We start from the raw sequence: 71,461 nt of genomic DNA, 5'->3' as shown, positions 1-71,461 counted from the left end.
CATTTATCTATGAATTGTTTCCTATGACTCCTTTGCTTTCTCCAAGGACTTCTATTACCCCTTGCTGTTCCTGCTTGTGCTCCTCCGGCTACTGAATTCCAGCAGTGCTACACCAGTATCGTAACAAGCGTGCAGACTGTGAAAACTCTGCCCTTCCTTTCCCCTCATCCCCTCACTGTGGCTGCCAGAAGGCAGAGTGGACACACTGTGAAGACTCTGCTCTTGCTCTTTTTTCACTGTGGTTGCCAGGAGGCAGAGCGCACACACTGAGAAGACTCTGCTCTTCCTTTCCGCTCACTGTAGATGCCAGGAGGTAGATCACACACACTGTGAAGACTCTGCTCTTGCTGTCCTCTCACTCTAACTGCCAGGAGGCGGAGCGCACACACTGTGAAGACTCTGCTCTTGCTCTCCTTTTACTGTGGCTGCCAGAAGTTAGAGCGCACACACTATGAAGACTCTGCTCTTGCTCTCCTCTCACTGTGGCTGCCAGGAGGGCAGAGTGCACACACTGTGAAGACTCTGCTCTTGCTCTCCTTTCACTGAGCCTGCCAGGAGGAAGAGCGCACACACTGTGAAGGCTCTACTCTTGCTCTCCTCTCACTGTAGCTGCCAGGAGGGCAGAGCGCACACACTGTGAAGACTCTGCTCTTGTTCTCCTCTCCCTGTAGCTGCCAGGATGCAGTTCGCACACACTTTGAAGTGTCTGCTCTTGCTCTCCCCTCAACCCCTCAGTATGGCTGCCAGGAGGCAGAGTGCACACACTGTGAAGTCTCTGCTCTTGTTCTCCCCTCAACCCCTCAGTATGGCTGCCAGGAGGCAGAGTGCGCACACTGTGAACACTCTGCACTCGCTCTTCTTTCACTGCAGCTGCCAAGAGGAAGAGCACACACACTGTGAAGACTCTGCTCTTGCTCTCCCTTCACTGTGGCTGTCAGGAGACAGAGTGCACACTGTGGAGATTCAACTTTTGCTCTCATCTCATGGTAGCTGTCAGGAGGCAGAGCGCACACACTGTGAAGACTCTGCTCTTGCTCTGCCTTCACTGTGTCTGCCAGGAAGGAGAGTAATCACACTGTGAAGACTCTGCTCTTGCTCTCCTCTCACTGTGTCTGCCAGGAGGCAAAGTGCACACACTGTGAAGACTCTGCTCTTGCTCTCCTCTCACTGTGTCTGCCAGGAGGCAAAGTGCACACACTGTGAAGACTCTGCTCTTGCTCTCCTCTCACTGTGTCTGCCAGGAGGCAAAGTGCACACACTGTGAAGACTCTGCTCTTGCTCACCTCTCACTGTGGCTGCCAGGAGGCAGAGCGCACACACTGTGAAGACTCTGCTCTTGCTCTCCTCTCACTGTGGCTGCCAGGAGGCAGAGCGCACACACTGTGAAGACCCTGCTCTTGCTCACCTCTCACTGTGGCTGCCAGGAGGCAGAGCGCACACACTGTGAAGAGTCCAAGGGGTTTTTCAAATAATAATATGAAGTCTCATACATTAACACACAGGAGAGGGCAGTGCAGAAAGAATATCATTTTTTTTTTTAATATGGTGTCTTTGGAGGAATACGTTATATGCCATGATTATGTAGCCAATGGGGGCCAGTGCTATGTTTACTGGTCCTGTAACCTTTCATTAGTAGATCAGACCAGCATGAAGAAAACAACTAAAAAGCATAAAATGTAGTAATATAAAGATAAAAATGTAAAGTTGTAACAGCTATCATTTTTTTCTACTTTTTTTTTGCTGTGAATCCTAATATTAGCAGTGTTTTAAAGTTTGAAAATACGGCATTTACTTTTTTTTTTTTATCAATTTATATGGCATATTTATTACAAATGTCGTTTCTTTTTTATAGCTAAATTATATTGTATGGATGAAAAATGAAAAATATTTTTTCTTTTCTTATAAGCCATTTGAGCAATCATTTTTTAGTCTAAAAAAAAAAAAACCTTTTTAAGATTGAATTGTGTATGTTACTCCTTCACCCTATTGGAAATATAATGGATAGTAGTGGTGCAACAAATTTTCAAAAATTCTTGTAATCATTCACTTACATTTATGTCCCAAATCTTGTAAGATTGGGAAGAGGAGTCGCTGCCTTTTGTGCTGTAAGAAGAAGGAGCCACCACAGCTTGGACCTCACCCATGGACACCTCTAGCCTAGCAGAGACCAGCTCTCATCTCTCACCCTTGTGGTTCAACAGTCTCTTGCCTGGTGTCTAAGCTAGAGATGTGTGTGCCAGTAGTACCAGTCCTATTCCTTATTTCCATTGGCACCTTCTGCATTCTGAGTTGAGTTTTATTTTGCTATGCGGACATTGTAATATCATGAGGACATTTGCTCTCACCTTCCTTTTCCTAGCAGATCATGCCTACAATGGGATCATGTCTTCCACCCACACCAAGTCCAGGAGAGTGGGCCACAAGTTGCAATTGCTGAAATAAACTGGTCTTGGAGAAGCCGGTCCTGATCCTGCCCCATGGACTACTGCAACATAGTTTTGTTCTCCCAACTACCGACAAGTGTAAATGTGGAGAGCAATGTGTAAGAGTTGAAACTTGTCATAGAGCTGGTTGTGCCTACAACAATGGAAAATAGAAATGTGGGAGTGACACCGGCTTTACTCTTCCTTGGCTGGACTCCAAGATGTAAAATAAAGAGTCCAGGAGAGCAGTTCAGCCATCAGGACTCGAGTTCACAAGCTTTAGTGCACAAACCTTATTGGTTAGAGTAGATTCAGATACACTGGATGGTGCAGGGTTTGTATCTTCTGCAGCTTCTCCTTCATCCAGTTCCAAAAATGGAGATCCATACCCCAAGAAGGTATATAGGCAATGAGGCTACATGGCTGTCCGATCACATACTTCTGCCAATCATTAATGTGTGGTGGGCATATAGCAGGGCTGGACAATTAGATTTCCCAATCTACTCTAGTGGACAATCCCTATTACATGCCCTCAGACTACTGCGTAGGTGTTTTTCGCTTATAGGTTTTCTGGCTTCGGGTTAATGTAATAAAATGAGATGTTATTTACCCTCCCCGAGTCCAACGCTGCCTCTCCACCGCTGCTACGGTCTACCGGCTGCACCAGTGATGTCACAACTACAGCTTGCATCACCGATGCAGCCAATCACTAAACTTACAATAAAGGATATTTGGACCTCATGTGACATATTGGATCCATGCATGTGGAATAAATGAGTCTAGGGGTTCATTCCACAGATCTACGGGTTACATGTGCATGAGGACCAAATATCCTTTCATCTGGCCCAAAGTGTGATTTCTGTCACCCGGATCCCTCTTCGTTAGTCGAGCGCTGATTCTCCTGGTGTCTGTTACTGTCTGCAGACCTGAGTTTATGTCAACAGCGCTGCAGCCAATCAACGAGCTCAGTGGCCGCACAAGCTGCGAAGAACCATTGAGCTCACTGATTGGCTGCAGCGCATTTGACATGACATCAGTAGAAAAAAATAGAAAAAAATGGACCGAACACCATAATATAATGACATAATAAATGGTCAGGGTACTCCCTAACAAACATTAAACCTACAAAAAGTGGAGTATAAAACCCTCAAAAAGCAGTTGTAAGTGTATAAGATAATCTTTATTAATAGAAAAATTAAAATCACATATATCACGTATAACAATAGATCAGACGGGGTAGGAAAAACACGATGCAAAAATGGCAATTATGGATGGGTCCCCCATAGGGTAAGAATTGACCAGCCTACCATAAAGAATCGCACAATCAATAAGTCAAATCCATAGTGCAAGTACCAGAGAGTCATATATTATGGACTGGAGGCCTACGTGGCAAGGAGAGAAGTCCAGACGGTCATACCAAGACAGTAAGTGCAGTGAAAGGCTTACCCATAGGGACACAGATAACCACCCAGCCAGACTTCAGCCCCGACGCGCGTTTCGCGTAGCTTCCTCGGGGGGCCGTGGCTGTGGGGAGGGTAGGCGCCATTAAATACCTTTGGTAACACCGCTGTTAATTGCAGCGCATGCGGAGTGACGTATGTCCCCCCGTACCGCGTCACATCCGGCCAGTTTCCCAGGGAGATCGCGGGCAGCGACGCACAAAAATGACGTCACTACCCACAGTCCCCGCGTACGGAAGCCCGACAGGACGCAGCCGGACGAAGATAGCACTGCGCATGCGCGACTCAGCGGCAGCCATAATAAGTAAGGGCAACTAAGAGGGCAACAACATCCATAAAGGAAGAGAGGCAAGGGACAGAAAGATATGAAAATAACTATGTCACCATACCACAAAAAGGACATATATATAAAAGATAAGGTATCCATGCAAATATAGTAGATAAATGTCCATCATGTCCATAGCGATGATTTGCGGCACTCGGTATTCATGTAGATTGACTTTGCCACTCTCAGAAGGATATGTTCCAAAACTGTCTCACACATGGTTAAGCGGTATAATCAATGGTGCCCAAGTACACAAACTATAAATAAGGAAACAAAAAATATAACAATGAGAAAAAGAATAAAAACCACAATAAAAACAAGGGAGACATGAGCCTACAAGAATGAAGAGAAACTATTCTATTCATTAAGGCCACCAGGGGTCACCGTGTCCAAAGTTGCAATCCAACGACACTCCAGCCGCGCCAAAGTGCGTTTGTAATCACCTCCCCTGGTACCCAAGTGTACCATATCAATGCCTACGAATCTGAGGAGTGAGGGATCGCAATTATGGCACATCCAACACATCTCTAGCAGCAACCACGTCCCTGACGTGCTCCCTGACACGAACACGAAATTCACGGGACGTAAGTCCCACATAATTCAAATTGCAAGGGCATGTAGCCAGATAAACAATGTGTGTAGAGCTACAGGAGATATGGTGTGTGATTTTGTATTCTCTGCCATGATTGACAGAGAAAGATTTCGCACGGACTATATTTCTACAGGCCATGCACGAGCCACAAGGGTAACATCCCCACCTAGATTGGGTCACCCCAAAAGGGGTAGGGGTAGGGGCAACGTAGTGGCTCTTAACCAATGAATCTTTCACACTCCTCCCCCTTCGAGCTGTCATCAATGGTCTATTGGGCAAAATTTTATTGAGTGTCGGCTCAGTTTTAAGGATGGACCAATGTTTAATAAGAATCCCACGGATAGCCTGCCAGTGGCTGTTATACGTCGATATGAACGGATTTTGGGAGAGGGAGATTTTTGGGGATGGCGTGGGTGCCGCTACCCATGCGCAGTGCTGGTATAGATATATAGATGATATATTTATTATTTGGCAGGGTCCCGAGACTGAGCTTCATAATTTTATTGCTTCTTTGAATTCTAATGATCGTAACATCAAACTAACATATATTTGGAATTCCACTTGCATTGATTTTTTGGACATTAGTATTACTGTCCAACGGGATGGCCTGTCGCAGACTGATATCTTTCATAAGAAAACATCAGTCAATGCATTACTTCATGCAACATCAGCTCATACATCTGCTACCATTCGGGCCATTCCCGTTGGACAGTATCTTAGGACTAAACGTATTTGTTCAACGGATGCGGCATTTGAGGCTCAGTCTCGGGACCTCCATCAAAGATTTCATGAACGTGGTTACAGCGCACGGAGTATCAAAAGAGGCTACAGACGGGCTAAAGGGACTCCACGGGACCTCCTTCTGACTACTACTATGAAACCATCTGAAAGGGACCCTCCGATTAGGTTCATATCGACGTATAACAGCCACTGGCAGGCTATCCGTGGGATTCTTATTAAACATTGGTCCATCCTTAAAACTGAGCCGACACTCAATAAAATTTTGCCCAATAGACCATTGATGACAGCTCGAAGGGGGAGGAGTGTGAAAGATTCATTGGTTAAGAGCCACTACGTTGCCCCTACCCCTACCCCTTTTGGGGTGACCCAATCTAGGTGGGGATGTTACCCTTGTGGCTCGTGCATGGCCTGTAGAAATATAGTCCGTGCGAAATCTTTCTCTGTCAATCATGGCAGAGAATACAAAATCACACACCATATCTCCTGTAGCTCTACACACATTGTTTATCTGGCTACATGCCCTTGCAATTTGAATTATGTGGGACTTACGTCCCGTGAATTTCGTGTTCGTGTCAGGGAGCACGTCAGGGACGTGGTTGCTGCTAGAGATGTGTTGGATGTGGCGACGTTAAAGTCCGTCCCGCGGCACTTCAGGCTGCGCCATAATTGCGATCCCTCACTCCTCAGATTCGTAGGCATTGATATGGTACACTTGGGTACCAGGGGAGGTGATTACAAACGCACTTTGGCGCGGCTGGAGTGTCGTTGGATTGCAACTTTGGACACGGTGACCCCTGGTGGCCTTAATGAATATAATAGTTTCTCTTCATTCTTGTAGGCTCATGTCTCCCTTGTTTTTATTGTGGTTTTTATTCTTTTTGTCATTGTTATATTTTTTGTTTCCTTATTTATAGTTTGTGTACTTGGGCACCATTGATTATACCGCTTAACCATGTGTGAGACAGTTTTGGAACATATCCTTCTGAGAGTGGCAAAGTCAATCTACATGAATACCGAGTGCCGCAAATCATCGCTATGGACATGATGGACATTTATCTACTATATTTGCATGGATACCTTATCTTTTATATATATGTCCTTTTTGTGGTATGGTGATGAATAACATATCATTGGGAGTAATTGTGGTACTTTAGGTATTCTTTTTCTTGCCTCCATTGAAATAGTTATTTTCATATCTTTCTGTCCCTTGCCTCTCTTCCTTTATGGATGTTGTTGCCCTCTTAGTTGCCCTTACTTATTATGGCTGCCGCTGAGTCGCGCATGCGCAGTGCTGTCCTCGTCCGGCTGCGTCCTGTCGGGCTTCCGTACGCGGGGATTGTGGGTAGTGACGTCATTTTTGTGCGTCGCTGCCCGCGATCTCCCCGGGAAACTGGCCGGATGTGACGCGGTACGGGGGGACATACGTCACTCCGCATGCGCTGCAATTAACAGCGATGTTACCAAAGGTATTTAATGGCGCCTACCCTCCCCACAGCCACGGCCCCCCGAGGAAGCTACGCGAAACGCGCGTCGGGGCTGCAGTCTGGCTTGGTGGTTATCTGTGTCCCTATGGGTAAGCCTTTCACTGCACTTACTGTCTTGGTATGACCGTCTGGACTTCTCTCCTTGCCACTTAGGCCTCCAGTCCATAATATATGACTCTCTTGTACTTGCACTATGGATTTGACTTATTGATTGTGCGATTCTTTATGGTAGGCTGGTTAATTCTTACCCTATGGGGGACCCATCCATAATTGCCATTTCTGCATCGTGTTTTTCCTACCCCGTCTGATCTATTGTTATACGTGATATATGTGATTTGAATTTTTCTATTAATAAAGATTATCTTATACACTTACAACTGCTTTTTGAGGGTTTTATACTCCACTTTTTGTAGGTTTAATGACATCAGCCCTGCAGACAATAACTGACACCTGAAGCAGCTTTGAAGGCTCAGCTCTGGACCCAGGGAGGGTGAGTGCGGCTCAGTTAAAAAAAAAATTGAGAAAATCCTTGTTTCCTGGAGCAATCTGGAAAACCCCTTTAAGGTATTGATTTTCACAATTTTATGACATGCCCTGTCTGACTGATGTGCAAATGTATCATAACTACATATGGCCGATTCAAAAGCTGCAAAATTAGCCTCCGGTCTTCTTGTACACCATTCCGGGCTTTGTCTTGGCTGGACATCTCCTTTTAATTGATTATGTGCAATATTGCCCCCTGCTGGACAGAAGCTATCATTACTACCTGGAATCATACTGTCACGGGGATGTCCAGGCCAAAATATTAAGGTTTTGATGACTTTAGTTTGGCTATTTTACATTAATACATTTCTATAAAAGAATAAGTAAAAAAAAAATACAAACTAAAATTAAATAAAATACTTTTCTTGTGGTTGATAAATCCATAACTTAAACATGAATCTATATATTGATTGTCTATCCTTAGGAGACTTGTGTGTGTGCCATCTCACTGCCATTGTTACCTGATGAAGACCATATTCAGAGGCTGAAAGGTATTGTACGATGAATGTTCTAAAGCTCTTGTTCAGTCTGTGTTTCCATAGCAACAGACTACAAGCAAAGCTTGTGTAGTCAGATTCTGCAGTCATTTCTTACTTTTTGTCTGTCCCCTACATTTTTCTAAACTACCAATAATTTGGAAAGGGTCAGTATGGGATAGATGGAAGGTGGTGTGTCAGGCTGTCATTACATGTTAAGGTTGGAGAACATTGCCTTAAAGGTTACTAGTTTAAAAAAAATGAAATTATTTAATTTGTGCAATTTTTATCCCCTTTTTTGAGTGATCAGAAGGATTTAAAAAAAATCTGTTCCTCTTTTTCCTATTTTTTGGAACTAAAGATGAAAATTGGAGAATGATTAGGAAGAACTTTGAAGCCACACATGGTAAGAAATAGGCACTAAGCATATAGACAGCTCAGTTTCACAGCTCCCCAAGAGAATCAAACTTTAAATCTTTATTAAATGAACCACTGAGGATTTTGGGGTCACAAAGCCTTAAAACCATGATGGGAACTAGATGACTTTGATCATTGTTGACCTCATCGTGTAGAAGGACAAAATTAACTCTAAAGAAATGGAGTTTGGTCATGAGAGTAAGGGAGGATAAGAAAGAGGAAAAGTACGAGAAGGAGAACCTTGAATGCAAATGGTATGATGGCCGATAGAGTACAAAGATCTGTCTCATCAGTTGTCCCTTTCAACCTTTTGGTTTATTGCAATTGAAGGATCTGTCAAAAGGCCATTGTTCGAAATGGTTCTATCCATCTTGGTTTTCGTACACTTTGTATTAACTCCTGAGTGTTACTGTGGCGCCCTGCTGCGCATTGGTGCCACAGAACCCAGATGGACTTCTCCACAAGAGACCCTCACACATTCACAAACCTCCACTCTACCTCATCAGACCACCAGAGGGAGCCCGTTAGGGATATATATAGGGAGGGTGGAGCCAGGCAGCTCAGTTAGAGATTAGTTCCTGCTTAGAGACAGAGAGGGACAGAGCTCAGAGTTGAGCTTGAGCGTGCTGACGCTCAGAGAGCAGCGAAGAGGCAGCACGCTGGCTGCTGTGCTTAGGCGAGCCAAGGCCTACAGCACGTGTGAAGGCCTAGTGAGGGCCTTGAGTGGGCCGAAGGCGAGAGGAGAAGGAAGAAGTAGCGAGGGGGAAGAGGAGCATACCAGGCTCACCCCGACATATATACCGGACACCGGGTCCGCGCCTACAGGGACCCTTTATACCCAGTAGGAACCACTGGAACCCCTGGAGGACTACAGGTCCCAGGTTCACCAAACGCTGATTACAGTACCAGGGGCTAGGAGTCACGGAGGTCCCGGAGGGAGAGTGATCTCCAAAGAGAAGGCCCTACCACCAGGTCAGCAGGTGCAAAGAGAGACAGTAACCAAGCTAGGCCTAGCTCCAGGCAGGTCAGAAGCTTAGAGAATTAAGCAACAGATCAGGAGGCCCTATACCTGCTCACTGGGGAGAGTCCAAAAGTGTGCCCTTCGCCTGGAGTACCCTGGACCGAGCCTGCAACATTACCAGTAAAGGTACTGAAGCTTACCCCTGTGTGAGTGTGGCACCCCAGAGGGTCTGGTTGCCACAGTTGTAGTAATACCATGTCTGGGAGCAAAACAGGGGTTTCCTGGTCAGGGCCACACAACATTCAACACCTCCAGCTCCAGACCAGAGAGGGGAGGATCCTGCCCTATATAACTGGATCTGGAGGCGGGGTTAGTCAGTCTAGCCGGAGTCTAAGTTGAGTCTAGTCAGTGTCAGGAGTCTGATAGGACTAAGGAGCAAGGAGCTGAGGACTGGAGCTGTGCAGAGCTCGTCCTAGCCGGAGTAGATACAGAGGACCGGACACCGGAGTCCGAGGCTGTGGGACCCTTCAAGCCCAGCAGCAGATACCGCAAGGCAGGAGATTGTTGGTCTCCTGGCCAACAGAAGCCCGGAGGCTCAGCCACACGAAAGGACCAGTACCGCCACAGAGGAGCGAGGAATACACGGGATCCGAGTCGCCAGCCATACGGGTGAGCAGCACATTACACTCAGGGACGTGGGCTACAACACGACTATAAGCGAGATAGCCAAAAGAGTACAGTCAGAACGGCAGGCCTACAACTCCACCTGGCCAAGGGAATTCTAGGCTTGCTCCCAGACTGACCAGGCCCTCATCCCTAGCAAGTACTCGGGGCCTATATACTTGTCACCAGTAAAGACCCCAGGACTGCACTGCAAAGACTCCGTGTCATTATTACTGATCCAGACACTATCACCACCATCATCCTTACACGCTGCCCTGAAGCTACACTCTTCCTGTGGGGAGTTACATCACCCTGCTGCGCACACCACCAGCTTCAGCGGACTGCCCCGCAGCAGCGGTTACCAATAACCGCAATCCACAGGTGGCGTAGTCGGACTATTTAAACCAGATACACATAGACTACCCTGGTTTGACCGCCCTGGGTCACGGACCGGGTCACCGCCACGGTGACTACAACCCCCAGCATCTACAAGGCCCAGCTGTGGGTATCCCCACTGCCCAGGGGGCGCTTCAACTTTGGCGTAGTCGGCAGGATTACGTGCCCGCTACCACCAGGTACTGCTCGCCTTCATAGACTGTGTCGCATACCGTGGTGAAGTTTTCCCGCCATCTGCTGCCGTTTTCCCGCCATCGTCCGCCATTTTCGGGTCGCCGCGCGGGAAGAAGAGGGGCGGAACCGCTGGAAACGCACAAAGTCTAAAGCCCTGCCCCACGCGCTGACGCAACGCCAGTTCCTGGAAGAAGCCCCAGCGAGCGCTAACATCAGACGCGTGCGATGCCAGGTCCTACAAGGAGACCATCGCCTGCGGAACTGCGGCCTACGGAGGAAAAGAGAAAGAAGGTAGGCCACGGTTCACTAGGGGGGAGGAAGACGCCGGATATGGAGGGAACTTCCACCGCCAGCGCCATTCACAATGCTCTATATCCCGGGAGCGGCGTGGCTGCCCCAGTACTCAGGAGAGTCGCACACCCTGAGTGACTTCAAAGAGAGACTAAGCAGCCTGTTTAAGGTATATCCCCGGGCCGAGGAGCAGAAAGTGAGCATCCTTATAGGCCAGTGGATTGGTGCAGCCCAGAGAGAGGTAAAATCCTGGTCAGCCAGAGAAAAAGGGACTGTAAAGGAGATACTTAGGAATAGAACACGTAGCACTACTGGACCAGGGTGCACGAGAGGAATCCAAGACCATAAAGTTAGTAGCAAAAATCTCGGCACACCATTAGCTGAATAATAGGTAATATTTTATATAAGCAGTCCACATCAAACGTTTCGGCCCCTTTTACGGACCTTCGTCAGTGTACTGCAGGTAAAGAGATAAGTATAACATAAATTCATTAGTATGCATAGATCACAGAATAGACATAAGACATGAGGTATAACATTGGGTCAAACAAGTGCCTATGTAACGGGTCTGGGAGGTGGAACCTCTGAGCTACTATACAAAGGGGCAGTCCTTGTAAGGAAGCGGGTGGCTCCCAGGGAAGGTGGGCAGGTAGACACGGCAAGTGACAGGAACAGTCTCTGGGTAGAAGGGCAGGTGGTCACGGCAAGTGACGGGGAAAGTCTCTTGACAGGCGGGTGGTCACGGCAAGTGACAGCAGGGTAAGAGTCTCTAGACAGGCAGGTGGTCACGGCAAGTGACGGCAAAGCCTCTAGGTAGGCTAGCAGGCGGGTAGCAGGTGAGCGCTCCCAGGTGAGCGGGTAAGAGTCTCTCGGCTGGCTGTCAGGTGGTCACGGCAAGTGACGGCAGAGCCTCCAGGTAGGCTAGCTGGCGGGTAGCAGGTGAGCGCTCCCAGGTGAGCGGGTAAGAGTCTCTCGGCTGGCTGGCAGGTGGTTTCAGGCAGGTATCAGGCAGGTATCAGGCAGGTGTCAGGCAGATATCAGGCAGGTATCAGGCAGGTGCTTCCTGATCCGCAGGCGGACTGGTCCATAGACAGACTGGCGGAAGCTGGTAGACAGACTGACGGACCGCAGGGAATGCAAGCAGGTAGACAGAGCTGGAAAACAGACTGGCAACGGGACCTGAGGGCTGAAGCAGAGGTGAAAGGCTTTGCAACAACTTTGCTCGGGCACCTCCATTTTGGGGGAGGTGCCTTATATATCGGAGCTCCACCGGCAATTGGCCGGGGACTCCTTAGGACGGCGCGCGCGGCCCCTTTAAGAGAGAGGGAGCGCGCGCCCTAAGCACGGTGCCCGGGAAGCAGCGAGCGCTGCCAGCAGCGCGGGAAGAGGATGCCGAGGATGGAGCAGGGAGGTGAGGGGAACGGCGTCTCTGCCTAGCAGGAGGCAGGGATGCCGACGCTACAGTACCCCCCCCTTTAGGCCCCCCCCTTTTTTAGGACAGAGAGAAATTTATCAAGGATGAGCGGGGCATGGATGTTCTCCCAGGGTTCCCATGTTCTCTCCTCAGGACCAAACCCCTTCCAATCCACTAGAAAAAAGGTCTTTTCTCTTACCCTTTTGGTGGCCAGAATGCTCTCTACCTCAAACTCGTCTTCAGCGGAAACCGGAGCAGGAGGCGTACCTGTAGACTTGGAAAAAGAGTTAAGTACCACAGGTTTGTGGAGAGATACATGGAAGGAGTTAGGGATCCGCAAGTTGGCCGGGAGTTTCAATTTATAGGCCACCGGGTTGATTTGTTTGATAACTTCCAGTGGGCCGATGAACCGAGGCCCTAACTTGTAGGAAGGAATCTTGAGCCGGACATATTTGGACGAGAGCCAGACTTTATCTCCAGGACGGAATTGGGGCGGATCCAGACGTCTTTTGTCAGCCTGTTTCTTCATCCGCTCGGAGGACAGAAGAAGTGCGGATCTGGTACTTTCCCAAATGGAGGAGAATTCGCTAACAAGAGATTCCGCGGCCGGATTATCCACCGAGGCGGAGACGGGAAACGGGATCCGAGGATGTTGACCGTAGACAATAAAAAACGGGGATTTGGAGGAAGACTCGCTCTCGTGATTATTATAGGAAAATTCGGCCCACGGTAAAAGATCCACCCAGTCGGAATGGTGGGCATTAATAAAGTGCCGGAGGTAACTGGTTAAAATTTGGTTGATTCGCTCTACTTGACCATTGGACTGTGGGTGATATGCAGAGGAGAAGTCCAAGGTGACCCCCAGCAGTTTACACATGGCTCTCCAGAAGCGAGAGGTGAACTGAACTCCTCGGTCGGATACGATGTGGAGAGGGAGACCATGAAGACGGAAAATATGATGGATAAAGTCTTAAGCCAATTCAGATGCAGACGGAAGACCCGGCAGGGGAATAAAGTGAGCCATCTTAGAGAAGCGGTCAGCGACCACCCAAATGACCGTACAACCAGCAGAGACTGGGAGATCCGTTATAAAGTCCATGGCTTTATGCTGCCACGGGGCAGCAGGTATGAGAAGAGGCAGAAGGCGGCCGGCTGGCAGATGTCTAGGAACCTTGTTGCGGGCGCAGGATGCACAGGCTGAGACAAAGTCTATTACGTCCTTGTGTAGGGTAGGCCACCAGTAATGCTGGGTAATAAGCTGGAGGGTCTTTTTCTGGCCAGCATGGCCAGCTAGCTTAGACGAATGTCCCCAGTGTAGGACTTTCTCACGATCAGGTACGGTTACGAACGTCTTACCGGGTGGTAGACGATTTAGATCCACGGGAGCCACCAGCATTACCTTGGCCGGGTCGATGATGTGCTTTGGCTCCTCCTCTAGATCGGAGAACAAAAAGGATCGGGACAAGCTTTGATATTTTTGTCTGCCGGGCGAAAATGAAGAATGAAATCAAAGCGGGCGAAGAACAAGGACCACCGGGCTTGGCGCGGGTTAAGTCTTTGGGCACTCTGGAGATAAGCCAAGTTTTTGTGATCCGTGTAGATAATTACCGGGTGAAGAGCCCCCTCGAGCAGGTAACGCCACTCCTCCAGTGCCAACTTAATGGCCAACAATTCTCGGTCTCCTATAGAATAATTGCGCTCAGATGAGGAGAAGAGTTTGGAGAAGAAGCCGCAGGTTACCATTCTTCCGGATGACGACTTCTGAGTGAGCACCGCTCCGGCTCCGGAGGAGGAAGCGTTTACTTCTAAGAAGAATTGTTTGTTGCTGTCCGGACGGTGCAGCACAGGAGCGGAGGAGAAAGCTTGTTTCAAAGACAGGAAGGCCTCCTCTGCCTCGGGCGGCCATTCTTTGGGATTAGCGCCCTTACGGGTGAGCGCAGAGATAGGGGCAGTCCGGGAAGAGAAGTGCAGAATGAAGAGGCGGTAGTAGTTGGCGAAGCCCAGGAACCGCTGGATAGCCTTCAACCCCTCCGGTCGGGGCCACTTCTGGATGGCAGAAAGTTTCTCAGGATCCATTTGTAGACAGGTCTGAGAGATGATGTAGCCCAGAAATGGAAGCGAGGTCTGCTCAAAGAGGCACTTCTCAAATTTTGCGTAGCGGTGGTTTTGCCTGAGCCTGAGCAGGACCTGACGAACGTCCCTCCGGTGTGTAGGGAGATCCGGAGAGAAGACCAAGATGTCATCCAGGTATACCACCACGCAGGAGTAGAGAAGGTCACGGAAGATATCATTGACCAACTCTTGAAAGACGGCGGGAGCATTACAGAGACCGAAGGGCATTACGAGGTATTCATAGTGGCCGTCCCGGGTGTTGAATGCCGTCTTCCATTCATCCCCCTGACGGATACGAACCAGGTTATAGGCCCCACGGAGATCCAGCTTGGTGAAGATTCGAGCACCCCTCAGACGGTCAAATAATTCAGGAATGAGCGGAAGGGGGTATTTATTCTTCACCGTGATCTGGTTAAGGCCTCTATAGTCTATACAGGGACGGAGTGAACCGTCCTTCTTTTTAACGAAGAAGAAGCCTGCTCCCGCCAGGGAGGTAGATTTCCGGATAAATCCCCGGGCCAGGTTCTCCTCGATATATTCAGACATGAACTGGGTCTCAGCAGCGGACAAAGGGTAGATACGTCCTCGGGACGGAGTAGCGCCAGGTACCAAGTCGATAGGGCAATCGTATTGTCTATGAGGAGGTAATGTCTCTGCTTCCTTTTTATTAAAGACATCAGCATAAGACCAATAGGGTACTGGCAGGCTGGGTAGATTGGCTGGGGGAGGAAAAGGACGGGCAGGACGAACGGGAACTAAACAAGTCTTATGGCAGTCCTGTCCCCAGCGAAGGACTTCTCCGGTCTGCCAATCAAGCACGGGAGCATGTCTCTGGAGCCAAGGTAGGCCAAGCAAAAGAGCATGAGAGAGTCCAGGTAGAACATGGAAGAAGATACTCTCAGAGTGCAGCATTCCCACCTGCAGAGTAATGGGTTCGGTGATAAGTTGAATGGGATGCGGTAAGAGACCCCCGTCCACGGAGGCGACAGATAAGGGTTCGGCCAGAGGTTTGGTGGGAATGCGGTATTTCTCTACCAGGGACTGGGAAATGAGATTTCCGGCAGCTCCAAAATCAAGTTGAGCTAGTTCAAAGTAACGGTTCTCCCCGCAGATGATAGAGACCGACAGCATCAGAAATGGAGAGGGTTTATTCTTGTCTAGGACGACCTCTCTGAGCGATCCTAGACACAGGCGTTTCCCGACCTCTCCGGGCAGGAACGGATCCGGTGCTCCTTACTGCCACAGTAGAAGCAGCTCCCCTCGGCACGGTGTGAATCTTGACGGGCTTTGACCATCTTGGTCTGGTCGACCTGCATTGGCTCAGGTGAGTGCGCCTGGGGAGTAACAGAGGAAGTGACGGGATTCTGGAAAGTAGGAGCAAGGCGAGGAAACCTCCTCTCACGGGTGACCTCTTTGGTACGCTCCTGGAACCAGATGTCAATCCGGGTGGCAAGTGTTATTAAGTCGTCGAGAGTGGTAGGAATGTCCCGACCGGCAAGTTCATCATTAATCCGGCCGGATAGACCCTCGCAGAAGACGGACACCAGGGCGTTGTTATCCCAGGAAAGCTCCGAAGCAAGGGTACGGAACCGTATGGCATATTGGCCCACGGTGAGACTCCCTTGACGGACGCGTAGCAGAAATGAGGTGGAAGAGGTCTTTCGTCCTGGTTCGTCGAAGACTTTCCGGAAGGCCGCAAGAAAGGCTGGCAGGTTGGACACCAGGGGGTCTCTTCTCTCCCATAGAGGATTTAGCCAAGCCAGCGCCTCCCCAGTGAGATGGGACATGATGAAGGCCACTTTGGCTCGGTCGGTGGAAAACTGGTGTGCCAAAAGTTCGAAGTGCAGAGTGCACTGGTTAATGAAGCCCCGTGCCTGACCGGGATCTCCACCAAAACGAGGCGGGGCGGAAAGGCGGGGACCGGGAAGGGATGTCATGGTATTGATGGGCAGCGGCGCTGCCGGGGTAGTAGTTGTGTGAGTAGAAGCAGCTCCCGACGAGGCAGTCAGTGTGTCCAGGCGGGAGTGAACACTACGCAGGTGGCCCAAGATGGAGTCCTGTTGGGACCTCTGACGGGAAAGTTCTTGACATAGGTCCGAGAGCGAGGGAGCTTGGGTGCCACAGGGTTCCATGGCCCGAGCAAACTGTAACGGGTCTGGGAGGTGGAACCTCTGAGCTACTATACAAAGGGGCAGTCCTTGTAAGGAAGCGGGTGGCTCCCAGGGAAGGCGGGCAGGTAGACATGGCAAGTGACAGGAACAGTCTCTGGGTAGAAGGGCAGGTGGTCACGGCAAGTGACGGGGAAAGTCTCTTGACAGGCGGGTGGTCATGGCAAGTGACAGCAGGGTAAGAGTCTCTAGACAGGCAGGTGGTCACGGCAAGTGACGGCAAAGCCTCCAGGTAGGCTAGCAGGCGGGTAGCAGGTGAGCGCTCCCAGGTGAGCGGGTAAGAGTCTCTCGGCTGGCTGGCAGGCGGTCACGGCAAGTGACGGCAGAGCCTCCAGGTAGGCTAGCTGGCGGGTAGCAGGTGAGCGCTCCCAGGTGAGCGGGTAAGAGTCTCTTGGCAGGCTGGCAGGTGGTCTCAGGCAGGTATCAGGCAGGTGTCAGGCAGGTGTCAGGCAGGCATCAGGCAGGTATCAGGCAGGTGCTTCCTGATCCACAGGCAGACTGGTCCATAGACAGACTGGCGGAAGCTGGTAGACAGACTGTCGGACCGCAGGGAATGCAAGCAGGTAGACAGAGCTGGAAAACAGACTGGCAACGGGACCTGAGGGCTGAAGCAGAGGTGAAAGGCATTGCAACAACTTTGCTCGGGCACCTCAATTTTGGGGGAGGTGCCTTATATATCGGAGCTCCACCGGCAATTGGCCGGGGACTCCTTAGGATGGCGCGCGCGGCCCCTTTAAGAGAGAGGGAGCGCGCGCCCTAAGCACGGTGCCCGGGAAGCAGCGAGCGCTGCCAGCAGCGCGGGAAGAGGACGCCGAGGACGGAGCAGGGAGGTGAGGGGAACGGCGTCTCTGCCTAGCAGGAGGCAGGGACGCCGACGCTACAGCCTATATTTGTATGCACATTTAGCATGGACAAAGAAGCTCACAGTATCACAGAGCAACTCTATAAAGAGATAAGTAAAACATAAATGGTATACAAGCAGTCATAGTATAACAAAAAAAGAGAGAATAGTGACATACCAGATGCTAATAAGTAGGGGAGCGGAGGGAGGAATAGGGAGCGCAGTGCCCTTGGAGGAATGTCCTGTGGATATGATTCATAAGGTGAGTATGACTAGATGTAATGAGGGGTGTGAAAGTTACCTGGTTAATCCTGCATACCTGGTGCACGGAGAATAGTTGCCTCCAGACAGACAGTCGCGGTATCCACCTCTGGTTAATGGTCTGCTGGTGAGGAGGGTGGCGTGCAGAGAGAAATAGGGGAGGGGGCGGGCTTAAGGATGATGGATAAGGCCAATGTCCTCTAGTAGGACGGTAATGTAATGCGCGCCTTCCGGTGACGTCACAGGAAGTGACATTGCGAGCTTCAGAGAGCGTGCGTGATTGGCTGGAGCACGCAGATGCGCAGATCCTTGGTGGTCACAGTGCGTTCCACCGGGTGGGAGGCGTCTAGCACAGGCATATTAGAGTATGTCACCTTATGTGGGTGTGAACTGCGCGTGAAGCAGGAGGGGAGGAGGCAGGGGAGAGGTAGACGGAGACCCTGATTCAGATCTGTAATAAAGAAAATACGCATTAGTATATAGCACAGAATAATTGAATAACATATTGTCACATTATTGGGGAAGGGAACAGCATCAAATGATGTCATCTTAAGCATCACTATGGATTACCAGTCTTAAGAGTGAGAGTTCACATAAATGACAGAAGGTCGTAGTCCTTATTAAGCCTCTTGGGGCTAAGGACTGCAGTTCATGGATCCAAAAGGCTTCTTGTTGTTTCAATTTTTGGATGCGGTTGCCGCCGCGACGGGGTTGCGGAATATGTTCAATTATCTGAAACTTAAGTTGTGCAACACTGTGTCCTAATGTGTGAAAATGATGAGGAATGGGTAGTAATAACTGTTTGCATCTGATGGTGGATTTATGCTTTGATATTCTGTCTTTGATGGGTTGTGTCGTCTCGCCTACATATACCAAACCACAGGGGCATTTGATGAGATAAACCACAAAGCTTGTGTCAAATGTGAAAAATCCTTTTATCGGGTATCTCTTGCCGGTGTGGGGATGATGGATTGTGTCACCTCTCAGGACGTTGTTGCACTGATGACACTGAAGACAAGGAAATGCGCCCTTTTTCTGTGTTTGTAACAGTCTTTGGCGTGGGCTAGATGTGACTGGACCCACGTCGGCTCGTATTAGGGAATCTTTTAAATTGGGAGCTCTTTTGAAACAAGGTAGAAAGGGTTTCTGAAATTCAGTGATGGTGGGGTATCCTGTCCTGAGGATATTCCAATGTCTGCGGATTGTCCTATGTAGTATGTAGGCTGTAGGATGAAACATGTGCACGAACGGGATGCGATTAGAGTTGTCCATCTTTGGATGTACTTGTGGGTATTGTTGTTGTTTTAGTAGTTGTGGTGGATAGCCCCGTTCTTGAAACTTGGTGGACATCTCACGTAGTCGCTGGTCCCGTAGTGTTGTGTCGGTAACGATTCTTTTGACCCTTTGGAACTGGGATTTGGGGATAGCTCGTTTTACTGACTCGGGGTGGTTACTAGAGAAGTGCAACAGAGTATTGCGGTCAGTCGGCTTCCGGTAGATGTCGGTTTTCAGGAGACCCTGATCGTCCTTGATGACTAGTGTGTCTAGAAAATTAATCTGTTTGGAATGTGAATTAATGGTGAAATTCAAATTGGGCCAGGCTGAGTTCATGTGGATAAGGAATTCTGTAAGGGTATCCTGGGAGCCCCCCCATATGCAAAAGATATCATCTATATAGCGTTTCCAGAGTATGGAATGTCTCTGGAAGAGGGGATGAGGGTAGATGATTTGTGCTTCAAAGGCTGCCATATAGCAATTTGCCTAAGGGGGGGCTACGTTCGATCCCATTGCAGTCCCAGTGGTTTGTAAAAAGAATGTATCTTGAAAAAGAAAATAGTTTTTTGTTAGAACCAGAGATAGTAGGTCTAAAGATAGTTCAATGACGGCCGGGTCTAGTTGTGCATCCCTCAGCATGGCTTCAACTGTACGGATTCCATCCACATAGGGGATCGATGTGTAGAGGCTGGAGACGTCAAAAGTGACTAGTAAAGCCTCAGAGGGAATCTGATGGATTTCCGTGAGGACATTAAGGAAGGCTCCAGTGTCTAATAAATAAGAGGGGCTCTTTTGGGTCAATGGAGTAAGAATTTTTTCTAAAAAGATTGAAAGAGGTGCTAGAACAGAATCGGTGGATGCTACTATGGGTCGACCTGGAGGTTTAGTTAGATTTTTATGAATTTTAGGTAAGATATAAAATATTGGAATAATGGGGTGTTTGTTGGTTAGAAAATCACATGTTTTCGTATCGATGATGCCTGCTAGTAAGAAACGCTGTAGAACTGATGCTATTTCTTGTTGAATTTGGGAGGTGGGATCTCTGGGTAGTTTTCTGTAAGTGGATTCATCCTGTAATTGTCTAAATATTTCTGTAATGTAATTGCATTTATCCATAATCACTATTGCTCCCCATTTGTCGGCTGGTTTTATTATGAGATCCTTATCCTCCTGTAGACTATGGAGGGCTTGTCGGTCAAGGGGGGTGAGATTGTTATGGTGGTGTAGCTTCCCTCTGTCTATGTTGTTTTTTAGATCTTGAAAGGCATTATCTATAAAGGAGATAAAGGTTTCTACCGCTGGTGTTCCTCGAGGGGGTCTGTACGTACTTTTGGGCTTCAAGCCCAAACTCTGTGCTGTGATACGTGCTGATGGATCTAAAGATATATTAATTGGGGAATTATTGGCAAAATGTGTTTTTAGGCATAATGTTCTGTAGAAACGCTGTAGTTCCATGTCTAACTGAAAAGTGTTGTATTTGTGTGTTGGGCTGAATGTTAGCCCTTTTTGTAGCACTGAGGTTTGGGCGACGCTAAGAGTTTTGGAGGAGATATTTACCACCAACGTTGAGCTCGGGATCTGGTGATCCTGGTAAAGTCTGTATTTCCTCCTCCGCCTGCCGCCTCGCCTCGTTGTCTTCTGGGTGGTTGTCGTCTGGGTAGGCCTAAAAAAGGAGCAGATTGTGTCAGTTGATCTCTGTGCTCTGTTTCGGAGCCTGATGTTGAGAAATCTGTGGATGATTTTGCTGATCGGTGGAAATTCCTGCCGGTAGAGGAGTTGTCCCGCCATTTATAGACTCAGTTTAGTTCGTAGTCTTCAGAATCCCTGATGAATTTATTCTTTTTCCTTGTTTCAGTATCTCTTTTGTGAAGATCGATATTCGCTTGAATTTTATTCTTTAGTTCCTGCTGTTAGAACTCTCCTGTTAGGTTTTTTCTATTTTGCTGGTCACATGACCTTTTTTGCCTATTTAATCCTGCTCCGCCCTCCTGGCCTTGCTGGACTTCATTGTAATTTCTACTCTTAAACTAGCCTGGTGCTTTGTTACTTTTCTCAGTCAGTTTAGCTAGGTCTTCGGACCTTTATGTTCTATGTTGTTTGTTTGTCTTTTACTGCTACAATTTCTGCTAGGAGGTGTCCAACTTTATCCCAGCCCCTAGTTCTTGTAGGGATCCCTCCCTTGCATCTATAGGTCTTTGTACAGACTAGCCGAGGACTTTAGCGGGTCTGATCGCAGGATCAGGTTCCCCGTTACATCGTAGGGATCTAGCTTAGTTCTATTGTAGGGACAGATCTCCTTTCTTTCCTTAGTGCTTGTAGCAGATCATAACACCTGCAGGTCCTCCGGACTGGTTGAGGATGTCAGTTGGTCTTCAATGTTCTTGATCTTTTCTTTAGTGGTGGTGATGGCCTTATGTAAGAAATCAACGGTTAGAACCATGAGATCAAATGAACATTTGTTAAGAATCAATTCAAATTTGGAACAATAATCAGGGATGTCTGAGAATAAGGTAGGGCGTATCTGTACTCGTAACCCTCTAGGGATTCTGTGGGCCCTGAGGTACTCTGTCAAGGTTACACAGTGAAGTTCAATATTTGTTAAATGCCTGCGTTCTTTCTCCACGTCTCGTCCACGTGTCTCCCTGGGTGGAACTCTGAGAAAATCACTGGAGAGGTTGGTCTGTGAGATGATACTGGAGGCTTCGGCGGCGTTGTATGAAAATGTGGAGGTTGTCATGGCACGGCAGTGTGCATACGGACAGGCGTAGATAATTAGGAATAGAACACGTAGCACTACTGGACCAGGGTGCACGAGAGGAATCCAAGACCATAAAGTTAGTAGTAAAAATCTCGGCACACCATTAGCTGAATAATAGGTAATATTTTACTTAAGCAGTCCACATCAAACGTTTCGGCCCCTTATTCAATTATTCTGTGCTATATACTAATGCTTATTTTCTTTATTACACTTCTGAATCAGGGTCTCCGTCTACCTCTCCCCTGCCTCCTCCCCTCCTGCTTCACGCGCAGTTCACACCCACATAAGGTGACATACTCTAATATGCCTGTGCTAGACGCCTCCCACCCGGTGGAACGCACTGTGACCACCAAGGATCTGCGCATCTGCGTGCTCCAGCCAATCACGCACGCTCTCTGAAGCTCGCAATGTCACTTCCTGTGACGTCACCGGAAGGCGCGCATTACATTACCGTCCTACTACAGGACATTGGCCTTATCCATCATCCTTAAGCCCGCCCCCTCCCCTATTTCTCTCTGCACGCCACCCTCCTCACCAGCAGACCATTAACCAGCGGTGGATACCGCGACTGTCTGTCTGGAGGCAACTATTCTCCGTGCACCAGGTATGCAGGATTAACCAGGTAACTTTCACACCCCTCATTACATCTAGTCATACTCACCTTATGAATCATATCCACAGGACATTCCTCCAAGGGCACTGCGCTCCCTATTCCTCCCTCCGCTCCCCTACTTATTAGCATCTGGTATGTCACTATTCTCTCTTTTTTTGTTATACTATGACTGCTTGTATACCATTTATGTTTTACTTATCTCTTTATAGAGTTGCTCTGTGATACTGTGAGCTTCTTTGTCCATGCTAAATGTGCATACAAATATAGGCACTTGTTTGACCCAATGTTATACCTCATGTCTTATGTCTATTCTGTGATCTATGTATACTAATGAATTTATGTTATACTTATCTCTTTACCTGCAGTACACTGACGAAGGTCCGTAAAAGGGGCCGAAACGTTTGATGTGGACTGCTTAAATAAAATATTACCTATTATTCAGCTAATGGTGTGCCGAGATTTTTACTACTAACTTTATGTAAAGGAGATACTGGCCCGCCTAAAGGACACTTTTGACACCCGCACCACCGCAGAGATAAAAATGAAGTTTTATGGGTGCAAACAACGGGCACAGGACAGTGTACGGGACTATGCTTTAAACCTGCAGGAGGCGCTGAGGGCCATCAAACAGGTAGACCCTGACAGTGTGCGTGATGAAAACAAACTGTTAACCGAACAATTTATTGAGGGTTTACTGTCCAGCGCCCACCGAACCCAGCTGCGCATAATGACTCTGCAAAACCCTGATTTAGACTTTGCTCAGTTTAAGGACAGGGCCATCCGGGTGCTACGGGAACCAGCACCAGGTGGCGCTACAGCTCACCGGCGCCCAGCTATCACCTACCACCAGGAGGTGGCACCCTTTTCCCCGGAGCCTGTAGGAGCTGATGCACAAACTCTGGACAGTGCCCCGTCAACAGACCTGCACCATCAGGTCCAAGAGCTAACTAAAAGTGTAGCTGCACTAACCAAAACTGTACAGTCCTTGCAGGTGTATCCCAAGGGAAAGATCCAGCTGGCTTCCAGTCCGGAGGACGTCCCGTGGCGCCGACAGAAGAGGATTCCACCATCCAGAGGGAGGAACAGCGACCGCTACGACCAGGACGGACACCCCATCTGCCGCCGCTGCAACCAGCCAGGACATTATCCAAGGTACTGTCATTTAAACGAGCAAAACCTGGGGCAGAGGGCCAACCCCCAGGCATAAGACCACCAGGCCCATCAAGCTGGCGAGACAAATATGTGGGAGGACGACCGGTCCTACCTGTCGTGCTGGACGGCTTCCCAATGAGCACGTTGCTGGACCCTGGATCCCAGGTGACCACCATCCCCTACATTCTTTTCAAACGGTACTGGACTGACTCTGACATCACCCGCCGTCCAGATGAACATTTGAGCATTTGTGCCAGCAATGGTCAACCCGTACCTCAGGTGGGGTTCAAAGAAGTGACCATAAAGGTTGGCAAAGTCGAACTGCCAGCACAAGGACTGATTATTGTCGAGATTGATCGCCGAGAAAGTCATCCCATGATAACTTTAGGCACTAATGTCATTGAAAATTGTCTTGCAGAAATAATTGTCTTGTTACAGCAGGTTGCGGAGACCACCAGTTCCAGTCAGCAGCGGGTTCTACAAAGAGAGATCAGAGCCAGAACCGGCGTCAGCACCCGGCGCACCCTGGCAAATGCCGGGGCCCTGAGCAGGCAGAGGGGCCCACTGGCGGTCGCGCACCCCGCTGGGCTATGGGCGGAGGAGAGCGGTATCAGCGCCCGCCCTTCTCCGCCGCTTGCTCAGGGCCCCGGCAGCTGGATACTTACCTCTCCCCGTGCCTCCGCAGATCAGCTGTCTTCCTGCTCTGCGCTCCCTTTGACGTCTCAGGTCAGAGGGCGCGGTGACGTCTTTACACCGCGCCCTCCCCTGAGCTGTCACAGGGAGCGCTGAGCGGGAAGACGCCGACAACGCTGGAGTCCCGACCCGAGCAGTTGCAGCAGGTAGCAGGTGAGGAGGAGGGAGGTGAGTATTTGATTTTTTTTTTTTTAATGTATGGAGGCATGGGGCAGTATAAAGAGAAGGGGGGGGGGCATCCTGCATGGGGCATTATAAAGAGAGGGGGGGGACATCCTGCATGGGGCATTATAAAGAGGGGGGGGGTGACATCCTGCATGGGGCATTATAAGGTGGGGAACAGCCTGCATGGGGCATTATAAAGAGGGGGGGGGTGACATCCTGCAAGGGGCATTATAAGGTGGGGAACAGCCTGCATGGGGCATTATAAAGGGGGGGCAACCTGTATGGGGCATTATGTGGGGGGTAACAGCCTGCATGGAGCATTAAAAGGGGGGGGCCTGTATGGGGCATTATGTGGGGGGTAACAGCCTGCATTGAGCATTATAAGGGGACCAGTATCCTGTATGGAGTGTTATATGGGGGCCAGTATTCTGTATGGAGCCTTATATGGGGGCCAGTATTCCGTATGGGGCCTTGTATGGGGCCTTATATGGGGGCCAGTATTCCGTATGGAGCCTTATAGGGGGCCAGTATTCCGTATGGAGCCTTATATGGGGGCCAGCATTCCGTATGGAGCCTTATATGGGGGCCAGTATTCCGTATGGAGCCTTATATGGGGGCCAGTATTCCGTATGGAGCCTTATATGGGGGCCAGTATTCCGTATGGGGCCTTATATGGGGGCCAGTATTCCGTATGGGGCCTTATATGGGGGCCAGTATTCCGTATGGAGCCTTATATGGGGGCCAGTATTCCGTATGGAGCATTATATGGGGGCCAGTATTCTGTGTGGAGCGATTCACCGGTTTCTGAGCTATTGTGGAATTTACAATAGATATCACTCATGTAATGTAAGAAGTGAAATCTTTGCATTGTACTATATATATACAGTACAGACCAAAAGTTTGGACACACCTTCTCATTTGAAGATTTTTCTGTATTTTCATGACTATGAAAATTGTACATTCACACTGAAGGCATCAAAACTATGAATTAACACATGTGGAATTATATACTTAACAAAAAAGTGTGAAACAACTGAAAATATGTCTCATATTCTAGGTTCTTCAAAGTAGCCACCTTTTGCTTTGATGACTGCTCTGTACACTCTTGGCATTCTCTTGATGAGCTGCAAGAGGTAGTCACCGGAAATGGTCTTCCAACAATCTTGAAGGAGTTCCCAGAGATGCTTAGCACTTGTTGGCCCTTTTGCCTTCACTCGGTCAGTCCAGCTCACCCCAAACCATCTCGATTGGGTTCAGGTCTGGTGACTGTGGAGGCCAGTTCATCTGGCGTAGCACCCCATCACTCTCCTTCTTGGTCAAATAGCCCTTACACAGCCTGGAGGTGTGTTTAGGGTCATTGTCCTGTTGAAAAATAAATGATGGTCCAACTAAACGCAAAAACGATGGAATAGCATGCCGCTGCAAGATGCTGTGGTAGCCATGCTGGTTTAGTATGCCTTCAGTTTTGAATAAATCCCCAACAGTGTCACCAGCAAAGCCCCCCCACACCATCACACCTCCTCCTCCATGCTTCACGGTGGGAACCAGGCATGTAGAGTCCATCCGTTCACCTTTTCTGCGTCGCACAAAGACACGGTGGCTGGAACCAAAGATCTCAAATTTGGACTCATCAGACAAAAGCACAGATTTCCACTGGTCTAATGTCCATTCCTTGTGTTCTTTAGCCCAAACAAGTCTCTTCTGCTTGTTGCCTGTCCTTAGCAGTGGTTTCCTAGCTGCTATTTTACCATGAAGGCCTGCTGCACAAAGTCTCCTCTTAACAGTTGTTGTAGAGATGTGTCTGCTGCTAGAACTCTGTGTGGCATTGACCTGGTCTCTAATCTGAGCTGCTGTTAACCTGCGATTTCTGAGGCTGGTGACTCGGATAAACTTATCCTCAGAAACAGAGGTAACTCTTGGTCTTCCTTTCCTGGGGCGGTCCTCATGTGAGCCAGTTTCTTTGTAGCGCTTCATGGTTTTTGCAACTGCACTTGGGGACACTTTCAATGTTTGCCCAATTTTTCGGACTGACTGACCTTCATTTCTTAAAGTAATGATGGCCCCTCGTTTTTCTTTACTTAGAATTTGTATTATGGCAAGAAAAAAGCAGCTAACAGTCCATTCAGTAAGACTATCAGAAATCCCACTTATTAAACCTGACAGGGCACACTTGTGAAGTGAAAACCATTTCCGGTGACTACCTCTTGAAGCTCATCAAGAGAAGGCCAAGAGTGTGCAAAGCAGTAATCAAAGCAAAAGGTGGCTACTTTGAAGAACCTAGAATATAAGACATATTTTCAGTTGTTTAACACTTTTTTGTTAAGTATATAATTCCACATGTGTTAATTCATAGTTTGATGCCTTCAGTGTGAATGTACAATTTTCAAAGTCATGAAAATACAGAAAAATCTTTAAATGAGAAGGTGTGTCCAAACTTTTGGTCTGTACTGTATATATATTTCTCCGCCGTATCTCTGCATCATGAATCGTGGTATGTGTTAAAGGGGCCCACTGAGACTCTTTCGCCCGGGGCCCAGAAAAACCTGGAGCCGGCCCTGATCAGAGCCCTGATGAAAAGACAACAGGTAGAACTGTCTGGTGATGAAATTGGCAGTGTCAGGATGAGTGACCCATTCCCTATTGCTATGCCCCCAAGAAGTGAAATGCTGATATGGTGTCGGGCAGCAATTTGTCTCCGGGGTAGAGATTACCAGGCCTTGGTAGAGCCCGTCTACTCTGACTGTAGGCCCACCATTTTGACAGCCAGGGGGGTGGTTGATGTCCGCCATGGGAGAGTGCCAGTCCGCATCCTGAACATTGGGGAAAAAGAAGTCCATTTGCCCCGGTATGCCAACCTGGCCAAGCTATTTACCGTCAATCAAAATGCTATAAAAACAGTGGAACCCTTACCTCCATCCAACCAGGCGGAGGGTAATGGTTCCGAGGGACAGATGGAGTACTGGTGTCAGAAGCTGCATGTGGGCACTGACTCCACCCCTCAACACCAAAAACAAGGAGTATACCAGGTGGTCCAAGAGTATAAAAGGGTCTTCAGTAAACACCCACTCGACTTCGGGCAGGTAAAGGGGGTTCAACACCATATCCCCACGGGAGACCATCCACCCATTAAAGAAAGGTACCGGCCTGTACCGCCAGCACACTACCAAAATGCCAAAGGGATGTTGCGAGAGATGAAGGAGGCTGGGGTAATAAGAGACAATTGTAGCACCTGGGCAGCTCCATTAGTTCTTGTAAAGGAAAAGGATGGCACAATGAGAATGTGTGTAGACTACAGGCAAATTAACCGCATAACACATAAAGATGCATACCCGCTACCCAGGATAGAGGAGTCACTGGCTGCGTTAAAATCTGCTAATTATTTCTCTACTTTGGATCTTACTAGTGGGTATTGGCAGGTTCCTGTAGCAGAGGCGGATAAGGAAAAGACAGCATTCACCACCCCGATGGGCCTCAGCGAGTTCAACTGCATGCCATTCGGGCTCTGCAACGCCCCAGGAACCTTCCAACGGTTGATGGAGTGCTGTCTGGGACATAAGAATTTTGAGACAGTCCTGCTGTACCTGGATGACGTCATTGTATACTCCCAGAAGTATGAGGACCATCTGAAGCACCTGGCGGAAGTGTTTGATGCCCTGGCTGGCTTTGGTCTAAAGGTGAAGCCCTCAAAATGTCATCTGCTGAAGCCCAAGGTACAGTACCTGGGGCACGTGGAGAGCGCTGATGGTGTAGCTCCAGCCCCCGATAAAATCACAGTAATCAAGGACTGGCCAAGACCCTCCACCGTAAAGGAAGTGCGGCAGTTCCTCTGGTTGGTAGGCTACTACCGAAGATTTATTCCAGGCTTCACCAAGATGGCGGCACCCATGCAGGACCTCCTGATAGGCCAGTCCAGGAAGGCCAAAAACCAGAAGCCGCCATTCAAATGGGACAAGCTGGAAGATGAGTCCTTGAAAATGGCCCTCACGGGGGACGAGATCCTGGCTTACCCTGATTATGGCCAGCCCTTCATCCTCCACACAGATGCAAGCAACGTGGGACTGGGAGCGGTGCTGTCCCAGATTCAGCAGGGCAGAGAACGGGTAATCGCTTATGCCAGCAGGAAGCTCCGGCCCACAGAAAGGAACCCTGAAAATTAAAGCTCCTTCAAGCTAGAGTTCCTCGCAGTGGTATGGGCAGTGACAGAAAGCTTTAAACATTACCTCGCCTCTTCCAAGTTCACCGTATTCACAGACAACAACCAGCTGACACACCTGGACACTGCGAAACTTGGTGCCCTGGAGCAGAGATGGATGGCCCGACTCTCCAATTATGAGTTCACCATCAAGTACCGGGCTGGACGCAAGAATGCCAACGCAGATGCACTGTCCCGGATGCCTAACTTGCCAGATGGGGGAGAAGACCCGGAAGAACTGGAAGAGATAGAAATCCCCGCTTTCCACCATCATGGAATAACTCAGTGCTCCCACTGTGTGAAAGACAGGTACTCTGCCACCAAGGAGGCCACGTTCAATCCCTTGCCCCACCACGGCTGGGCAGAAACACAAGACAGTGACCCGGCCGTTCACCTAGTCAAAGAGTTGCTGACACGAGCTGACTCATACCCTGACCCAGATGCTCCAGAGGAGACCAAACAGCTGTGGAAAGAGAAGAGTAAGCTGTTCATCTATGAAGGGAAGCTGTGTCGAAGAACTGTCAACTCCCGGACGCACGAGCTGATCTGGCAGGTGGTAGTCCCGAGGCGGGACGCGTCTATGGTCTTGGAAGCATACCACGATGGAGCAGGACACTTCGGATGGAAAAAGCTGGAAGTCCTGCTGCGTGAACGGTTCTATTGGGTTGGCATGAGAGGAACAATCGAGAGGTGGTGTCGAGACTGCGGACCGTGCAATCTGAGAAGGAGAGACCATGCCAGCCAGAGGGCTCCCCTGCAGCCCATCATCACCAAGCAGCCGCTCGAACTGGTAGCCCTGGACCATGTGAAGCTGTCCCCGAGCAGGTCAGGCTATGTCTACGCTCTCACCATCGTAGACCACTACTCCCGGTTCCTGGTAGTAGTGCCAGTCAAGGACCAAATGGCTCAGACAGCAGCCAGAGCTTTCCAGCAGCACTTCTGCCGCCCGCATGGTTACCCAGAACGCGTGCTAACTGACCAAGGTCCGGCCTTCGAGGCAGAAGTATTCCAGGAGTTCAGCAACCTGTATGGCTGCAAGAAGATCAGGACAACGCCTTATCACCCCCAGACCAACGGGATGTGTGAAAAGATGAACCAGATGGTGATAGACCTACTGAAGACATTGCCCCTAGAGGAACGCAGTCTGTGGCCAGAAAAGTTGCCAGACCTGGTGGACCTCTACAATCATATCCCAGTGAATTCCACCAACTGCACGCCAGCTTACCTGATGAGAGCGAGACCTGGTAAGCTGCCCATCGACCTGGATATGGGAGTTCTGACGCCCGAGGACGCCTCACCGGATGCGGATTGGGACACTGAGCGGCAACAGCAATACCGTAAGGTACAGGAAAGTGTTGAAAGAAGTCTGTCCCAAGCAAGAGAAAGGCAAGAGAGGACTTACAATCAACATGCACCTGCTGCCCCCTTGTCACCTGGAGAGCAAGTCCTAAAGAGGAAGAGGCGACTCCACAAGTTGGATGACCAGTGGGAAAAAGAGCCGTACACCATTCTACCATCAAGTCATGATAACACCAAGGTGTGCCTCATAAGTAAGGACGGAGGTGAGACAACAGCAACAGTTTCCAGAGACCACCTGAAGAAATGTCCCGAGCAGCTACAGCATGCTGAAGAAGGCCAAGATATCCCTCAACCCACAGAGGAAGTGGAAGAAATGGTCAGCACAGTACTCGGAGAATTTCCCCGGTCATGGACACAAGTAAATAATGCAGTAGTTGTGCCAGTACTTACATTTCTTCAACCAGCCCCTCAAGAAGCTGTAGAAGTCCCAGTAGAGTTGGAAGAACCATTAGCCCCGGAGACAGAAGATTCCTCATCAGCAGACCAGGAGTATCTACCCTCTGCTAGTAGCGAGCCAAAGGATCCGTAGGAAGCTGCCCAACCTACCAGTGACACCTCAAAATACCAGTAGTACAGATCACACAGTGCCCACTACACCAGGGGTAGGGAAAGTGGACCAGAGCGGAACACAGACAGTGTGTTACGCAGGTCTACCAGAAGCACCAGAGGTCAAATTCCTGCTCGTTGGAGAATTTAAGTGTAATGTATAACTGTAATGTTGAAATGTTTTATGTGTGCATTTAACCTGTTTTTCCAGTTACCCGACAGGTTTCAGAGACATTTTAGGTTATGGACAATGGATAACCAAAAACTTTGCCTGTAAATAGTTGCACCTGGAAAGTGCCCCTTTTGTGCCAGACCACAGAACAAAAACCCGTGCAGGTGGCTGAAGGCGTGGTCCAACATCCGGATCATCAGTGCCCTGTAGCCACCCCAGGGCCTCCGTGGAGGGTTTGGGACGGGTCCCTCAAACTACATCTTCAGTGAAATGGACACCTGGTTACGGATGATACCGTGACCTATAAATACTGTAGTGTCTGTAAATATTCTAATGTACATTGTATTTGTATTGTATATTGTTACCTGTTATATTTTTGCAAAATATGTTCAGTCCCGGAGTACTGAAATTTACTAGGGGGGAATGTGGCACCCCAGAGGGTCTGGTTGCCACAGTGGTAGTAATACCATGTCTGGGAGCAAAACAGGGGTGTCCTGGTCAGGGACACACTACAAGCAACACCTCCTGCTCCAGACCAGAGAGGGGAGGATCCTGCCCTATATAACTGGATCTGGAGGCGGGGTTAGTCAGTCTAGCCGGAGTCTAAGTTGAGTCTAGTCAGTGTCAGGAGTCTGATAGGACTAAGGAGCAAGGAGCTGAGGACTGGAGCTGTGCAGAGCTCGTCCTAGCCAGAGTAGACACAGAGGACCGGACACCGGAGTCCGAGGCTGTGGGACCCATCAAGCCCAGCAGCAGATACCGCAAGGCTGGAGACTGTAGGTCTCCTGGCCAACAGAAGCCCGGAGGCTCAGCCACACGAAAGGACCAGTACCGCCACAGAGGAGCGAGGAATACACGGGATCCGAGTTGCCAGCCACACGGGTGAGCAGTACATTACACTCAGGGACGTGGGCTACAACACGACTATAAGCGAGATAGCCAAAAGAGTACAGTCAGAACGGCAGGCCGACAACTCCACCTGGCCAAGGGACTTCTAGGATTGCTCCCAGACTGACCAGGCCCTCATCCCTAGCAAGTACTCCCATCGGGGCCTATATACTTGTCACCAGTAAAGACCCCAGGACTGCACTGCAAAGACTCCGTGTCATTATTACTGATCCAGGCACTATCACCACCATCATCCTTACACGCTGCCCTGAAGCTACACTCCACCTGTGGGGAGTTACATCACCCTGCTGCGCATATCACCAGCTTCAGCGGACTGCCCCGCAGCGGCGGTTACCAATAACCGCAATCCACAGGTGGCATAGTCGGACTATTTAAACCAGATACACATAGATTACCCTGGTTTGACCGCCCTGGGTCACGGACCGGGTCACCGCCACGGTGACTACAACCCCCAGCATCTACAAGGCCTGGCTGCGGGTATCCCCACTGCTCGGGGGGCGTGTCATGAGTGTCCGTCTTTCCTCCGGGACCGCCCTGCCATCTCTCCCCTGCACTACCATCCATTACACCCCACGCTGCCCTTGGAGCTAGCTCTACCTGTGGAGAGCCACACCATCCCTGCTGCTGTAACACCAGCTCCAGAGGACTGCTCCACAGGTGGCGTCACGAACACTTTAAATCCCTTGTAAATATTCCCCTTTTACTGACCGCCCTGGACCACGGAGAGGGCCGGCTACCGTGATATCCCCCAGCAACCAGAGGCCCTGCTGCCGAGTACCCCACGGCCCAGGGGGCGCGTCATTACCTTCTCAGGAACTACCAGGCATATGGTCATCAGGTTCCTTAAAACAACCCCAATATATTATGCCTTCTGGGGGAACCAAATCTAGATGTTGAGTTTAGCAGTTACTTTGGTAGGATCTCCAGAGCAAAAATAAGAGAATAGAAAACTTCTGATGTTCATTCCAGGGCCTTCTTATGTGAGGGTTAGGGAATACAACATTCTTTTGAACAGTTTTTGGTGTTTTTTTTAATAAAAATTAGATGGGGAAGAAAGTGTTTTTTTTAGGTCATGGGACTCCGACTGGACCAGAGTAGCAGAAGTTGGAACGAGAGTGTACTGATAATGTGTGGACTTGGCCACTGATGTGATGTGGCAGGCAGGTGCATAGTGATCGTGGTCTCAGGGTATGTGACCATGACTGGGTCCTTGAAGGAGAAGGGCCCGCTGATCCCAGCACCAATTTCAGCTGAATGAGCTTCCGAGGATGCATTTAGATGAACTGTATTGCCGGTTCAGAAATCCGTCGACTCCCTGCCTTGCAATACATGCCGCCATCCTGTCAGATGTCTGCAGCTGATGGTGGCATACCGGCCGGCACGGTCAGTGCATGGCAGCAACATCATGGGCTGATTGTAGCGGGTATGCAGGAGTCAGCTGTTACCTTCTGTGCCAGCTATAGAAGAGGATGTTGTGTGCCATGGAGTGTTGGAAGGTAAGAAGAGCTTTTTTTAAAAATATGTTGGAGAAGAGTGGCAGAACAGGGGACATTACTACAGGAAGGGACCAGGACAGAGGACACTATTATAGGAAAGGAACAGAACGGGAGACATTATTACAGGAAGGGGCCAGGATGGAGGACATTATTACAGGAAGGGGCAATGATGGGGGACATTATTATAGGAAGGGGCCAGGACATTATACCAGGAAGGGGCCCAGGATGAAGGACCTTATTACAGCAAGGGGCCAGGATGAGATACATTATTATAGAAAGAGGCCAGAATGGAGGACATTATACAGGAAGAGGCAAGGATGGGGGACATTATTATAGGAAGGGACAAAGACAGGGGACATTATACCAGGAAAGGGCCCAGGATAGGAGACTTTATTAGAGGAAGGGGATAGGATGAGGGGCATTATTATAAGAAGGGACTAGGATGGGGGATATTATTACAGGACTAGATGGTGGCCTGATTCTAACGCATCGGGTATTCTAGAATATGTATGCGGCCGACCGGGCGCAATCAGCAGAACGTTGTTTAAATTTGGCGCCAAAATCGCTGATTGGTAGCGGCCGGCAACTGCGACCAATCAGCAAAACGGTGTTTAAATTTGGCGGTAATATCGCTGATTGGTCGCGGCCGGCGGTCGCGACCAATCAGCAGAGCAGGGTTTAAATTTGGCGCCAATAATGCTGATTGGTTGCGGCTGGCGACCGCCACCAATCAGCAGAGCGGTGTTTAAATTTGGCGCCAATATTGCTGATTGGTCGCGGCTGGCGGTCGCGACCAATCAGCAGAGCGGTGTTTAAATTTGCCGCCAATATCGCTGATTGGTCTCGGCTGGCGGTCGCGACCAATCAGCAGAGCGGCGTTTAAATTTGGCGCCAATAATGCAGATTGGTCGCGGCTGGCGGTCGCGACCAATCTGCAGAGGGGTGTTTAAATTTGGCGCCAATATCGCTGATTGGTCGCGGCCGGCAACCACGACCAATCAGCAGAGGGGTGTTTAAATTTGGCGCCAATATCGCTGATTGGTCGCGGTCGGCGATGGCGACCAATCAGCAGAGGGGTGTTTAAATTTGGCGCCAATAATGCTGATTGGTCGCGGCCGGCGACCACAACCAATCAGCAGAGCGGTCGCGGCCAGCAACCGCGACCAATCAGCAGAGCGGTGTTTAAATTTGGCGCAAATAATGTTGATTGGTCGCGGCCGGCGACCACAACCAATCAGCAGAGCGGTCGCGGCCAGCAACCGCGACCAATCAGCAGAGCGGCGTTTAAATTTGGCGCCAATATCGCTGATTGGTCGCGGCTGGCGGTCGCGACCAATCAGCAGAGCGGTGTTTAAATTTGGCGCCAATATCACTGATTGGTCTCGGCTGGCGGTCGCGACCAATCAGCAGAGCGGCATTTAAATTTGGCGCCAATAATGCACATTGGTCGCGGCTGGTGGTCGCGACCAATCAGCACAGGGGTGTTTAAATTTGGCGCCAATATCGCTGATTGGTCGCGACCGCCAGCCGCGACCAATCAGCAGAGCGGTGTTTAAATTTGCCGCCAATATCGCTGATTGGTCTCGGCTGGCGGTCGCGACCAATCAGCAGAGCGGCGTTTAAATTTGGCGCCAATAATGCAGATTGGTCGCGGCCGGCGGTCGCGACCAATCAGCAGAGGGGTGTTTAAATTTGGCGCCAATATCGCTGATTGGTCGCGGTCAGCAACCGCGACCAATCAGCAGAGCGGTGTTTAAATTTGGCGCCAATATCGCTGATTGGTCGCGACCGCCAGCCGCGACCAATCAGCAGAGCGGTGTTTAAATTTGCCGCCAATATCGCTGATTGGTCTCGGCTGGCGGTCGCGACCAATCAGCAGAGCGGCGTTTAAATTTGGCGCCAATAATGCAGATTGGTCGCGGCTGGCGGTCGCGACCAATCAGCACAGGGGTGTTTAAATTTGGCGCCAATATCGCTGATTGGTCGCGGCCGGCAACCACGACCAATCAGCAGAGAGGTGTTTAAATTTGGCGCCAATATCGCTGATTGGTCGCGGCTGGCGGTCGCGACAAATCAGCAGAGCGGTGTTTAAATTTGGCGCCAATATTGCTGATTGGTCTCGGCTGGCAGTCGCGACCAATCAGCAGTGGGGTGTTTAAATTTGGCGCCAATATCGCTGATTGGTCGCGGCCGGCAACCGCGACCAATCAGCAAAGCGGTGTTTAAATTTCGCTCCAATAATGCTGATTGGTCGCGGACGGCGACCGCGACCAATCAGCAAAGCAGTGTTTAAATTTGGCGCACATAATGCTGATTGGTCGCGGTCGGCTGGCGACCGCGACCAGTCAGCAGAGCGTTGTTTAAATTTGGCGCCAATCTCGCTGATTGGTCGCGGTTGGCTGGCGGCACGACCAATCAGCAGAGCGTTGTTTAAATTTGGCGCCAAAATGGCTGATTGGTAGCGGCCGCTGTTTAAATTTTGCGGTAAAATCGCTGATTGGTCGCGGGCAGCGTCCGCAACCAATCAGCACAGCAGTGTTTAAATGTGGCGGCAAGATCGCTGATTGGTCGCGGGCAGTGTCCGCGACCAATCAGCACAGCAGTGTTTAAATTTTGCGCCAAGATCACTGATTGGTCGCGGCCGCAGTTTAAATTTTGCGGTAAAATCGCTGATTGGTCGCGGCCGCTGTTTAAACGTGGCGCCAAAATCGCTGATTGGTCGCGGGCAGCGGCCGCGACCAATCAGCACAGCGGTGTTTAAATTTTGCGCCAAGATAACTGATTGGTCGCGGCCGGAGGCCACGACCAATCAGCGAATCGTATTGGTGAGGACCAGGGAGCGGAATCGTATTGGTGATGACCGGGGAGCGTCGCTGCCTGTGCGGCTACTTCCGCTGCGAGAAGCTGGGAGATGAGCGACTGCTCGAGGCAGAAGTATCCCGACCGGCAGCGACGCTCCCCGGTCCTCCCTTGACACCCTAGCAGCATGGAGGTCAGCGGCGCCGCCGCCGGTCGGGATACTTCTGCTCCATCGCCACTGACCTCCGTTCTCAAATCCCGTGTCGCTGATTGGCCGCGGCCGGACCATTGAGCGACGCTGGATTTCCTGGACAGACAGACAGACAGACAGACGGGATAAGACAATGATATATATAGACTAGATGGTGGCCCGATTCTAACGCATCAGGTATTCTAGAATATGTATGCGGCAGACCGGGCGCAATCAGCAAAGCGGTGTTGAAATTTGGCGACTATATTGCTGATTGGTCACGGCCGGCGGTCGCGACTAATCAGCAGAGCGGGGTTTACATTTTGCGCCAATAATGCTGATTGGTCGCAGCCAGCGAACGTGACCAATCAGCAGAGCAGGGTTTAAATTTTGCGCCAATAATGCTGATTGGTTGCGGCCGGCGGTCGCGACCAATCAGCAAAGCGGTGTTTAAATTTGGCGCCAATAATGGTGATTGGTCACGGCCGCGACCATTCAGCAGAGCGGTGTTTAAATTTGGCGCCAACAATGCTGATTAGTCGCGGCCGGCGACCGCGACTAATCAGCAGAGCGGTGTTTAAATTTGTCGCCAATATTGCTGATTAGTCGCGGCCGGCATCGGCGACCAATTAGCAGAGCGGGGTTTAAATTTGGCGCCAATCTCACTGATTGGTCGCGGCCGGAGTCCACGACCAATCAGCAGAGCGTTGTTTAAATTTGGCGCCAATCTCGCTGATTGGACGCATCTGGCGTCCGCGACCAATCAGCACAGCAGTGTTTAAATGTGGCGGCAAGATCGGTGATTGGTCGCGGCCGCTATTTAAATGTGGCGCCCAAATCGGTGATTGGTCGCGGGCAGCGGCCGCGACCAATCAGCAGAGCGGTGTTTAACTTTAGCGCCAAGATCACTGATTGGTCGCGTGCGGAGAGCGCGACCAATCAGCGAATCGTATTGGTGAGGACCGGGGAGCGGAATCGTATTAGTGAGGACCGGGGAGCGCCGCTGCCTGTGCGGCTACTTCCGCTGCGAGAAGCGGGAGATGAGCGACTGCTCGCAGCAGAAGTATCCCGACCCGCAGCGCCGCTCCCCGGTCCTCCACTGATCTTGCCGCAAAAGTTAAACACTACTGTGCTGATTGGTCGCGGACGCTGCCCGCGACCAATCACCAATTTGGGCGCCAAATTAAAATATCGGACGCGACCAATCACCGATCTTGGCTCCACATTTAAACACCGCTGTGCTGATTGGTCGCCGACGCTGGGCGCGACCAATCACCGATTTTGGAGCCACATTTAAATAGCGTCGGCGAACAATCAGCGATTTTTAACACAAATGTCCAGACCTTTGTAACACCATGCGGATACTGTGGGGACATCAGCGGCTAGGGTGTGAAGGGAGGACCGGGGAGCGGTGCTGCGGGTCGGGATACTTCTGCGAGCGCCCGCTCATGTCCCAGGTTCTCGCAGCGGAAGTATCCGCACAGGCAGCGCCGCTGACATCCATGCGGCTAAGGTGTGAAGGGAGGACCGGGGAGCGGCGCTGACATCCAATTGGTCGCGGCCGCTATTTAAATGTGCCGCGCAAATCGGTGATTGGTCGCGGTCTTGGCCCGCGACCAATCACCGATTTCGGTGCCAAATTTAAATATCGGCCGCAACCAATCACCGATCTTCGCTCCACATTTAAACACCGCTGTACTGATTTTTCGCGGACGCTATTTAAATGTGGCGCCAAAATCGGTGATTGGTCGCGCCCAGCGTCGGCGACCAATCAGCACAGCGGTGTTTAAATGTGGAGCCAAGATCGGTGATTGGTCGCGGCCAATATTTAAATTTGGCGCCCAAGTCCGCGACCAATCACCGATTTGCGCGGCACATTTAAATAGCGGCCGCGACCAATTGGATGTCAGCGCCACTCCCCGGTCCTCCCTTCACACCCTAGCCGCATGGATGTCAGCGGCGCTGCCTGTGCGGATACTTCCGCTGCGAGAACCCGGGACATGAGCGGGCGCTCGCAGCAGAAGTATCCCGACCCGCAGCGCCGCTCCCCGGTCCTCCCTTCCGCATGGAGGTCAGCGACGCCGGCGGTCCTTCCGCTGCTACCGGCCGGGAGATGAGCGCTCATCTCCCGGCTGCATCTCCGTCCTGCAGATGGGTCCGGCGGTCGGGGTCCTTCTGCTGGTACAGGCCGGGAGATGAGCGCCTCGTGGCGCTCATCTCCCGGCTGCATCGCCGCTGAGCTCCGTCCCGCAGATGAGCCGCTAACAGCCGCCATCTTTTTTCAGAAATCCCGCGGCGCTGATTGGCCGCTGCCGGACCAATGAGCGACGCGGGATTTCCTGGACAGACAGACAGACAGAAAGACAGACAGACAGATAGACAGACAGACGGGATAACACAATTATATAGTAGATGGGGGACATTATTTAATGGGGGCAAACATATCTATTTATAGGATAAACAACACTACAGGGCCCCATGCATCTGACCAACAAACAGGTCAATATTTTGCACCAGGGCCCATTGGACTCTAGTTACGCCACTGCTGGCAGGGTCAACTAAGTTGAAATAGTTCAAGTTCGTCTTCATTTTGTACAATACATTAAGCTTCCAACATCTTATCACCATGGCCTTGAGCATATGCCCTACAACAATAATAATGTTGAGCTGGCCCATCGTTCCCACTGCCACCCAAAATGCTGTTGTGTTTTCTTGGGTAGAAGTAGAATTCAGAATTATATGTGATGAAATATTATTGTAACATCTCCACAAACATGTGATAGTAATATTCCTACCTGGCCAAGAGTCAACTCTACTCTTCAGAAGCCAATACTGTAGATTCATTATGTAGCTAAATGAACTCACATCATGGGCTCAGAGTGAATTTGAATTTGCAGAACATGTTTTTTTTTCCACCGGTTGAAGGCGTGGTTCCCATAGTAAAGAATTGAAAACATCCAGCCCCTCACTTTTCATATGTTATCTTTGACTGCCAAGAATTTGAATGCCTGCAAAACAAATGGCATAACTAGCACGGAGGGAGTGAGATGCACTCTAAATACAGAATATATAAAAAAACTGCAAGAGAGAGGATCCCAGACGTGTCAGATCCCAGACGAAAGATGGAACTCCGAGAAGGTTCCTACATTACGCTGATTGATGGCCATAAGATGCCAGTAATTGGTTTTGGCACTTACGCACCACGGCAAGTGAGTGAATGCACGGATGGGGGTGGGATGATGTTATGGTATCGACTTGTTGCATGGACGGTAGACGTGGTGAAATGAATGTTTAAAAAGGGTTGTCGGCCGCCATCCAATTCACGCCTTTAGGACATGGTGTACTTCTAGAGGGTGATGGGCTTCAGAATCCAACTCTTCTAGCTAGAGCCAAGAAATTCTTTGAGACCTTTTTATGGATCAGGAGGACCATAATCATCTGTGATCTCAATGAAAACGTACACAGCAGCTCCAACCATTGATGCACAAGATCACAACCAGAAATATATGGGTCCCGTATCGCAAGACAGACTCCTTATTATGTCCATCAACCTTCATTTTGTACCTATTTACATTTTGGGTTGGAATTTGGGCTCCATATTTATTTGGACCCACTGGTGTAATTTTAAGCCTGTTGGTTCAAATTCAAAATCTCCAACAGGGTCCCTAACGATCACGGGTCTTTATTAGTACTTGTCTTCTCTTATGGGTCAAAGGGACTTTTTTAACTCCTGGTGGTGGCCTGCATCCACTATAGTTATACCCCTGACTAGACCTATGATAGCAGTATCACCTGTACTGCCTTAATGGCTCATTGACAAGCCAGTCTGGAGGGACTCAACACCAAGATTCCATTGGAAGGTCAATGGGTTGGGTTCGCATTCGCATGGGGAGATTACTTCTTATCTTGTAGTCATCCATCTGTCATCTTACAACTTTACTTTTAGAAATTTTTCTAAGGTTTTTTATTGCACCGGAAGATGGAAGATTCCTGTCCAAAAAAAAATAGCATAACGTTGGCCACAGATTTATAGCTGTTGACTGAACCAGCAGCAAACTTTAAAATCCTTCTTTACTAACATATCCAATCAACTTGGCCAGATAGTGCTTCGTCTATAGAAGAAGAGATGAGCACTGATGCTGAAAACTGAAGGATATGGAAATTCATCTTGTCCAACCCAATGGTATGAGTAATAGACCTAATGGCTACCAGTTTTAGTCAGTATGTATGGGAATCTTACACCTCTCAATGGTTTACTCCAATGGTCTTTGGTCTTCTGGCACTTGGCATCTTTGGCATCATTCGGAACCTGGCTTTATCTTTGCTGACTTGGCCTCGACTTCCTGGTCTAGTCATCACAGGAAACACCAAAGATGCCAAAGATGGCCAAGTGAAGACTAGCAACAAGAAAGAAGAAGACAGATGGAACGGAGAAGGGCTATGTGTTGGTACAGGTGAGGACCCAGTAAGTACATTTTTTTTTCACATTTGTTATCCTCAGAGAATAGCACTGTATATTTAATTAATTCGATGCAATTCTAATTTGATGTCAAAATTTGAACAATTTTGACTAATTCGAATTTGGCCGGATTCACTCAACATTAATAGTCCTAAAATTGGTGAAATTAGTTAATATGAGTTAAACTGTAAAGCAAAATTCTTTTTAGTTTCCCAAGAACTTGGCAGAAGATGGGGTAAAGGTTGCACTGGAAGTTGGGTATCGTCATATCGACTCTGCCTTCATCTATGGGAATGAGGCTGAAGTCGGCCAAGCCATCAAGCAGAAGATTGCGGATGGGACGGTGAAGAGAGAAGATGTTTTCTACACTGGGAAGGTATGGAGAAATTTACATTAAAAATCCCTACTCCTAGAAACCAAAGACCAATAGGACATGGAGGTTGACCCCAGAATACCCTTTAAATCTGAATGGTTAAACGAGGTCATTCCTATCGTTGCAACTTTTTTGCATATATTAACAGAACATGTGATTATATAAGACTTGTTAATGGAATATGGCATCTTCCTCACTTTCCAGATGCCTTTAGAAACCTCCTCCATTCCTGGCAAATACTCAGTAACATAGTAAATAGAAGACAGTGAGGAGAGGAGAGATAGGGGGGTAGGAAGGGGATGCAACTGCAGTTTCTTAATAAGTGAAACAGCCAAAATGAGGAAATTATAAATTTAGCTTTTGATGCTTTCGGTGTTTTCTTTCAGCTCTGGTCCACTTTCCAAGCTCCAGATAGAGTTCGTCCAGCTCTTGAAGAATCCCTGAAAGATCTTGACCTTGATTATATGGATTTATTCCTAATACACACCCCAATTGAACTCAAGGTCAGTTAAAAGAAGACAGAATTCAAAGAAAAATAAGGAACCAAGTAATGTATATCATGTAATAAAAATAGTGTCTAATACAGTAGGGCATAGAGGAAGCCTACTCCACTACTACGGGGCAGGCGGATGGCACTTAGAAGACCCCGTGGGAAACCTCTACCTTGGGGCATCACATAGTAGATTACTACATTCAGTGTAGGGTCTCTAGACTGTTTGATTGTTTTAATCAGGTTTTTATGAGATCGTAACAATTATAGTTCCCGAAGGCTAAATTTTGGTACTGTTGGATACCATATTAGGGGTCAACTATTCAAGTGGTTATAGAACGCTTTCGGAAAGTCCAAGAGGCTTCCCCTTTCTTCAGAAGTTGGCAAATCTTGGTCTGGTCGAAAATGACCCAAACCTCCCAGAAATTAGCGATCTGAGAAGGTATATTGAGTCTGAGCATCCAATCATAAATTTGGTGAGGAGGACTTCAAGTCACAGAGAGGTAGAGAATGGTCATGGCCTCTTGAGGCTAGAGTTTAGCCCCACAAGGGCAAACATTTCCTACACCAAAACCTTCAAAAGTTCATATATGGATGTCTTCGAAGTCTTTAGTCTCCAAAGGCTAGGACTCACTCTGAGCAGTCACCACTAGGGGAGTGTATGACCTTATTGTTTCATTATTGAGTTCAGTCTACAGTCTTATTATTTTTCCACCATCTTCTTCAACTTTGCATTTACTGTAAATTGGTTGACAGTTTCTGTATAAATGTCATTTCAGCCTGGAGATGATCTCTTCCCCACTGATGAAAATGGAAAATTAATTTATCATAACACAGACATTCGGGAAATTTGGAAGGTGTAGTATTCTGTATAATTACTGTTCCAAGATGTTGGGGGAGTAGTAGTACTGACTTTACTGAATTTTTACAAAAAAGCAACATATTCTTGATAATTTCTTAGGCTCTGGAGGAGTGTAAAGATGCCGGGCTGGTTCGGTCCATAGGAGTTTCCAATTTTAATAAGCGTCAGATAGAATTGATCCTAAACAATCCAGAACTAAAATATAAACCAGTCTGCAACCAGGTAACTCATGATTGGAGATTACTTTATAACCTTTTAATTACGGTAAGATACAAATCACATTCTTAGATGTACATTTAAATAATTATATTATATATTCCCACATCCACCACTTTGGGGAGCTCAGAGAAACATGATAAGATTCTGTCTGTCTGCAGCCACCACTAGGGGGAGCTCCCTGTATACAGAGATACATGATACGATTCTGTCTGTAGCCACCACTAGGGGGAGCTCCCTGTATGCAGAGAAACATGATAAGATCCTGTCTGCAGCCACCACTAGGGGGAGCTCCCTGTATACACAGATACATGATAAGATCCTGTCTGCAGCCATCACTAGGGGAAGCTCCCTGTATGCAGAGAAACATGATAAGATTCTGTCTGCAGCCACCACTAGGGGGAGCTCCCTGTATACAGAGATACATGATAAGATTGTGTCTGCAGCCACCACTAGGGGGAGCTCCCTGTATACACAGATACATGATAAGATTCTGTCTGCAGCCACCACTAGAGGGAGCTCCCTATATACAGAGACACATGATAAGATTGTGTCTGCAGCCACCACTAGGGGGAGCTCCCTCTATACACAGATACATGATAAGATTCTGTCTGCAGCCACCACTAGGGGGAACTCCCTGTATACAGAGATACATGATAAGATTCTGTCTGTAGCTCCACTAGGGGGAGCTTGCTGTATACAGAGATACATGATAAGATCCTGTCTGCAGTCACCACAAGGGGGAGCTCCCTGTATACAGAGATACATGATAAGATCCTGTCTGCAGCCACCACTAGGGGGAGCTCCCTGTATACAGAGATACATGATAAGATCCTGTCTGCAGCCACCACTAGGGGGAGCTCCCTGTATACACAGATACATGATAAGATTCTGTATGCAGCCACCACTAGGGGGAGCTCCCTGTATACAGAGATACATGATAAGATTCTGTCTGCAGCCACCACTAGGGGAAGCTCCCTGTATGCAGAGAAACATGATAAGATTCTGTCTGCAGCCACCACTAGGGGGAGCTCCCTGTATACAGAGATACATGATAAGATTGTGTCTGCAGCCACCACTAGGGGGAGCTCCCTGTATACACAGATACATGATAAGATTCTGTCTGCAGCCACCACTAGGGGGAGCTCCCTATATACAGAGATACATGATAAGATTGTGTCTGCAGCCACCACTAGGGGGAGCTCCTTCTATACACAGATACATGATAAGATTCTGTCTGCAGCCACCACTAGGGGGAGCTCCCTGTATACAGAGATACATGATAAGATTCTGTCTGTAGCTCCACTAGGGGGAGCTTGCTGTATACAGAGATACATGATAAGATCCTGTCTGCAATCACCACAAGGGGGAGCTCCCTGTATACACAGATACATGATAAGATTCTATATGCAGCCACCACTAGGGGGAGCTCCCTGTATACGCAGATGCATGATAAGATTCTGTCTGCAGCCACCACTAGTGGGAGCTCCCTGTATACAGAGATACATGATAAGATCCTGTCTGCAGTCACCACAAGGGGGAGCTCCCTGTATACAGAGATACATGATAAGATTCTGTCTGCAGCCACCACTAGGGGGAGCTCCCTGTATACAGAGATACATGATAAGATCCTGTCTGCAGCCACCACTAGGGGGAGCTCCCTGTATACAGAGATACATGATAAGATTCTGTCTGCAGCCACCACTAGGTGGAGCTCCCTGTATACAGAGATACATGATAAGATTCTGTCTGCAGCCACCTCTAGGCGGAGCTCCCTGTATACAGAGATACATGATAAGATTCTGTCTGCAGTCACCACTAGGGGGAGCTCCCTGTATACAGAGATACATGATAAGATTCTGTCTGCAGCCACCTCTAGGCGGAGCTCCCTGTATACAGAGACACATGATAAGATCCTGTCTGCAGCCACCACTAGGGGAGCTCCCTATATACAGAGATACATGATAAGATTGTGTCTGCAGCCACCACTAGGGGGAGCTCCCTGTATACACAGATACATGATAAGATTCTGTCTGCAGCCACCACTAGGGGGAGCTCCCTGTATACAGAGATACATGATAAGATTCTGTCTGTAGCTCCACTAGGGGGAGCTTGCTGTATACAGAGATACATGATAAGATCCTGTGTGCAGTCACCACAAGGGGGAGCTCCCTGTATACACAGATACATGATAAGATTCTGTATGCAGCCACCACTAGTGGGAGCTCTCTGTATACTGAGATACATGAAAAGATCATGTCTGTAGTCACCAATAGGGGGAGCTCCCTGTATACAGAGATGCATGATAAGATTGTGTCTGCAGCCACCACTAGAGGGAGCTCCCTGTATACAGAGATACAGGATAAGAGGATAAGATTCTGTCTGCAGTCACCACTAGGGGGAGCTCCCTGTATACAGAGATACAGGATAAGATCCTGTCTGTAGCTCCACTAGCGGGAGCTCCCTGTATACTGAGATACATGAAAAGATCCTGTCTGTAGTCACCACTAGGGGAAGCTCCCTGTATACAGAGATACATGATAAGATTCTGTCTGCAGCCACCACTAGGGGGAGCTCCCTGTATACTGAGATACATGAAAATATCATGTCTGTAGTCACCACTAGGGGGAGCTCCCTGTATACAGAGATACATGATAAGATTGTGTCTGCAGCCACCAATAGGGGGAGCTCCCTGTATACAGAGATACATAAGATCCTGTCTGCAGCCACCACTAGAGGGAGCTCCCTGTATACAGAGATACATTATAAGATTCTGTATGCAGCCACCACTAGGGTGAGCTCCCTGTATACTGAGATACATGAAAATATCATGTCTGTAGTCACCACTAGGGGGAGCTCCCTGTATACAGAGATACATGATAAGATTGTGTCTGCAGCCACCAATAGGGGGAGCTTCCTGTATATAGAGATATATGATAAGATCCTGTCTGCATCCACCACTAGGGGGAGCTCCCTATATACAGAGATACAGGATAAGAGGATAAGATTCTGTCTACAGCCACCACTAGGGGGAGCTCCCAGTATACAGAGATACATGATAAGATTCTGTATGCAGCCACCACTAGGGGGAGCTCCCTGTATACAGAGATATATGATAAGATCCGGTCTGCATCCACCACTAGGGGGAGCTCCCTATATACAGAGATACAAGATAAGATTCTATATGCAGCCACCACTAGAGGGAGCTCCCTGTATACAGAGATACATGATAAGATTCTGTCTGCAGCCACCACTAGGGGGAGCTCCCTATATACTGAGATACATGATAAGATTCTGTCTGCAGCCACCACCAGGGGGAGCTCCCTGTATACAGAGATACATGATAACATTCTGTCTGCAGCCATCACTAGTGGGAGCTCCCTGTATACAGAGATACATGATAAGATTCTGTCTGCAGCCACCACTAGGGGGAGCTCCCTGTATACAGAGATACATGATAAGATCCTGTCTGCAGCCACCACTAGGGGGAGCTCCCTGTATACAGAGATACATGATAAGATTCTGTCTGCAGCCACCACTAGGGGGAGCTCCCTGTATACAGAGATACATGATAAGATTCTGTCTTCAGACACCACTAGGGGGAGCTCCCTGTATACAGAGATACATGATAAGATTCTGTCTGCAGTCACCACTAGGGGAGCTCCCTATATACAGAGATACATGATAAGATTCTGTCTGCAGCCACCACTAGGGGGAGCTCCCTGTATACACAGATACATGATAAGATTCTGTCTGCAGCTACCACTAGGGGAAGCTCCCTGTATACAGAGATACATGATAAGATTCTGTCTGCAGCCACCACTAGGGGGAGCTCCCTGTATACAGAGATACATGATAAGATTCTGTCTGCAGCCACCACTAGGGGGAGCTCCCTGTATACAGAGATACATGATAAGATTCTGTCTGCAGCCACCACTAGGGGAGCTCCCTATATACAGAGATACATGATAAGATTCTGTCTGCAGCCACCACTAGGGGGAGCTCCCTGTATACACAGATACATGATAAGATTCTGTCTGCAGCTACCACTAGGGGAAGCTCCCTGTATACAGAGATACATGATAAGATTCTGTCTGCAGCCACCACTAGGGGGAGCTCCCTGTATACAGAGATACATGATAAGATTCTGTCTGCAGCCACCACTAGGGGGAGCTCCCTGTATACAGAGATACATGATAAGATTCTGTCTTCAGACACCACTAGGGGGAGCTCCCTGTATACAGAGATACATGATAAGATTCTGTCTGCAGTCACCACTAGGGGGAGCTCCCTGTATACACAGATACATGATAAGATTCTGTCTGCAGCCACCACTAGGGGGAGCTCCCTGTATACACAGATACATGATAAGATTCTGTCTGCAGTCACCACTAGGGGGAGCTCCCTGTATACACAGATACATGATAAGATTCTGTCTGCAGTCACCACTAGGGGGAGCTCCCTGTATACACAGATACATGATAAGATTGTGTCTGCAGCCACCACTAGAGGGAGCTCCCTGTATACAGAGATACAGGATAAGATTCTGTCTGCAGCCACCACTAGGGGGAGCTCCCTGTGTACAGAGATACAGGATAAGATCCTGTCTGTAGCTCCACTAGCGGGAGCTCCCTGTATACTGAGATACATGAAAAGATCCTGTCTGTAGTCACCACTAGGGGAAGCTCCCTGTATACAGAGATACATGATAAGATTCTGTCTGCAGCCACCACTAGGGGGAGATCCCTGTATAAAGAGATACATAAGATCCTGTCTGCAGCCACCACTAGGGGGAGCTCCCTGTATACAGAGATACATAAGATCCTGTCTGCAGCCACCACTAGAGGGAGCTCCCTGTATACAGAGATACATTATAAGATTCTGTATGCAGCCACCACTAGGGTGAGCTCCCTGTATACTGAGATACATGAAAACATCATGTCTGTAGTCACCACTAGGGGGAGCTCCCTGTATACAGAGATACATGATAAGATTGTGTCTGCAGCCACCAATAGGGGGAGCTCCCTGTATATAGAGATATATGATAAGATCCTGTCTGCATCCACCACTAGGGGGAGCTCCCTATATACAGAGATACAGGATAAGAGGATAAGATCCTGTCTGCAGCCACCACTAGAGGGAGCTCCCTGTATACAGAGATACATGATAAGATTCTGTCTGCAGCCACCACTAGGGGGAGCTCCCTGTATACAGAGATACATGATAAGATTCTGTATGCAGCCACCACTAGGGGGAGCTCCCTGTATACAGAGATATATGATAAGATCCCGTCTGCATCCACCACTAGGGGGAGCTCCCTATATACAGAGATACAAGATAAGATTCTATATGCAGCCACCACTAGAGGGAGCTCCCTGTATACAGAGATACATGATAAGATTCTGTCTGCAGCCACCACTAGGGGGAGCTCCCTATATACTGAGATACATGATAAGATTCTGTCTGCAGCCACCACTAGGGGGAGCTCCCTGTATACACAGATACATGATAACATTCTGTCTGCAGCCATCACTAGTGGGAGCTCCCTGTATACAGAGATACATGATAAGATTCTGTCTGCAGCCACCACTAGTGGGAGCTCCCTGTATACAGAAATACATGATAAGATTCTGTCTGCAGCCTCCACTAGGGGAGCTCCCTATATACAGAGATACATGATAAGATTCTGTCTGCAGCCACCACTAGGGGGAGCTCCCTGTATACACAGATACATGATAAGATTCTGTCTGCAGCTACCACTAGGGGAAGCTCCCTGTATACAGAGATACATGATAAGATTCTGTCTGCAGCCACCACTAGGGGGAGCTCCCTGTATACAGAGATACATGATAAGATTCTGTCTGCAGCCACCACTAGGGGGAGCTCCCTGTATACAGAGATACATGATAAGATTCTGTCTTCAGACACCACTAGGGGGAGCTCCCTGTATACAGAGATACATGATAAGATTCTGTCTTCAGACACCACTAGGGGGAGCTCCCTGTATACAGAGATACATGATAAGATTCTGTCTGCAGTCACCACTAGGGGGAGCTCCCTGTATACACAGATACATGATAAGATTCTGTCTGCAGCCACCACTAGGGGGAGCTCCCTGTATACACAGATACATGATAAGATTCTGTCTGCAGTCACCACTAGGGGGAGCTCCCTGTATACACAGATACATGATAAGATTCTGTCTGCAGTCACCACTAGGGGGAGCTCCCTGTATACACAGATACATGATAAGATTGTGTCTGCAGCCACCACTAGAGGGAGCTCCCTGTATACAGAGATACAGGATAAGATTCTGTCTGCAGCCACCACTAGGGGGAGCTCCCTGTGTACAGAGATACAGGATAAGATCCTGTCTGTAGCTCCACTAGCGGGAGCTCCCTGTATACTGAGATACATGAAAAGATCCTGTCTGTAGTCACCACTAGGGGAAGCTCCCTGTATACAGAGATACATGATAAGATTCTGTCTGCAGCCACCACTAGGGGGAGATCCCTGTATAAAGAGATACATAAGATCCTGTCTGCAGCCACCACTAGGGGGAGCTCCCTGTATACAGAGATACATAAGATCCTGTCTGCAGCCACCACTAGAGGGAGCTCCCTGTATACAGAGATACATTATAAGATTCTGTATGCAGCCACCACTAGGGTGAGCTCCCTGTATACTGAGATACATGAAAACATCATGTCTGTAGTCACCACTAGGGGGAGCTCCCTGTATACAGAGATACATGATAAGATTGTGTCTGCAGCCACCAATAGGGGGAGCTCCCTGTATATAGAGATATATGATAAGATCCTGTCTGCATCCACCACTAGGGGGAGCTCCCTATATACAGAGATACAGGATAAGAGGATAAGATTCTGTCTACAGCCACCACTAGGGGGAGCTCCCTGTATACAGAGATACATGATAAGATTCTGTATGCAGCCACCACTAGGGGGAGCTCCCTGTATACAGAGATATATGATAAGATCCCGTCTGCATCCACCACTAGGGGGAGCTCCCTATATACAGAGATACAAGATAAGATTCTATATGCAGCCACCACTAGAGGGAGCTCCCTGTATACAGAGATACATGATAAGATTCTGTCTGCAGCCACCACTAGGGGGAGCTCCCTATATACTGAGATACATGATAAGATTCTGTCTGCAGCCACCACTAGGGGGAGCTCCCTGTATACACAGATACATGATAACATTCTGTCTGCAGCCATCACTAGTGGGAGCTCCCTGTATACAGAGATACATGATAAGATTCTGTCTGCAGCCACCACTAGTGGGAGCTCCCTGTATACAGAAATACATGATAAGATTCTGTCTGCAGCCACCACTAGGGGAGCTCCCTATATACAGAGATACATGATAAGATTCTGTCTGCAGCCACCACTAGGGGGAGCTCCCTGTATACACAGATACATGATAAGATTCTGTCTGCAGCTACCACTAGGGGAAGCTCCCTGTATACAGAGATACATGATAAGATTCTGTCTGCAGCCACCACTAGGGGGAGCTCCCTGTATACAGAGATACATGATAAGATTCTGTCTGCAGCCACCACTAGGGGGAGCTCCCTGTATACAGAGATACATGATAAGATTCTGTCTTCAGACACCACTAGGGGGAGCTCCCTGTATACAGAGATACATGATAAGATTCTGTCTTCAGACACCACTAGGGGGAGCTCCCTGTATACAGAGATACATGATAAGATTCTGTCTGCAGCCACCACTAGGGGGAGCTCCCTGTCTATAGATATACTATATACAACCTGTAGACAAGTGTGGCATTATTTTTTCTAGAAGAAAAATGTTTATAATTCTGAAAAATATCTATTTTTTCTTCTTCAAGGTGGAATGTCATATTTACCTAAATCAGAGCAAACTCCTGGAGTTCCTTAAGTCTCATGGTATTGTACTGGTGGCGTACAGCGTACTGGGCTCAAGCAGGGAAGAGGACTGGTAGGATGCAAACTATGGTGGATTTTCCTCCTTCTTACACCCAGGATGTAAAATTGGCATCCATGTATGTGCAAATCAGTAGTGGTCATCCCAAACTGGCTGCTGCATTTCCTGCTTCTGCTTTTATATTGGCTCTTATGCAGCAAATTACTATAAAATTCAAGACTTATTTGATTTGCATTGAATCAATTCACTTATCTCTAATGTAGTGCATTGTGGGCATTATCGATAGTGACCCATAAGGTCAAGGCAGGTCTAACTGAAAAAAGTTTTAACCCCCCCTCCCACCCCTTTTACTTCCAAAATCTAACGATTTGATTGGAGAACCTCCACATACTCATATAATTCCTTACAGGACTGACCAGAATGCTCCAGTTCTATTGGAAGATCCTGTGCTGAACTCTATAGCAGAAAAGCTTACCCGGACCCCCGCTCAGGTGGCCCTGAGATACCTACTACAGAGGGGGATCATTGTCCTGGCGAAGAGCTTCACCCCAACCCGAATCAAACAGAACTTTCAGGTGAGAAGGAGTACATACGATCCAGATTAGCTGGAATGTCTATTGAAGCATTAAATGCACCCCCTACCTCTTTTTCCCCCATGCTTTATACTGCAGCGCTGCACACTGAATCTCGTACATATTTCAGGTCTTTGACTTCCAATTAAGCGATGAAGAAATGAAGACCCTGGACGGCCTTAACAAAAATATTCGCTATTTAAATACTCACCAGTAAGTAAATGTTAATTAGGGGGAGTACATATGTGTATCAGCCTGTGTCAGTCCAGCGTCTAATGCCCCCTTTATTATATTCTGCAGATGGCAGGATCATCCTAAATACCCCTTCCATGATGAATATTAAAGGATTTTTTTTTCTTGTGCCAGGAGCCCCCATTAAGATGGACCCACCGGACTGGCGCACAATTTACAGCTGATTATGCCGCGTGGGAAACCACAATTATTACTCATAATAAATATAAAATAATTAACTACAGATTATGTTGTACAGAATTAAAATTATTTTATTGTTATTGATGTAAAATACATATAATAGACCCGAAAAACATTAGAGATTAACGAATGCTTAAAAAAAAATAATGAAAAAGCGTGAATGGCTCTGATTTATTTCTAACAGCATATGACGGCACTGTATATAGGGTGATGTGGCTGCACTGTATATGGAAGGGGAAAAATGCTGCAATGTGTAGAGAGGCACATACCTGCACTGTATATAGGGTCATGTGGCTACACTGTTTATAGGGACATGTTTCTGCAATGAATATAGGGTCATATCGATGCACTGCCTAAAAGGTCATGTTGTATACAACATGTTTGTAATGTATATAGGGTCATGTGTCTGCACTGTATATAGAGTCATGTGACTGCACTGTACGTAGGGTCATATACATGCACTGTCTATAAGGTCATATGTCTGAACTCTATAAGGGTCATGTTCCTGCATTGTATATACGATAAAGTTCCTGCACTGTATATAGGTCAATGTGACTGGACTCTACAGGAATGTATCTGGCACTGTGTATGGAGGTTGTTAAAGGAGGGTACTATTCCCAACCAGACACAAAATACACCTGGCAAATAAAGTTAATATAAAACTAATAATATTCAATGAATTTTCATTACATCCAGAGGATGTTTGGCCTTTGTACTAGAGGTCCCTCGTAAAGGAAGGAGCCATTGTAAGCTAGGTGTAGAAACAAAATTCTTTTAAAGGGGTTCTCCAAGAATGGGATAAAATAGCGCCTGTGATGTTTTTCAAACTGCAGCCCGTTCTAGTCACGTGTCAGGATGGGCTACAGTCTGAAGAGACACTGCTCCAGTGACCTGTGTCTCAACTGACAGAGGAGATGTATCATAGGCACACGTACCCCCTGTGAGTCGAGGAGAAAGGTTGTGACAGGAGAAGAAATAAATCTTCTCCTTGGCTCTGAACACTGAGTTAGGAAAAAAAAAACTTGTGTTCAGTGAACTGAAGAAAAGATTTATTTCTTCGCATGTTCGAACCCTTCTACTCAGGTCACTGAAGAATATGTGCTTACGACACAGTTATTCTGTAAGTTGAGTCGCAGGTCTGTATTTTTTAAGACTTCTGCAAACCGTACTGACATGTAAATAGGCCAGGCTGCTGTTTGAATTATGTGACGAGGGCCATTTTATCAGATTCTTGGAGAAACCCTTTAAAATTTCAATACACACTAGATTATAGCAGTGTAGCGCCCCGAGGGCTCGGCCGCTACAAGGGTATTGCACCTCTGCCAGAGGTGTGGCATTCCACTCCCGGGTAAGGATGGAGTATGGACCAGGGCTCAGTTAGCTGCATACAGCACACACACCCCATTTCCGAGGGACAGCTCAACGGTGCTCCCACTAGACAGAAGTGCAGGCACGACCGACCATGTCCCTGCCTGGAGTGGGGAGGGGGGTGGAACACCCAGTGCTGTAGGGGCAGATAGGGGGCGGTTCCTGAGCGTAGGAAGGAGCCCATTGGTTGCTGGTCACCTGGGCTCATGTTTCTAGAGGGAGGTATAAAAGGTGGGCACCATCTTAGTTCTGGGAGAAGAAGGTCAGTTCAAGCAGGAGGAGAAGAGAGAAGGAGTTCGGCCGGAGAGGGCTGACGGGGAGCTGTGGCTCAGTCTGGGCCCAGCTCCATGAGGCAGGCCTGGGGAGAGGGCCAGGAACAGAAAGGAACAAGAACAGAAAGGAACAGAAACAGAAAGGAACAGCAAAGAAAGAGAGGAAGAAACAGAAGGGCTCAGGAACAAGAAGGTGGAAGGGACCCTAAGAACCCACGAGAATCCAGGGTGCAGGGTCAGGCAGATTGAGGGTACCGGATCCCAAGTTGGTGGAGGAGAAACTACCCTCAGCCAAAGACCGGAGGCTGTGACCATTTATTGGTGCGACACCTCATCAAACCTGCTAGGAAGGCTCCATATAGGACAGCGGAGGACGGGGCCCACGTTTAACCGCACAGGTCCGCGGCAGCTGGAGAAAAGTGGGTCACTGGTGAGGCAGGCCAGAGAAAGGACAAAAGGGGGGTCTAGAGCAATACTCCTGAGCTGTCTGGGAGTTGACCGAGCCCCTCACCTGGTGGACGCAGCACCGCTCGGGCAGTCATTCCCTGCAGAAGTGACTTGGATATTAACCGTGAGTAAAGACCCTGGACTGTAGTACGTTGTCTGTGGGCTTTTTCACTCCTCCGGCATTACCAGTACTGGGACTCTCACCACCATCACTCCCACCATCCACTACACTGCCCTGGGGCTGCACTCTTCCCGTGGGGAGTCACACAATCCCAGCTGCGTACATGATCGGCCCCAGCGGTCTGCCCTGCAGCGGCGGTTCCTAATAACCGCATTCCACGGGTGGCGTAGTCGGATATTATCTAAAACATCTAAGAGACTGCCACTGGTCTGACCACCCTGAGCCACGGGACCGGGTCGCCACTACTACCCCCATCGTCTCCCTATTGCCCGGTTCCGAGTGCCCCACGGCCCAGGGGGCGAGTCAGCAGCACTTATGATTTCCATTGAATAAGCCCACCATTTAATGGTTTGGGGGGGCCTCCTGGCTGTCCCACTGACAGATGTCGTAGATAAGAAACATGAGGCATGTTGAATGCCAATCATTTTGTTTTCTCAGGAGGTAAGATGCCACCAGAGTGATTGGCTTACTCTGCTCTCCTCATTGACAAAACATCAGCTGACCACAAAGGGGTGTGGTTTAGAAAAGCCACTCCCAAAGTGGGCGGACCTTAGAATTTAAAGGGATAGCTGGACGGGGCTTAAGTGTCCTACATTTTGTGATGTAAGCTTGGTAAATACCTATTTCAACCTGTCACTATACCCCACTCACTCACTGGCTGTGGATTTTGTGTCCCACATGGACAAAGATAATTAATGGTCAAGTTCCGGATGTCTCTTCTGATCCGAATTTCTTTAGAGGACAAGATTTGACTGTCCACTGAACCTAATATTCATCGTCAAAGGGATAATTGGGCTGTTCTTTCCAACTAAAATGAAAATGAATAAATAAATTAAGTTTAAAAAAGTCAAATTAAGAGATATTTAAATCAAAATAATTTTTTTACTTTTTTTTTTTTTTTGGAGTCAAATATCATCTGAAACTGAATATAAAGAAACTTACGAATCAAAAGTCAGGTAACGCATGTTGTTATGGATTCCATCAAGAGTTTTCATGTCTTCATCACTTATGACAAAGTCAAAAATCTATAAAAAAAAAAAAAGAAAAAAAAAATCAAATGCAAAACGTCTTCTTAAATATTTACGTTTAGATTTAAAAAAAAAAATGTTCTTTTTAGATTCCAGACCCCCCAATATGGGGTCAATTAAAATGGTGAGGCCAAATGTGGTCCATTATTATCTCTATTTACCTGGAAGTTCTGCTTGATCCTCTCAGGGCTGTAGCTCTTTGCAAGGATGACAACTCCTCTCTGCAGAAAATACCGCAAAGCTGCCTGCGCCGGAGAGCGATGCAGTTTGTTAGCGACTGTATTTAACACCGGGTCATCAAGAACTTTGGGAGAATTCTGATCAATGCTGTCAGGAAAAATAAAAGGAATGTAAATTCAATAACACCACCCCTGTGTATTCTTATACATAGGAGCAGTATTATAGTCGTTATATTCGGTTTAGGGGTCTCTACTCTCCCTTTCCCTACTTGTAGGGCACCCTTCCCTTTTCCTGTCGTTATACGCTGGGTTCCCCCCATACCCAGCGTGACATATATATATAAAACTGGCTTTTTTTAGGGTTTTTTTGTGTGTTTTTTTCAGCAGCTTCGGAGTTTATCACTGGAGGTGACTGACCTTCGATTAGAGGTTCAGCAGCAACTGCAGACTCCAAATGTTGGGGACTCTGCGGGTAGGCCAGTCCAGCTTGAGCCCAATATTGCCCTCCCGGACAGGTTTTCAGGAGGTAGAGACAAGTTTTTTGTATTTAAAGAAGCTTGTAAGTTGTATTTTAAGCTTCGACTTTACTCCTCTGGAGATGAGGAGCAGCGAGTGGGGATTGTGATCTCACTGTTACATGGAGATCTTCAATCCTGGGCTTTCTCTTTGCCCCAGAGCTCTGCTTGCCTCCGATCGGTTGAAGGATTTTTCGGGGCTTTGGCCCTCATCTATGATGATCCTGACCGAATCCCCTTGGCTGAATCCAGGCTGCATTGCCTTCAGTAAAGTGATCGGTCAGTGGAGACTTATAGTTCCGAATTCCGTAGATGGGCAACCGATACCATATGGAATGATCCGGCTCTTAGAAGCCAATTTTGTCAGGGTCTTTCAGAAAGGTTGAATGATGCCTTGTTAGTTTATGAAACTCCTGGGTCCTTGGAGTCTGCCATGTCATTAGCTATACACGTAGATAGACGCCTTTGAGATAGATGGGTGAGACCACCTTCTCTGGAGCCCCCTTTTTGGGGCAATTGGGGGAGGTATGAGGGTGAATCCAAACTTATGGATTTGCAGGAACTCATGCAGTTAGAGGGAGCTACTGCGTCACATATTTCCCCTGAAATCCAGAAGAGAAAGAGGGTGTGCTTTTTTTGTGGTAAAAAGAGACATTTTATTGGGGTCTGTCCCTCGGTTCCTAAGCCAAAAGGACCTTCTGGAACTCGATTGACCCTTGGTCGTGTGGGGTTGGAGAATCATGGGGTGTGTTTGCCTTCTACATGCAGTTTTAGGTTTGTCCTGATGGCAGAGGTGGTGCAAGAGAGCAGGACAGAGAACATTTCTGTGTCTTTGGACAGTGAAGCTGGAGTCAGCAGGGTTGATGCTGAGTTTGTTAGAACTCATGGGCTTACTTGCTGTACGTTAACTAAGCCCATCCCTATTTATGCCATGGACTCAGCGCCACTTGCACAGAGATGTCTGACACAGATTGTACATGATATAAGACTGAGGGTGGGGTCTTTTCATTATGAAGTAATTCCTTGTTATGTCCTGGAGGGCCTTCCCACTCTGGTGGTACTGGGTCTACCCTGGTTGGTGAAACATAATCTAGTAGTAGATTGGCAATCCAGGGAGATTATGGAATGGGGAGAAAACTGTGATGAGAATTGCTTAAACATTTCCCTTTCTGCTGTCTCTGCTGAGACCTTACCGGCATTTTTGTCTGGTTTTGAGGACGTATTTTCTGAAAAGGGATGTCAGGATTTGCCCTATTAACCTGATTAACCTGATTCCCGGAGCTAAACTACCCAAGTCCAGACTGTATAATCTTTCTGGCCCTGAGAGACAAGCCATGAAGGATTTCATTGCTGAGAGTCTGGAGAAGGGACATATCAGAACTTCATCTTCGACTTTGGCGGCAGGGTTCTTCTTTGTTAAGAAGAAAGATGGAGGTCTCTGTCCCTGTTTAGATTTCCGGGAATTGTATTAAATTACCTTCCAAGATACTTATCCTCTTCCTCTGATTCTGGATTTATTCAACCAGGTTGTGGGAGCTAAAGTATTCTCCAAGTTAGATTTAAGGGGAGCCTATAATCTGGTTACAATCAGAGAGTCGGATGAATGGAAAACGGCTTTCAATACCCCTGAGGGGCATTTCAAGAGTCTGGTTATGCCTTTTGGCCTCACTAATGCACCTGCGGTTTTCCAGTATTTCATAAATTATATTTTCTACCATTTAGTGGGGAGGTTTGTGGGGGTCTATCTGGATGATATTTTGATTTACTCACCAGATTTAGAGACACCTCAGGGTCATGTTAAACAGGTACTACAAATTTTAAGAGATAATAAACTATATGCCAAACTAAAGAAATGTGTTTTTGCTGTATATGAGGTGCAATTTTTGGGGTGCCTGTTGTCACCATTGGGTTTTCGGATGTATCTGGAGAAGATCCGTGCTGTACTTGATTGGGACCGTCCAGAGAACCTGAAGTCGTTACAGCGCTTTCTGAGCTTTACTAATTTTAACCAGAAATCTATCCAAAATGATAATTGTGAAACCCCTCACTGACATGACAAGAAAGGGGTCAGATGTCTCTAAATGGTTGAATGCCGCCCAGCAGGCTTACTCCTCTTTGCCACGGCACCTACACTCAGTCAACCCGATGTTTCTCAACCTTTCATCGTAGAAGTTGATGCGTTGGAGGTGGGGGTTGGGGCTGTGTTGTTTCAGGATCCGTCCCCTGGTAAATGGCGTCCATGCACTTTCTTTTCCATGAGTTGTCTTCAGCCGAGAGAAATCATGACGTGGGTAATACGGAGCTTTTGGCAATTAAATTGGCTTTTGAGGAATGGCAACATTGGTTGGAGGGGGCAGTCCATCATTTTACTGTTATCACGGACCATAAAAACCTGTCATATCTTCAGTCTGCTAAATGTCTGAACCCTAGGCAGGCTAGGTGGTCACTGTTTTTTACTAGGTTCAATTTTGTTGTCACTTTCCATCCAGGGATTAAAAATATCAAGGTTAATGCTTTATCCCGGAGCTTCCCTGGTGGTAGGTCCCAAGAGAACCCTGCCCCTATTTTTCAGAAGGGGGTAGTCATTTCGCTCTTGTGCCCTGACCTGGAGGGGGAGGTGTTGGAGTCTCAGGGGGATGCCCCTTTCTCCTGCCCTTCGGGGAGGTTATTTGTACCATCTAATTAGCACCGTAAAGTAATTAGGGAACATAACAACTCTGTGCTTGCTGGTTATCCAGGTAGTAAGGCAACTTCGGACCACCTTTCTTGTTGTTTTTGGTGGCCGGGGTTGCATCAGGATGTGGTTGAACATGTGTCTGCTTGCAGTATTTGCGCGCGTTCTAAAGTATTGCATACCCGTCCGTTTGGTTCTCTTCTGCCGCTTTCCTAGCAGACCATGGACACACTTGTCCATGGATTTTGCTACTGACCTACCGGTATCTGTAGGCAAGACTGTGGTTCTGGTGGTTGTAGATAGGTTCAGTAAGATGGTACATTTCATCGCATTACTGGCACTTCCGAATACCAAGACTCTTGCTCAGGTATTTATTAATGAGACCGTGAAGCTTCACGGGGTTCCTTCCGATGTGGTGTCAGATCAGGGGGCCCAGTTCGTTTCTAAATTCTGGAAAGCTTTCTGTTCTCGACTGGGGGTGCAGTTGTCTTTTTTCTGCCTTCCATCCTCAGTCGAATGGGCAGACCGAGCGCATAAATCAGAATTTGGAAACTTACCTCAGGTGTTTTGTCTCTGAGAACCAGGAGGATTGGGCATCTTACTTACCGTTGGCCGAGTTTTCAATAAACAATCATCGCCAAGAGTCTACTGGCAGGTCTCCTTTCTTTGGTGCATACGGTTTTCATCCACAATTTGGTACCTTTAGTGGGGGAAGGGGTTGGGGAGTTCCTGAGGAGGAGTGTTTTGCTTCGTCGCTCTCTTTTGTGTGGCAGGGGGTTCAAAGTAATTTGAAAATCATGGGAGACAGATACAAACGTATGGCTGACGGGAAACGCTCGCCAGGTTCATACCTGTGAATGATTTTGTGTGGTTGTCTACCAGGAATATCAAGTTGAAGGTTCCTTCCTGGAAGCTGGGACCTGGATTTTTTGGTCCCTACTCCCTATAAAATAACCGCCGTCATTAACCCAGCAGCGTTTCGTCTGAGTTACCTCAGGCTCTTAGGATTCACAATGTGTTTCGCAGGTCTATGCTGAAGAAGTATATGGTACCTCTCGAGTCCTCCCCCTTCCCGCCGCCCCCAATCATGGTTGATGGCAATTTAGAGTTCCAAGTTTCGAAAATTGTGGATTCTCGTCTTCAGCGTCGTTCCCTTCAGTACCTGGTGCACTGGAGGGGTTACGGTCCAGAGGAAAGGATGTGGGTTTTAGCATCGGAGGTGAATGCTCCTAGGTTTGTTCGTTCATTCCATAACTCTCATCCAGAGAAACCTGGTCCTGAGTGTCCAGAGACCACTCGTAGAAGGGGGGGGGGTAGTGTCACGGGTGTGTCAGGTTTGACAGACAGTCATACGGGGTCCGGCTGTAGAAGGGCGCTGCATTTGGCCTTGCAAACATCTTCCTGATCACCTTCTGCTACTAAATAGCACACCCTTGCTGTATCCTTAAATACACTCAGTTTCTGCAGAGTTGCTGGTGATAGAATGTTCTGATCTATTCAGGCCTGAATTCTAGTAGTTGGCTAGAATTTTCTTGGAGTTCCTTCGTGGATTGTTGTAGTTTTTCCTCCGGTGTCATGTTGAAGCTAAGTGTATTCCCTTGTTTGTTTCCCTTATGTGTACTTTAGTTTGCAGTGGGGCTGACTAGTGCAAACCCCTCCCTACCTAGGGCCTAGCTTTAGGGTCAGCTAAGGCCAAGTTTCCTGCTCGTCAATAGGTGCAGAACCTATATAGTCAGGGTTTGTTGTTTGAGCTGTTTAGAGACGGCACCATATATAACTAGAGAGGATGATAAGTAATAAAGGGAGGGTGTTATACATAATAAAAGATGAAACTATATAACTAAGGATGGTGCTATACATAATAAATGAGTACACTATATACTAAGAGACTGTGCTATACATAATAAGACTACATTCCTCTATCTGTGTGCAGTGTCGGTGTGCTGCCCGCTTTTACAGACGCATTGAGCGCCTTTCCCTACTTGTAGGGCACCCTTCCCTTTTCCTGTCTTTATACGCGGGGTTTCCCCCATACCCAGCATGACATTTTGTACATAGGATCAGTATTATAGTAGTTATACTCTTGTACATAGGATCAGTATTATAGTATTTATATTCTTGTACATAGGGGGCAGTATTATAGTAGTTACTGTATATTCACTGGCAGACACAGATAGAAAAGGACCCCTGTGCAAGAACAATATATTGGCCCTTTGCAGCCCAAGAGCTCCTAAATTGCACCTGCTCTGGAAGTAGAAATGGGCCCCCTTTCCTCTTGGGCCCATGTGCGACCGCACAGGTAGCACCAATGATATGTCAACCCCTGGTTATATTCTTGTGCATAGGAATAGTATTGTAGTTATATTTTTCTACATAGGAGGCAGTATTATAGTAGTTATATTCTTGTACATAGGAGCAGTATTATAGTAGTTATATTCTTGTACATAGGGGGCAGTATTATAGTAGTTCTCTTCTTGTACATAGGAGGCAGTATTATAGTAGTTATATTCTTGTACATAGAGGGCAGTATTATAGTAGTTATATTCTTGTACATAGGGGCAGTATTATAGTAGCTATATTCTTGTACATAGGGGGCAGTATTATAGTAGTTCTCTTCTTGTACATAGGAGCAGTATTATAGTAGTTATATTCTTGTACATAGGAGCAGTATTATAGTAGTTATATTCTTGTACATAGGGAGCAGTATTATAGTAGCTATATTCTTGTACATCGGGGGCAGTATTATAGTAGTTATATTCTTGCACATAGGGGCAGTATTATAGTAGTTATATTCTTGTACATAGGGGGCAGTATTATAGTAGTTATATTCTTGTACATAGGAGCAGTATTATAGTAGTTATATTCTTGTACATAGGGAGCAGTATTATAGTAGTTATATTCTTGTACATAGGGAGCAGTATTATAGTAGTTATATTCTTGTACATAGGGAGCAGTATTATAGTAGTTATATTCTTGTACATAGGGAGCAGTATTATAGTAGGTATTTTCTTGTACATAGGGGCAGTATTATAGTAGTTATATTCTTGTACATAGGAGCAGTATTATAGTAGTTATATTCTTGTACATAGGAGCAGTATTATAGTAGTTATATTCTTGTACATAGGGGCAGTATTATAGTAGTTATATTCTTGTACATAGGGGCAGTATTATAGTAGTTATATTCTTGTACATAGGAGCAGTATTATAGTAGTTATATTCTTGTACATAGGAGCAGTATTATAGTAATTATATTCTTGCACATAGGGGGCAGTATTATAGTAGTTATATTCTTGTACATAGGGAGCAGTATTATAGTAGTTATATTCTTGTACATAGGGAGCAGTATTATAGTAGTTATATTCTTGTACATAGGGAGCAGTATTATAGTAGTTATATTCTTGTACATAGGGAGCAGTATTATAGTAGGTATATTCTTGTACATAGGGGCAGTATTATAGTAGTTATATTCTTGTACATAGGAGCAGTATTATAGTAATTATATTCTTGCACATAGGGGGCAGTATTATAGTAGTTATATTCTTGTACATAGGAGCAGTATTATAGTAGTTATATTCTTGTACATAGGGGCAGTATTATAGTAGTTATATTCTTGTACATAGGGGCAGTATTATAGTAGTTATATTCTTGTACATAGGAGCAGTATTATAGTAGTTATATTCTTGTACATAGGAGCAGTATTATAGTAATTATATTCTTGCACATAGGGGGCAGTATTATAGTAGTTATATTCTTGTACATAGGGAGCAGTATTATAGTAGTTATATTCTTGTACATAGGGAGCAGTATTATAGTAGTTATATTCTTGTACATAGGGGCAGTATTATAGTAGTTATATTCTTGTACATAGGAGCAGTATTATAGTAGTTATATTCTTGAACATAGGGGCAGTATTATAGTAGTTATATTCTTGTACATAGGAGCAGTATGATAGTAGTTATATTCTTGTACATAGGGGGCAGTATTATAGTAGTTATATTCTTGTACATAGGGGGCAGTATTATAGTAGTTATATTCTTGTACATAGGAGCAGTATGATAGTAGTTATATTCTTGTATATAGGAGCAGTATTATAGTAGTTATATTCTTGTATATAGGAGCAGTATTATAGTAGTTATATTCTTGTACATAGGGGCAGTATTATAGTAGTTATATTCTTGTACATAGGGGCAGTATTATAGTAGTTATATTCTTGTACATAGGGGCAGTATTATAGTAGTTATATTCTTGTACATAGGAGCAGTATTATAGTAGTTATATTCTTGTACATAGGAGCAGTATTATAGTAGTTATATTCTTGTACATAGGGGCAGTATTATAGTAGTTATATTCTTGTACCTAGGGGCAGTATTATAGTAGTTATATTCTTGTACATAGGAGCAGTATGATAGTAGTTATATTCTTGTACATAGGAGCAGTATGATAGTAGTTATATTCTTGTACATAGGGGGCAGTATTATAGTAGTTATATTATTGTACATAGGGGGCAGTATTATAGTAGTTATATTCTTGTACATAGGAGCAGTATGATAGTAGTTATATTCTTGTATATAGGAGCAGTATTATAGTAGTTATATTCTTGTATATAGGAGCAGTATTATAGTAGTTATATTCTTGTACATAGGGGCAGTATTATAGTAGTTATATTCTTGTACATAGGGGCAGTATTATAGTAGTTATATTCTTGTACATAGGAGCAGTATTATAGTAGTTATATTCTTGTACATAGGAGCAGTATTATAGTAGTTATATTCTTGTACATAGGGGCAGTATTATAGTAGTTATATTCTTGTACATAGGGGCAGTATTATAGTAGTTATATTCTTGTACATAGGAGCAGTATTATAGTAGTTATATTCTTGTACATAGGAGCAGTATTATAGTAATTATATTCTTGCACATAGGGGGCAGTATTATAGTAGTTATATTCTTGTACATAGGGAGCAGTATTATAGTAGTTATATTCTTGTACATAGGGAGCAGTATTATAGTAGTTATATTCTTGTACATAGGGGCAGTATTATAGTAGTTATATTCTTGTACATAGGAGCAGTATTATAGTAGTTATATTCTTGAACATAGGGGCAGTATTATAGTAGTTATATTCTTGTACATAGGAGCAGTATGATAGTAGTTATATTCTTGTACATAGGGGGCAGTATTATAGTAGTTATATTCTTGTACATAGGGGGCAGTATTATAGTAGTTATATTCTTGTACATAGGAGCAGTATGATAGTAGTTATATTCTTGTATATAGGAGCAGTATTATAGTAGTTATATTCTTGTATATAGGAGCAGTATTATAGTAGTTATATTCTTGTACATAGGGGCAGTATTATAGTAGTTATATTCTTGTACATAGGGGCAGTATTATAGTAGTTATATTCTTGTACATAGGAGCAGTATGATAGTAGTTATATTCTTGTACATAGGAGCAGTATTATAGTAGTTATATTCTTGTACATAGGGGCAGTATTATAGTAGTTATATCCTTGTACATAGGGGCAGTATTATAGTAGTTATATTCTTGTACATAGGAGCAGTATGATAGTAGTTATATTCTTGTACATAGGAGCAGTATTATAGTAGTTATATTCTTGTACATAGGGGCAGTATTATAGTAGTTATATCCTTGTACATAGGGGCAGTATTATAGTAGTTATATTCTTGTACATAGGGGGCAGTATTATAGTAGTTATATTCTTGTACATAGGGGCAGTATTATAGTAGTTATATTCTTGTACATAGGAGCAGTATGATAGTAGTTATATTCTTGTACATAGGAGCAGTATTATAGTAGTTATATTCTTGTACATAGGGGCAGTATTATAGTAGTTATATTCTTGTATATAGGAGCAGTATTATAGTAGTTATATTCTTGTACATAGGGGCAGTATTATAGTAGTTATATTCTTGTACATAGGAGCAGTATTATAGTAGTTATATTCTTGTATATAGGGGCAGTATTATAGTAGTTATATTCTTGTATATAGGAGCAGTATTATAGTAGTTATATTCTTGTACATAGGAGCAGTATTATAGTAGTTATATTCTTGTACATAGGGGCAGTATTATAGCAGTTATATTCTTGTATATAGGGGCAGTATTATAGTAGTTATATTCTTGTACATAGGGGTCAGTATTATAGTAGTTATATTCTTGTACATAGGGGTCAGTATTATAGTAGTTATATTCTTGTATATAGGGGGCAGTATTATAGTAGTTATATTCTTGTACATAGGAGCAGTATTATAGTAGTTATATTCTTGTACATAGGGGGCAGTATTATAGTAGTTATATTCTTGTATATAGGAGCAGTATTATAGTAGTTATATTCTTGTATATAGGGGCAGTATTATAGTAGTTATATTCTTGTACATAGGACTGATTTTATGTCCTATGTACAATGTCTCTATTATTTCCTCCTCTATTACATACAGTAAATAAATGCAGTTGTTCTTACCAGGTCTCATCTCTGCTGGACCCCAGCACGCTGTATCCGACCAGTACAATGTCATGAGATTTACAGAACTCCAATAATTTGCTCTGATTGAGGAATATGTGACATTCCACCTGTAGGCAAAGGATTTGTACATCCGCTTGTTAACGTCTTAAGTTTGATAACCAACCAGAAGGCTGTCATTACGGCACACCAAGAATTGGAACAGAGGGACATGACAGAAAGTCTTACATTTTTGGAGGTGGAAGAATTCATTTTAATGAGGAATCCATCCATATTACCTGGTTGCACGCTGGTTTGTACTTGAGTCCTGGCATGTTGAGAATCAGCTCCAGTTGCCTTCGGTTAAAATTTGAGACCCCAATGGATCTGACGAGCCCGGCATCCTTGCACGCTTCCATAGCCTAAAAATTACCAATTCATTCAGTGGTATGATATAAAGAGGGGGACATTTCTTTGAGACCACCCCGGCGATCACAGGAAGTTGTGCTGGCCATAAACTTCCCCTGCAGTGGCCACTAAAGGTGAAGTGTGGTATTACATGCCAACCAATCAAATGAATGTATGACCATATAGTGGCTCCCCCTTCCGGATAATGTCCTAATATGCCAACCAAAACTAGTTACCACCACTGGTTACAAATTACCTTTGTAATTCCAGCCCCCATAACTACCTTCCATGTATCCCGGATGTCTGTGTTATGAAAAATCATGTTCCCATTTTCACCCTTTGGATATAGATCATCTCCGGGCTGGAGGAGAAAGAGAAGAAAATGAGACCATGAAGTCCTCTATTTCAATTGGAATTTCCAGTGCAAATATGAACAGTTGGTGCCACAAAAAAAAAACTTCTGCTCATTAGAAAAATCCATAATTGTCCTAACCTTAAACGCTACTGGTGTGTGGATAAGGAAGAGGTCCATGTAATCCAGCTGTAGATCCTTCAGAGATTTTTCCAAGGCAGGTCGGACCCTCTCGGGAGTGTGGTTATTACCCCAAAGCTGCAAAAAATAATTAAAAATGAACATGCCTGCAATTAAAACATCGCCCCCTAATGGCCACTTTAATAAGAAAAAAACATTAAAATTTTAATCAAGGTTTAAAAAGTTAGCTTACCTTTCCAGTGTAAAAAATATCTTCTCTTTTCACCGTCCCATCAGCAATTTTTGCTCTGATGGCTTGGCCAACCTCAACTTCATTGTCATACATAGCGGCGCCGTCGATGTGCCGATATCCAACCTCAATGGCCGACTTGGTGCCCTCCATGGCTTGTTGTTTAGTGTACTGCAAGACGTAATCGTGATCATATTTTTATATGCATCTCTTTTCTCCTGATTCTGGTCGGAAAAACTTCACAAAATAATATCTAGGCTGAAAACAAGGGTCAGCCTTCTGAATTTTCTACGAGGAACGCATGGCTTTACCTTCTGCTTATGTGGCGCCCCTGAGGGTTCAGTTGCCACAGGGGTACTGCACCTCAGAACGAGGTGTGGTATCTCCTCTCCCAGGTAAGGATGGAGTACTGCACAGTACCCCTACCACACACTCAACACTACACCACTCCAGTTCGGTAGGGGGTCTAAAGCACCATAGTGCTGCCCCAGGCCTGAATGGAGGAGTTGGGGGGAACCAAAGTTAGGGGGAACCACGTAGTGAGTGAGGGTGGAGGAAGCATTTACTTAAGCACTGTATTAGAATTCTATATAACTGGAGGCCATCTTAATAACTAGGTCTTTGGTCGTGGGTCTTTGGGACGGCAAGTCAGCACAAGGCTGCAGCCGGCTGAGGGTCCACGGTCCCTGGTCTCATGCCTCGAGACGGGGGGTCGCGGCAGAGTTACAACTGGCTCTGTCCCCGGTCAGGGTCCAAGCAAGAAGGCCCAGGAGGGGAGCAGAGGAGAGAGGCTCCACAGGCGAAATGATCTCAGGGGGTGCGGACGGAGCGGAGTCGCCACCTGCATACCTTATTCTGGCCCAGCTAGAGAGACTCTGCCGCAAGAGGGGGTACCGGTCCCCAATTATCTGAATTTGCACTTCACGTCTCTGTCGGAAAAGTCCGGAGGCTTATGTGGATCCCAGGGGTATACGGACGGAGCGGAGTCGCCACCTGTATGCCCTAATCTGAGTTTATCCAGAGGGACCCAGCCTTACTCCACGTTCTCACCACAAGTCACCAAAAAGGGCACCCAGTCGGTCCGGGAACTACACGTTACCCACAAGGGACATCGCAGTACCCGTACGGGACTCAGTGGGGGACACAAGGCGGGAGAAGTTGAACAAGAGAGGAACACACTAGAGCGGTGGTCCTGACAAGTGCTCCTGAACTACCTGGGGAGTGCTGAACCCCACCCTGGCGGCCGCAGCTCGCCAGGTGACAGCAGAGAGAAGCTCTGAGCTGAGTAAACACCACAGTGAGTAAAGACTTGGATGACTTTAACTTCTGCCTCTGTCTGTTCTTTCCTCCGCGGCTCTGCACCCGCCAACACTCTATTCTACACCCTCTCTACACTTGAGGCCCCGCTCCACCTGTGGGGAGCCGCACCAACTAAGCTGCCTGAACACCGGCCTCAGAGGACTGTCGCAGTGCTGTTGGTCCTCACCAGACACCATGGGTGGCGTCACGAACATTCCCCTATCCCATATAACTTCCCCCCTTTCCTTTTAAGAGTGACCCCAGGGTACGGGCCCGGGAGCCGGCCACCGCGACATCCCCCAAGATCAGGCAACAAGGCCCGGACGCCAAGTCGTGTCCCCATCCCCCTGGACGCGTCACTTACTCACCGTTTTTGGGGCATAGGTGCCAAATCCAATCACTGGCATTTTATGCCCATCGTTCAGAACAACATAGGAGTCCGACCTGAAAGCCATGATCCAATGTGTCCAGTGTCTTCTTCTGCACGGCTGCTCTTTCTAGAACTTGTGTGCTGTTTTTCATGAGTTCTCCCTCCCTCAATCATTAAACCCCAGCTGGAATTGGAGTCCCGCCAACCAATCCCTCTGAACAAAGTCCAGGGCGTCTCTGTGAGGTCCAGTAAGGGGAGAAGCTGTTTCGACAGAAATGATCCCGAGTTGCACAGGCTTATTTTCTATGGTTCTCTGAGTTTGGACACAGAACAGAGTCCAAACTTGTGGAAGGGAAACCAGGCAAAAAATTTGTGGAGCAGTATAAGAAGATTAGTTTGTGAAGCCCCATAAAAAGCAAACGCAGAGCTCTGCATTGAAGAGAGAAGTAGGTATAGAGCTGGTCCTGTATCAAATCTCCATAATCATGTCATGATACAGCGGCTTGCGAAAGTATTCACCCCATTGACTTTTTATCTATTTTGTCACATTACAACCTGTGTGTAAAAATATTTGCAATCCGATTTGTGTGTGATGCATCAGCACTAAATAGTCTAAGTTGGTGAAGTGAAGTGAGAAAAATATAAGCATAAATTAAATTTATGGTACCAAATAACTAAAAAATGGCATGTGCATATGAATTAACCCCTTTTTCTATGAAGCTCCTAAAAAATTTTGGTGCAAGCAATTCCCTACATAAGTCCCATGCTTAGTGACAGGACGTCCACATGTGTGCAATCTAAGTGTCACATGTCTGTCAGTATATACACTTTACCTTTCCTGAAAGGCCACAGAGGCTGCAACACTATTAACAAGAGGCACCACTAACCAAACAACACCATGAAGACCAAGGAGATCTCTAAACAACACCATGAAGACCAAGGAGATCTTCAAACAACACCATGAAGACCAAGTAGATCTCTAAACAAGTCAGGGACAAAGTTGTTAAGAAGTACAAGTCAGGGTTGATTTATAAAAAAATATCTAAAGATCCCCCGGAGCACCATCAAATTCAATATCATCAAATGGATAGAACATGATACCACAACAAACCTGCCAAGAGATGGTCGCCCACCAAAACTCTCAGCTCTGGCAAGGAGGGCATTAATCAGAGAGGTAGCACAGAGACCAAAGGTAACCCTGAAGGAGCTGCAGAGTTCCCAAGTAGAGACTGGAGTACCTGTCCATGCGACCACAATAAGCTGTACACTCTATAGAGGTGGCCTTTATGGAAGTGTGAGCAGACAAAAGCCTTTACTTACACACAAAAATTGTAAGTCTCATTTTGAGTTTGCTAAAAGACATGCGGGAGATTCCCCAAATGTATGGAGAAAGGTGTTGTGGTCAAATGAGACCAAAATTGAACTTTTTAGCCATCAAGACAAATGCTATGTCTTCCGCCAAACCAACACAACTCATTACCCCAAGAACAGGGGACAGGGAAAATGGTCCAAGTCGAGGGAAAGATGGATGGTGCGAAATACAGGGATATTCTTGAGCAAAACCTGTTTGTCTGTCAGTGATTTGAGACTGGGATGGAGGTTCACCTTCCAACACGACAATGACCTAAAGTATACTGCTAAAGCAACACTCGAGTGGCTTAAGGGGAAACGTGTCAATGTTCTGGAGTGGCCTAGTCAAAGCCCAGACCGTAATCCAATTGAGAATCTGTGGTCAGACTTGAAGGAAACCATCTAAATTGAAGGAGCTGGAGCAGTTTTGCTTTGTGGAATGGGCAACAATTCAAGTAGCAAGATGTTTAAAGCTCAGAGAGACTTATCCAAAGCGACTTGCAGTGGTAATTGCCACAAAGGGAGGCTCTACAAAGTACTGACTTCAGGGGGGTGAATAGTTATGTACATTGAAGTTTTCAGTTATTTTGTCCTATTTGCTCACAATAAAAAGAAAACCAAATGTTCACCGCTGTCGGCAGGTTCTTTACATTAACTGATGCAAACTCTCAAAAAAACAGGGAAATTCCAGGTTGTGAGGTAGCAAAACACGAAAAATGCCAAGAGGGTGAATACTGTATATTCCTTATGGCCATATCAAAGGTTAAAGGGGTATTGTAGCCTAAACAAGTTATAACCCAGGTGATAACTGTTCGCTTGGCGTGGGTCTCACCAGCATCGGACTGTAGTACCTGGGGTATTAGAGAAATAATACAAGACAGGACAAAGACTGCAAAAGAAAAAAAACACTGAAGCCCGTGCGCAGACACAGCTTTACCTTTCTTGTCGTCCAACATCAGCAGCACCAATGGGGATTTTATCCTCCAGGAACAAAGGACAGGTGATAGCAATTAGTTTACATGGTCTTTTGTCTATATAATCACCTACTAGTTCCCCTCCTTCCCTTGTGTTTTTTACTTCTTTCTTCCTGAAGGGACAGGTGGTGATGTTGGGAAGTAGCTCTCTTTTTTCATTTTTTTTTATATAGATCCTTCCTTTGGGGCGCTCCAGTCTTTGTGTGTCCACATGGATGGGAATGCTGATCACTGTCTTTTATTTATATATAAATATGTTTGGAGCAGTGCTGACCCATCACAGGGTTAATATTTTGAGCCAGCAGGGACATTTGCACCCTCCTGGTCATGTTCTAGGGATTAAGTGCTGTTGACTCACCCAGGGGGATATGGGGACTCGGTACCCGGGCCTTTACCTCCTTGGGATGTCACGGCAGTCGGCTCCCGGGCCCGTACCCTGGGGTCACTCTTTAAAAGGGGTTTTGTAAACAGTTTGTCTCGTGACGCCACCTGTGGTTCCCGGTAATGGGTACCGGCGCTGCTGCAGACCTCTGGAGCAGATGTTAGGGCAGCTGGGTTGGTGCGGCTCTCCACAGCTCCAGGGCAGTGTAGTTGCAGATGGTGATGCTGGGCGTTATAGTGCAGGAGCGGTAGCGTGGTAGAAATAACTGACAGAGACAGTGGAGTGCAGTCATCCAAGTTTACTCACAGTTCTTTAGGTTCCTCGGGTACAGTGTCCAGGTGTCAGCCTCCCGCGTCGCACTGCGTTTACCAGGCAGGGGTTCAGCACTCCCTCAAGTATATCAGAAGCACTTAACGGGACCCCCTTTCTTTATGTTCCTTCCTTGACCGACTTCCCACACTGGGTCTTCTCCCTCCTGCCCTGCGCTCCCCCACACAAAGTCCCGATCGGGTACTCTGAGATCTCTCTGGGCAACCTGGAGTTCCCGGACCTACTTGGTGCCCTTCACGGCGGCTTGGGTGAGGATGTGGCAACTGCACCATGGAAGTGCAGAAGCCTCCGGTTTTCCAACCGAGACCTGGAGTAACTCGGCTAGCCCAGGGACCGGTTCTCTTCTTGCGGCCTGATCCCTCTGACACTTGGCAGATTCGGGCGTACAGGTGCCGTCCTGCACTCACCGTACCCCATGGGATCCCTTCTGTTACCGGAGCCTTCCTCCCTGACTCCCCCTCACTCCTGGGCCTCTCTTACTAGGCCCCACTATGGAGCAGAGCTCCTGAAGAGACTCTGCTCCTCTCCTCTTCTCTTGCTGCTCACTTACTTACTCACTACTCTAAGATGGCTCCCTATATATATCTATTCTCTAATGCTCCCCTGTTATACGTCCTCCACCCACACCCACTACTGGTTCCCCCTCACTTTTGGTTCCCCCCACTCAGCCAGGGACAGGGCGGCAAAAGAAGTGCATAATGCCCTTCCGGCCGGCCTGGAGTAGTGTAGTGTTGAGTGCAGGTGGTGGGGTCCCAGGCAGTACTCCATCCTTACCTGAGAGAAGGAGATGCCACACCTCTGGATGAGGTGCAGTACCTCTGTGGCGACTGAACCCTCAGGGGTGCCACACTGTTACCTTCAGCTTTTCCCTGCGTCCCTGTGATGTAAGGCTCTGCTATGTGATGTAAGTTGCGCTCAGGGCCGCCATCAGGGCATTACTGCCCTTACTGCTGTATGGGGCCCGGTGAGCAGAGGGTGCCACAAAGTGCTGTGTGCCGGGTTGCCGCTTTCGGCAGCACACACCTTGGCGCTGGAAGCTTTCCCGGAGCTCCACGGCCGTCAAAATAACTGAACGGCTGGGCAGCTCTTGCTCCCTCTGCCTTTT

The 71,461-nt window shown here is 47.3% G+C and overlaps 3 protein-coding genes across 4 annotated transcripts; 1 reads left to right on the top strand and 2 right to left on the bottom strand.

Moving 5' to 3' along the window:
• Positions 1-18,187: 18,187 nt before the first annotated feature.
• Positions 18,188-40,463, bottom strand: LOC141164077 (uncharacterized). The gene is made up of 4 exons (XM_073649234.1): positions 38,857-40,463; positions 19,594-21,427; positions 19,027-19,299; positions 18,188-18,193 (listed from the first exon to the last, which is right to left on the bottom strand). The coding sequence occupies exons 2-4, from the start codon at positions 20,803-20,805 to the stop codon at positions 18,188-18,190; spliced, it is 1,491 nt and encodes a 496-aa protein (XP_073505335.1). The 5' UTR covers positions 20,806-21,427; positions 38,857-40,463.
• On the top strand, positions 39,030-51,438 carry LOC141164726 (prostaglandin-E(2) 9-reductase-like). 2 transcript variants are annotated; one of them, XM_073650237.1, is made up of 9 exons: positions 39,031-39,270; positions 40,729-40,896; positions 41,280-41,396; positions 42,163-42,240; positions 42,345-42,467; positions 50,336-50,445; positions 50,801-50,966; positions 51,094-51,176; positions 51,264-51,438. In XM_073650237.1, the coding sequence occupies exons 1-9, from the start codon at positions 39,109-39,111 to the stop codon at positions 51,304-51,306; spliced, it is 1,050 nt and encodes a 349-aa protein (XP_073506338.1). In that variant the 5' UTR covers positions 39,031-39,108; the 3' UTR covers positions 51,307-51,438. The 2 variants fall into 2 exon arrangements, with proteins under 2 accessions (XP_073506339.1, XP_073506338.1); XM_073650238.1 differs by lacking the exon at positions 42,345-42,467 and having other exon boundaries at positions 39,030-39,270.
• Positions 51,439-51,440: 2 nt separating this feature from the next.
• On the bottom strand, positions 51,441-67,516 carry LOC141164727 (aldo-keto reductase family 1 member C1-like). The gene is made up of 9 exons (XM_073650239.1): positions 67,319-67,516; positions 65,655-65,822; positions 65,423-65,539; positions 65,213-65,290; positions 64,821-64,943; positions 64,543-64,652; positions 54,853-55,018; positions 54,606-54,688; positions 51,441-54,471 (listed from the first exon to the last, which is right to left on the bottom strand). Exons 1-9 carry the CDS (start codon positions 67,403-67,405, stop codon positions 54,429-54,431), a joined length of 975 nt encoding a protein of 324 aa, XP_073506340.1. The 5' UTR covers positions 67,406-67,516; the 3' UTR covers positions 51,441-54,428.
• Between the last annotated feature and the right edge of the window lie 3,945 nt (positions 67,517-71,461).

This window comes from Phyllobates terribilis, unplaced genomic scaffold (assembly GCF_046119375.1).
Source record: "Phyllobates terribilis strain yellow unplaced genomic scaffold, ASM4611937v1 Scaffold_10__3_contigs__length_209671492, whole genome shotgun sequence".
In the NCBI taxonomy this organism is placed as follows: Eukaryota; Metazoa; Chordata; class Amphibia; order Anura; family Dendrobatidae; genus Phyllobates; species Phyllobates terribilis.
The sequence above is the reverse complement of the archived record's forward strand: the minus strand, read 5'-3'. Positions and strand labels throughout refer to the sequence as shown.

What these genes read in the sequence shown, in the direction of transcription:
- LOC141164726 (XM_073650237.1), top strand. Translation starts at nt 39,109, where the DNA reads ATGCACTCTAAATACAGAATATATAAAAAAACTGCAAGAGAGAGGATC. An exon ending in ACATTCGGGAAATTTGGAAG is followed by an intron (nt 42,241 to 42,344) that starts GTGTAGTATTCT and finishes ATAATTTCTTAG; the next exon opens with GCTCTGGAGGAGTGTAAAGA. An exon ending in CGCTATTTAAATACTCACCA is followed by an intron (nt 51,177 to 51,263) that starts GTAAGTAAATGT and finishes TATATTCTGCAG; the next exon opens with ATGGCAGGATCATCCTAAAT.
- LOC141164077 (XM_073649234.1), bottom strand. Translation starts at nt 20,805, where the DNA reads ATGGCGGGACAACTCCTCTACCGGCAGGAATTTCCACCGATCAGCAAA. An exon ending in CTTTAGACCTACTATCTCTG is followed by an intron (nt 19,300 to 19,593) that starts GTTCTAACAAAA and finishes CATTCCAAACAG; the next exon opens with ATTAATTTTCTAGACACACT.
- LOC141164727 (XM_073650239.1), bottom strand. Translation starts at nt 67,405, where the DNA reads ATGGCTTTCAGGTCGGACTCCTATGTTGTTCTGAACGATGGGCATAAA. An exon ending in TCCAGCAGAGATGAGACCTG is followed by an intron (nt 55,019 to 64,542) that starts GTAAGAACAACT and finishes TTTTCCTGACAG; the next exon opens with CATTGATCAGAATTCTCCCA. An exon ending in GGATCAAGCAGAACTTCCAG is followed by an intron (nt 54,689 to 54,852) that starts GTAAATAGAGAT and finishes TTTTTTTTATAG; the next exon opens with ATTTTTGACTTTGTCATAAG.